Genomic DNA, 71,731 nt, shown 5'->3' with positions numbered 1-71,731 from the left:
GAAACTCGTGGAGTTTTGTTTCCCATTCTTACTCTCAGTTAAGAAATGAATAAAACCGAAACTGCTGAAGTCGCACGCTAAAATGTGTAGATTATTTCCAAATATTTAATAACAATGAAAAGGTTCTTTTTTGTTGTTAACTTGTGTGCTACACTTAAAATTGGTTCGATTTACTCAAGACTCCGCTGATGAACGCGTACCCAAGCGGCGTCCTCATGCACTGCGCCACCCGTCCGCATGTCCGCGAATTTAATTTCCGCGGCGCGACAGTTGCGGTAGTTGCGGGCAGCTGTCAGCGTTCTGTGCAAACCTTAGAGGTTGTGGCACTGAACAGAGCTGAACACAGTCGCCGTGACACCTGCGTGTGTTGTGAGACTTTGAAGTTTGTTGCTGCGGCTGTCGAGGATTTGCCAAGGTCAATTTGATATTCTTTACGGTTGTCGGAAACATCGTCATGTGAGTATCGTTCACAGGACTTGTCGCGGTATTGCTTTTTCTTTTGCGTCTGACCATACCCAAATGGAACGTTTTTTCACTATCACTGCCGTGAACTACGTTACAATGATATATAACAGGCACAAAGAAAATTGTGTTTGCAGTTGCGTGACACCACAGCTATGCCAAGTTATCAATAAACCGCAGTGGTCCCTGAGCTTGTTCGCCTGTCATGTTAAAGGGACACTGAGAAGAAATTGAAGTTGGCTTGTATCAATAGAATAGCAGCTCATGATCACAAAAATGCCACTCTTACTGAAAACAAAGCTCTTGTAATGTAGAAAATAGCAAGAACCAAAATACAGGTGTCGCCGCCACAGGCCAATCTCGCAAGTACAAGCGTGATGACTTCCTAGGACAAGAGGCGCCACCTTGGAGGAATTTTCCTTACTTCATGGAAGCCACGAATCTCTGTGGCTGGCAAAGGAAGGTTGCGCACCGCACCGCTAGCCGTCAGAAATCACGGAGTCTGCGGTTACGTCACGTAACACGTCACTCCGTTCTGTGACGTCATAAGAGTTCTCCGTGTCGTCATAAGAGTTCTCGAGTTTGAATCAGAGCGGCGGGAAAAACTTTCTCAACTTCGAATCCAAATTTATTTGAAATAAATGCACCTTTCGCGCCCGGACAAGCGGCAACAAAGCCATGAAATGCCGAAGTATCAGATTTTGCTAACAAAAAAAATGATAGAGTTCTCCCCAGTGTCCGTTTAATATTTAGGCCTTCTCTGTCACATTTTGCGTGCGCAGTGTTTCTGCGCCAGATTGTGCGTGCACCAGCGTTCAGTGCAGTGGCAGAGTGTTAAGGAAGGTGGCTGTGCAGGCTCTGGCTACTTGGACATGCTTGTCATCACTGAAATAGTAGTGCAAATGATGAAAAACAAACAAAACTGCAAGGCAGCGCTTTTCTCTGAATGGGGGGGGGGGGTTTATGGTCTCTTGGAGTGACCCATCAATCACTCTTGACTTTCTTCGTCAAAACAGTGAGGTCCAGCATAATTTTCGTCTGTAAAATTTCTGTATTTGTGGGAAGGGCCATCCGTTCCCATTGCCCCCACCTCTTTATAAATCCGAACATGGCTTGTCTTGCGGTCTTTTTCCTTCTGTTTGTCTCATCATTCACGCTGTCAATTCAGAATGTGTCACCAACTTGTCAGGAAGTCATTCCTGCTGATGCTTGACCAAACTACATATATTATAACGTGCAAGCAATGCGCTATTTCTTCGTGGAGCAAAAATGTATAACTATCCAATAAGCACAAGTGTAAACAGAAGTAAACGGATACAGTAGTCTTGTACCCCTGTTTGCGCATGCCCTAATAGAAATTCGGAGGCTTGGCATGTGCATGCTAATAGCGGTCGAACCTGTAGTTTCTCGTGAAGACAGTATAGTTCTTGATTTCTGCTAGGACAGGCATCATTCACAAACAAAATAGTGTGCTTTGTTTGCTTGTGTTTGCATCTGTACATATGATGGTTGATCTTTAATCGGAGCAGTGCAGTGTAGTGCTGTCATTGAAATTGCAGGGTAGTGGCATGGGTTTCTTGATTGGTGTAATGCTCAGAATGCGGCATTGCTGGAGTAGCACTTTCAGCCCTGTGTGTTCTTTTTCTTTACTTGCAGGTCTGTCAAGGAGTGGTGCCTCAAGGACTTTGAGATTGGCCGGCCACTGGGGAAGGGCAAGTTTGGCAACGTGTACCTCGCCCGAGAAAAGAAAACAAAGTTCATTGTGGCTCTTAAGGTGGGTTGCAGGGTTCATAGTAAGTTTTTGCACCACTTCACGACATATGACGAATATGGACACAAGAACACAATAAGAAAAGAGAACTGAAGCGCAAATAGAAGCTGTCAGTTTGGTACAGCAATGGTGGCACAAGAACAAATGAAAACTTGCACGTTTCTGGCGCAGTCAACCCTCCAGTGCAATGATGGCTTTTTCCAGTTACCTTGCTGTGTCTTCTTCCATTGCTCTCATTTATCATTTATTGGTATCATTTAAATGGGCCCTGCAATGATTGCTATAGGCATATTCTAAAGGAACAAACCTTTATAGGTGGTTTTTGTGAATATTCCTGTCAAGTTTAAAAGCTCTCGGTGGACCCTATAATTTACAAATAATTCTTAAAAATTACTGCTTGGAATTGATTAGGGCAACACTTTGGCACCCATTCTTAGCTGCCCCTACCCACGTGAAATGGTGGGGAATCTGGGCGAGCCTTCCTGTTGGGTTTGTCGATGTGCTGTAGGTGGGATGGGGTGCAGTGCAGACCTGTTTTCTTTTTTTGTTTTGGCAGGCCATCATGTATGGGTTGAAAGGCGAGCATCATTTTTAATCTATCTTTAGTATTAATAAAGCCAGCTAGCTTAAATATTTTTGTAGTGTGGTGATGAGTGATGGAATACCGATCGCTTGTGCACTTTTCGTAACCTCAGTAAATATCATTTCATGGTTCCTTTAAGGCATATGGCACTGTTTTCAAGAAGTAAGGACTCCTTGTGTCTGACTGCAGTGGATGGCACACCCATGACTGCAGGATGCTTGCTGATTTTTATGTACCATGTTACAGGTATTTCCCATCATGTATGTTGTCTACGAGGTGTTGTATACAAGCCTAGGTGTCTGGTACCGCAATGACCAGTTCCACATATATGAACATTAACTCCGTCCAACTGCTATCCATGCACACTCGATCTAAACACTGAAACCAAAGTGAAAACAACTACTGGCACACCTCGATTGCATCTGGCCTAACTACGCAAATCAACTATCTTTTTTTTTCATTTTGATGTTGTGCAAGGGCATTGGGCATAAAATATTGTACCCTCTGGCCTGCATGCAACAGCTGCTAAGTGCCACCTGTCTTCAGACTTTCAATAAAAATTTTATGTTCAATGTTGTGGAGATGACAAGCTGCGAGGTTTGATAATGACCCATGGAAGAGCGTTGCAAAAGGCATACGGGCCGTAATGGAAAAGAAGTGGGACAGGTACTCGCTTTGGTGAATTTCTTCTTCATTCACAATGTTGAGTCTGCGCCTGCCTGTCCTCACATGCACGCATGGTCTCATGCTTGGTAAAAAAGATGAACCAAGAAGACATCAAGAACCTATTTAACAAACAGATAAGCCACTTCATCGTGAGTGATGAAATTGATGCCTATCTTGCATGCTGGACACGACCTCCTCCTCACCTTGAAGGTACACAGCATGGCAAATGAGACAACAGTGCCTGGCATCAAAATAAAAACAAACACCCCCGGTCCTGCACATAAATATTTTGCTCTTGAACACATTTATCGATGCTACAGTGTGTACTGTCTGATGTGACTGATGGCTCTGTCTCATCCGTCTCATCAGTGATTGGCGGCTGGGTTCCGTCGACGCGCACCACAATTTCGGCGTTACTCAGTCACGCACCCCGACTACTACTACCGAGCTGGCTGCTCTGAGAGTAGCATTTACATACATTCTCCAACAACCGCCAGCAGCGTGGGTTATTTTCAGTGACTCCCGGGCTTGATTACAATCTATATAAGGTCATCAGTAAGCCTTCAAGAGCCAATCAGCGATGACTTAAACAGATTCCACTCGGAGGTCTGTGAGCTTGGCCACCGTGTTGTGTTGCAGTGGTTATCCGCTCACTGTGGCCTTGCAAGCAACGATCACGCTGATGGTGCAGAGAGGTCGGCGCATGGCGACACCACCTTGCTCCTACCTATACCATTTTCTCGCAGTGATGGCGCGAGGCTTCTAACTACAAAATCTTGCAGATGCAACACTCTGTGTGGTGTGATCCGCAGCATCAATATAGACCCCTTCTTCATACCGACCCCACTTGTGACTTCCGCATGCCACGCAGTATTGCTAGACGTGATCAAAATTGCCTCCACCGAATTTGCCTGGACGTTACCTTCACTAAATCCTATTTACACACAACTGGTACATCAAGTAGTTCGAGACCTGAGCTTTTAACCCCCTAGAAGACATGCTTTTTTCCAAAATTATCATTAAGCACCCATACTGCAATCTGTCTGCAAACCAACAAATGGTTTAAGACAAGCAGAGCTTGTCCAAAGGATTTATATGTTTGCAAACAGATTGCTGCATGAGTACTAAATGATCATTTCAGCACCAATTTCGTAAAAAGAAGTCTGATAGGGGGTTATGCATTCCTCAACGTGCAAACTTCAAACATGTATAAGTTGTATTGTACTTACAGCAGCATTACCCGTAGCTCCATAGGTAATTTATCATATCTTCTCCATGGGCAGATGTCTTGAAATGCATTTTGCTCTGCTAACTGGTAGGTGATAGCAGCCTTTCTTATCTCTGCTAAGGAACTATCTTTGGTCACATGGAAGCATTCAGAGTTAAAGGCAGTTCTGATTATATGATCACAACCTCAAAGGTTCTGACATTCAGTACAGAAATGTTCATAGATAGCGAAACTGTGGCTTTTTCTACATAAAGAATGTGCTGCGGCTGCACATATTTTTTTTTGATGCTATGTGCAGGTTTGAAAAAAATAATTGATTTCTCAATCTTGTGTCAGTTTGAGAGATTGTAATGACTGAAAGCAAGCAGCACTTTTTATAACTTCAATTTATGCATGGTCACAGCTGTGCACAAACTAATGTAATGAAACACATATGTGCGCTGTTTGCCAAGTGGCACATTGAACAGTGCTGAGCAATGCGCAATTTTTTATGCAAATTAATCCCTGGTATTTAGAGCTAACAATTTTCTGTGGTGCTTTGTTTTTTATTTTGGTCAAAGTTTCATGGTATGATGGAAGTGTATGCTTGACAGACATCTGAAATTGGTTTGAAAACCAAGCCACATGGAAATTGAAGGTAACGATTAAAAAGTGACTATAACACTTTCGGCAGCTTTGAAGATGAGGTTTCAAAAGTGAAAGAAGTGATATATTCAGTGGTGCCATGGGGACTACAGTAAACAATTTTCAATGGCTAGGATGATGTCTGCTATACCCATGCTGACATTGCATGCAGAGAAAAGTCCTGCAGCATAACACTTCCATTGCCCCTCACTTGATCCTGGATTCAATCCAGACCCAGCAGCCATTCCCGTTTTCATGTAGGTGAAAAGGAAAAGGTGTTCGTTTGCTTTAGAAAGTCTGTGCACATTAGATCGCCATGTGGTCGAAATTTATTTGGACTTCTCCTCTACACCATCTCTTTCTCTTATTTTACTCCATCTTTCATACCTTCCCTCTTGGTATGGTTTTGATGCCCACTGAAAAGTCAGTGCGCCCTTTGCTTCTCTCAAAACCAATTTTAAAAAAATTTTTTTCTCGCTTTATTTTTGGCATACTTCCTGGCTACGTTTAACTGCAAAGCAAATATATCCAAGGTGCTAGGCTGTAGGGCACAGTATAGAGCATGTGCTAACTACAACCTGTAAGGCACAGTACAGAGCATGTGCTAACTACAACGGTGAACACTGTAAGAAAGGAATGAGCATTTTCAGCTGGCTGTGTAAGCCACGAGTGCATTGGTGCACTGTCTTGAAAGGACGATAATGCTGCATGACTAGGACAATCTCCTAGGACAATCTCCTGGTAGAAAAGAAGCCGCATCTGCCCCAGCCTGACACTAACATATGCCATGAGAGTGTAAGCTACTGATCACAAATTTTAAATTCACTAGAGCAAGTTTGGTGGTACTTGGAGCTTCGCCTGCTTGCAGGTCGAAAGTTGGCAGCGTCTGTGGTCCTACCTTACCTGAAGCACCTTGTGATGTTGCGACCACCGGGACGCTTTGTACACAACTGCGTGCTGCTGTGTTGCAGGCATGTACACAAACAGTTTGCTTTTTTTTTTTGGTCCACATAGATAATTTATGGAAGGTTTCATCTGTAGTAGAAGTGCCCAGTGGCACCTAAAGAGTTTGAGCAACAGCTGTCTTTATTAAGTTAAGTTTAAGCTTCACTTTCCTGTTTGCTATCCATTTGCAAGAGCTGTGGCTTGTACTTTTCTGAGGTTACAGTAGTCCCTGTTCTACCATTTACATGACCTCTCCACATTGTTGATTGCTGCTTGTAGGGTCTGTGATGAGGCTGTAGGCCAGCTTTGGCTTGGCAACTGAACGTACCTATTGCGGCATTCCTGTTGGTTTGTTACAACTCATTTAAGTCTCTGAAGTGGCTACTACGGTGCTACTCCTTATCTAGCCAGGACAAACTGCTGGCACATGTGTCTATTTCATTCTTATGTAATTACAAGCTGGTGTAGTAGTTGCCACTTGCACTGCATCATCCAAAATGCCAGACGGCCTCAACGGTTCATGTCACGACAGACCAAATTTACAGCCAGAGGTGAAGTTATCTTACTTGCTACTTAGTTCGTTCAGTTCATTCCATTGTGTGCTCAAAGGCAATGGCCAACTCCCAGACAACAAAGAAGGGGCAGTGATAGCTGTGTGCTCTTGTGCTCCCACTCCACTCGCATAAGCACGCCTTTTCCAGGCTCCACCTACATCGCATGACAAGTAGCAGGTTCTCAAGAGCACCCTCTCTGGCATGCGCGTTTGTTATGACTCTGGTCTACCGGGTAACTCCTTTAGCTAGCAGGAGAATGGGTGTTCTGGTGTCACTACATTAGAGTATTCACCACCAATGCAAAGCAAAGCAAGAGCTGCTGGTAGCTGGCAGAGACCGCAACCTCTTTGTTATGACTTGCTCTGAAAACACACATAGCCCACAAAGAGTCCCCGTGAAAGAACTGCGAAAAATGTCCAAGCAGGTGATGTTTAAGTCACAGCTGCAGAAGAACAACGTGGAGCACCAGCTGCGGAGGGAGATCGAGATTCAGTCTCACCTCAGGTGAGGCTGCTGTTTCATATTGCACTGCATGGCACTTGATGCATGAAGGTTGTTGCACCGCTTGCTGCATTCAGAACAATAACTGAAACTGAACACAAGCAAGACAGCCGACACAGGCATCAACAGCTTGGAAAGGCGGGAGTCAGGACCGATCATATTTCACAGAATGGAGAAGCATGAATAGGTATTGAAGCATTAGATCTTGCTGGTGTTTAGTGGGTTTGTTGCTACAGAGTTTTGTAGCGATAGCTACATTATGGTAGCATTTCGAGCCTTCAGCGTGGCGGCACCGCCACACTGTCACGTGGTTGGTCAGGTGGTGCAGAGCAGGTGTCGGCGGAGTGGCGCCGTGGCTGACCACATGGTTCATCACATGGCTGATCACATGGTTCGTCACAGGGTTGGTCACATGACCAAGTTCCACTCTGCCAGCTGTAGGTATCGCGTCACTCCAGGTTTAACCAGAGTTAAACCACCGCCAATTTTTATTTCCTTTCACTGCTGTTGAGAATAAATCATTTTTTTAGAACGGTAGCTCGGGGCTACAGAACATTGCTGTTCTAGTAGTATGTGTAACGCATTCAAGGTTTGTGAAAGCTGTCAAAGTAAAGCAAGGTGAACAATAGTATGTCACTAGCTTATTCCTAACGGCATTCTTGAGTGAGATTTAGTTCTGATTCTTCCTTCAGTCACACAGCTCGGGCTTTCCTGCCATTTTGTGAGATGCGCCCATGCCTTAACATTTCGCTACAGCAATCCACCTCCATCGCACGTATCATCTACAATACAGTTTAGAGACCACCTCAGGTGACAAAAAGCAAAACATACTATCTGTATCAAGCGGCAGAGATTGTTTTTTTCACTCACCTGTCCAAAAAAAAAGAACGAATCAATCGACGCAGCAAGAAATCCACCGCTCTTCATTCGGGAGCCATCTTGCGAAGTGCCGCTAGTAGTTGTGCGGAAAAGTTAGCGCTGCGCTTTAGTTTATTACATTCCAGGCTTTAAAAAATAAACGACAGTTTTTAAGGTTTTCAGGAGCGTTTTTCGTTGCTTCTTTCTTACTAGAAACGCACGTGAATAGGCCACGGCGGTCAAAAACCATAGAGTTCCTTACTATTAACTGGAGGGAAAGCTGGCGGCACTGCAGCTGAAGTTCTGAACCTCTATGGGCGCGCACAGCATCATGGGACGATGAGCTACTTCGTGCGGGACAGTAGGTTTGTTTTTTCCAGGAACGCAGAGTGGCCTTACAGAGATATTCCATTCCGTATCCACGGCGCAGACGATTTCGGCGTAAAAGTAGTGCGCAAAAGCCACAGTAGCGAAAACGCAAAAGCACATGACGCCAATAAAAGGTTCTTGTTTTCCAAAATGCTGTGGAAAAAAGTTTTAAAATGTTGAAGCGACAACATTTTTTTTCAAAAGCATATCTCTTTCTAAAAGTTCGCCTGTTAAGTACGAAATATTGGCTTTTGTGGTCTGCAACGCTTGGCCAATAGGAGAGCAAGCCATCGCTTATTTTGAGCAAACTTTGCATTTACATGCTTTTCTGCTCGTTTGTTGCAATTTATAAATAGAATAATGAATGATAGGACATTCTTGATTATCGAACAATGTTTGTTTTTTCATTATTTTTTGGCCAAAAGCTGTAGTTCTGCAGTCGGTAGCTCTCCGCCCCATGATGCTTAGAGCGCCAATTGTGGTACAGGTGGTCTCGATGAGGCTCCATGCAAACTCCCATAGGCGGGGCGCCAGCATTCCCTCTAGTTAATAGTAAGAAACTATGTCAAAAACATAAAATGTCTGTTTTTTTTTGCTTGATCACGTTTCTGTTATTTCCAGTAACAGTAAAAAATTTTTTCCGAGGGGAAACAAAAAAATTCCGCAAAAACGCCTGTAATTTCACACACTTTTTTACAGTGTAGAAGAGAGACGGACAACACGAAAGCTGAATCTAAAGTTCACCAACTAGCCTGCAGCTTTCCGCTTTAAAAACTCTTAGGTGAAACATCCTGTATATGGGGGGTATCTAATTTGACCACGTCTGAACGTAATGTTCTCGTTCAAATATATTCACTGCACTGTAAAATAACACGGTCAGTTCCCACCAGATTAAAGAATGAGACGGATCCCAGTGACCACTCCTGGTCGAAGCATCCAACAACGCATGAGTAATGTGTTATCTGCGCATGCGTGTTGACGGCTGGTGGCAGCACTGCACACTGCTAAAACACTGAGTTCACACAATGGTTCTGTTCCCTGTCCCGTTTCCATCAAGGCCCAATTTGGCGTCATTGATGACAGTTTTCCTTTGTATTTTTTCCTCGAATATCAGCTGCCAGGAGGGTAAAAGCAAGCACCAAAACGATCGGAAAGGTGCGCAGGTATTTAGCGAGCCCCTAGTAGCAAAGTTGACAGCCATTCAGAGCGGTATCAATAATAATAAAAATTGGTTTTTTTGGGGAAAGGAAATGGCGCAGTATCTGTCTCATATATCGTTGGACACCTGAACCGCGCCGTAAGGAAAGGGATAAAGGAGGGAGTGAAAGAAGAAAGGAAGTAATGGGCGCCGTAGTGGAGGGCTCCGGAATAATTTCGACCACCTGGGGATCTTTAACGTGCACTGACATCGCACAGCACACGGGCGCCTTAGCGTTTTTCCTCCATAAAAACGCAGCCGCCAAGTTTCACATTTATTTAAAATGCAGCAGCAGCTTTTTTGTAGGCTGCATTGGCTGTTAGGAATCCAAAGGCGCATGATGAGGTTGCCTTTTCAGTGACGGACCAAATCTTATGTTTAGAGCACAAATAATTACTGTGGTGCAGTGTGTATACAGTCCTGCACAGCACCCGTACAGTACTGCACATTATTACAGTATACCTGTGCATTCAACACACACCGGTCACACTGGTCTCAAGGTTTCAGATGTTCTTACTGCTCCTTAAAGAGTCCATCTAATGTTGGAGGTGCATAAAATAAGCTATTGGCCCAAAACTATTGGCGCAGTATGATCGGTCTTGCTCTATATGGTGGTAAGGCGAGCCAAAAATTGGCAAATTGATCAGTAATTGACGATTTAAATTAACAGAGAAAGTGAGGCTAAACTCGATAGGGGCGACGTACGTGCTGTGCTCAGACGTCGTCCCCTTGCTGGCAGGCGGCCTACTGTTGCCTGCAGTGACTACACTACATCTGATGAAGTCTGAGTGCAATTTAAACATTACTATTCGAAGGAACTTCAGGCGCTCCGAACATATTTTTTTTCATGCAGTTAGGGACAATGTACTGTGCTAAGGCAAGGCTGTACTGTGCCAGTACTGTGCGGTTTAACATATTTTTAACGTGCCTTAATTTGCTTAACAATACTTCCCGCCAGAGGAGTATTCAAGGCTAAACTCACTTCATCTTCTAAAGACAAAGACAGAGGGATGAGGCCCAATATAGGTTACAAACAGAGCGCCGAATAACGGACCGCTTGCGCAAAACTAAACCCGTACCTGCGTGTCCTTGATTTTCTTGCCATAGTTTCGGACCTGCGTTGCAGAAACGAATCAGTGGAGTGGGTAAGTCTCTTTAAAAACAGGGATGCATATATTTTCTTCTTGTTGTTCTTGAAGAATGGGGTCTGCGGGAGGAATTTCAGGCGCGTGTTCAAGTTCAAATATTGCGATAATGTTTCAGTAAGTACGCAATAAAGCCATAAAAAGAAAGTGTAACAAGCTCTAAAAAGTATGCGTGTGAAAAACCTAAAACCAACAACAATGCGATCGTCAAACATGCTCGAAGAAAAGTTTGTGAGATTTGATTGCTGTTTAATAATGTTGCTCTCGCCAGACATTTAAGTGAGAAAAGAATGCTGCATTATGAACTTCTCAAAAAGTATGGAGATCCGTAGCACGCCTCTCGTTTAATATTTTACCACAGAGGTGAAGATGAGTTGTAAATTTTTTTCTGTCATATACACGTGACAATTCCAGGACACCCGAGACAATGATGAAGGATGATTGTTTTCTGCAGATCGGTTCAATACCGCCAGCGGATTTGCTTTGAGAATATTGAATCTTACCACGAAACGCTCAATATTTTTTTTCCCTTGAAATACACGATACAACGTAAGCCTTCAAAATATTGAACGTTAGCATCAGTGCTGTGTTTGACATATAAGCTAGAGTGCCACCGCAAGCGAAAAGAAATCCTTTTTACCATCATACGTGTAGGCGTACGGAACATCATGGCCACTCATACAACGCTTGTCGGAGTATTGGACGTAGCCATGCGCCTGCAGGAGTGCCTCGCCCAACATCAGGCACTTTATTCTGCGTAATAAAATGAAGTTAGGTGAAAAAGCAACTGGAGAAATGAGACACTGTAGCTGAAGGTCCTAACAGCTTTCTTCCGCAGGCTACAGTTGCACCGCACCGTCCTATACCGCTTATCTGCATTGTTCATCAGGTAAGATATCAAAATGTTGAAGAAACGGACGTCTTTTGAGGAAACGAGAATGATGCAGCATTTCTAGGTGTTCCTGGGAAAAGGAAGAACTTCGTTTGCAGCGAGAGCTTCAAAACAAAGTTCCTATTTTGGTTACAGAGAGAGAGAGGGAATAAATATTTAATTGTAAAAAAAAGATCGGTGCGGATTGTGGGTGGGGTCCTCAGTTCAAGACTCTAGTGGCTTCCGCCGACGCTTTGGTGATGACGGCTAGCGCCTCCTGGTCTTCCAGGGTGCCTCTGGCCAGCGTCACCTCCCACTGCTCCAGAGCCGCGTTGTGCGGCTTTAAGTGGTTCGGTTCGGCTTCTCTGAGCATTGTTAAGAACGGCGACAGCACTTCTATTAATTAGCAACGGTGACAGCAAGTCTCGCCTGTTGGCATCCGTTTCTACTGGGTGGCTTCGAGCAACTCGGTGGCGATAGCTCCCAGGCCGGCCGTCAAGCACCACACGGGACCCGGGTGTCAGCTGATTCTAATTTCCGAGCTTTGCCCGATCGGAGTGTGAGACCCGAAAGAGCGGACGGCTGAAGTTTTGAGCTGTTACAGACGGAGAACGCCAACATGCCAAGAATGTTCGACTGGGAGTCGTAAATCGACATATCCCCCACCCCCCCCCCCACCTCCCAAACCTGTTGTTTACGGGAATGAAATGGCCATCCGCTGCGTGGGAACATTTCTCGGGACCGTAGATATCATTAGTTCACGGTGCCGGACCCACCCGGGACGCAGCGACATGGTGTCGGTGGAGGCGGCGGCAACGGTTAATCACGGCAGACGCGGCTGTGTAAGTTTAAGGCGAGCAGGGACGCCGGAATGCTCGCGCTTCGGAAGAGACCTCGTCTTCCCCTAAGTGCCTTCCTATAGGTGGAACCATCTGCGCAAGTGCAGCGGCGGCCTTTTGTTCCCACGAGCTGTGCAGTGCAGGTGTCTGACCTTCGACGCCGATTGGGCCTCCATTCTGGCTTTTCATCACTGCTGCAGGGACAGCACGGACCATAACTTGCCATTGTTGCGAGAGTGTGTTGTTGGGGACGTCCTGGAAGGCGGATCCTAAAGACTGGACACGTGATCGACATCACAGTAATTGGACGCATTTTTTAAATGAACTAAATTCCCCAACAAGGGACCCGGGGAAAGGAAACCCTATTTAAGGAGAAGCTGGTATGTGATAAACCAGCTCCCGATTCACTTTTTTGAACTCTGCATAAATGTAAATGAACCCACTCGTAACCTTCCTCCCATCACCCAGCTCCTATAAGTCGTCGGCAGTCCTGTCCTGGTGGTGGCGGCGGTGGAATCGGCGTCGTCCTGAACGCGTGGTTCCATCAGAGTGCGACTCCGAGCCCCACCATCCAACAGCATGTCCATTTAATGTGCGTGAATGTGGGAATTTCGCCACACCAAGGACATGCATCTGTGTATAATGTTGGGTAAATGCGGTGTACGTGGTGGAGATTGGGTAGAGAGAGCGCTTGAATGCGTCTTAAGTGGTAGGAGTTATCCGGGGAAAGTTTCTTATGTGGCGGGAGGTAGAGACGCCTATTACGGCGGAGGGTCTCTAGGTGGGTTGAAAAATGGGATGAGAGGCGGTAGAGAGTAGAGCCAGTGTGCCCTGCTCGTTTGGTATAATCTCGAGCTAGGGCAACTGCCCTAATATTGCCATCGAGACCTGCATGTCCTGGGACCCAGGTGATGACATGGTCATACTGGAGAAAGCCGCCCAGATTGCGGAGAGCTGTGCGTGAGGCACGTCCACTCGTATAGGCACCGCAGGCGGCTTGGGTGTCTGTAAAATGGGGCTGCCGTGGTTTTGAGTGTCGCCCATTTTGATGATAATGGCTATTGCTATGGCTTCTGCACCCGCCGGACATGAGGAAACGGAATACACAGGAAACTCAACATTGGCATAGTCTTTCGTAACCGAACTCCTCCTCCTTATGTGGCCGAATTGGGGCGCTGCTTAGTTAAGAGTCGAAGAGTGGACATCCCCTAAAAAGCGCCCTTCTTGTAAACACAACTCAAATTTCCTTGGGAGACTGGGCATTCATGGAAAAAGGATTTACATGGACAGTTCAGCACTGCCGTAGTTTTTCGTAACCGAAGGGTCCCTTCTCCTTTTGGCTGTATGGCGGCCACGGAGCAAGACTATCCAGGAGGTGAAACTCCCGTCAGCAGGCGACCAGATAAAGTCACAATTGTATGCGCCGACGGGGGCGCATGCAGTGGCGGCGCCTTACGGCGCCTCGTAGAAGCAGCAGAAAAAAAAATGCAGCGCCCGGGCAGGCGGCTCCAGTACAGAGGCTAGAACCTTGTAGCCTCTATAGCTCCAGCGCGCTCTCCGGCGGCGCGCGCTCAAAGCAGATGACAAGCACACAAAACGGGTGCTTGTTTCAGCGGGCACGCCGTGACGTTGTATTTCAGTACTTTCCAGGCCGCCAGGCGCCGCCAGCAGGATAGTGGCGCCCCGGGCTTGTGACCTTTTTTGGTCGCCGCAGACGGCGGAGTTTCCAATCCTTATAGTCTTCCTGCGCGATGGCGGCGCTACCTCGGTTAGGTTCGAAGAGTGGGTGTTGCCTAGAAAGCTCCCTTTGTGTTAATGCGACCAATGTTGCCTTGGGAGACGGGGAATTCATGGGGAAAGGTAGTTCACTGGAAGTTCACTACTGCACCAGTCTTTCGTGACCCAAGTCAACCGCCTTATTCTGGCCGAATGGAGGCTCTGCCTAGGTTTGGGCAGGAGAGTGGGCTTTACCCAAAAAGCACTGTTTTTGTTAATGCGACCCATGTTGGAAAGGGAGAGGGGTCATTCTTGGAGAAATGTTGGGACGAAAAATGCAGTCGAGGTAGCACTCGTAGGGCGAAGGCCTTCTCCATGGAGAGGGCAAGGAGCCTGAGAGGCCTTTTCTTTTCCTTGTGGTTTCCCGAAACGTGCCTTGTATATATGCTACCTGAAGCCGAGGTGTCATCACCATGTCCGTGGACGAGAGCAGCGATGCTCCGGTTACCAGGGAGATGGGAGGCGGCTAGGGATGTCTTCCTGGTGGGAATCCTGTTCCAATGGGAGGTTACGCTCTGAGGACTGGTACCCATCGCCGCCGGGAGGACGCGCGGTGGCCCAGCTGGTCTGGGCGCCTCTTGCGGAATGTGCACGGGTGGAGGCAGAGCCATCTCAGCCACGGTTCCTGGTTGGGACCGCCTTGCGGACGGACCTCAGTCGTGTGCCGAATGCCTTGGGCAACCGGCCCAGTGGTCGTTTGACCCGAAGGAACGTTGGGGGTACCGGCAGTTATCCTCGGTCATCCGACGCCCGGCGGAGGGCTGGCGCTGACTTCCCTATTCCACAGCTGCATCGCACGTGTGGCTGTAAAACGGGAGCTGCGGTCCTTTTGCAGCTTTTACAGCAAGGAAGCCACGGCAAGCGGAAACGAAAGGATTTTAACGTGATAGCGTAAAAGGCCACATTCACCAGAAAATTCGGCGTCGCGTTGTCGGCATCGTGAGTGAAGAATCACGGGCGTGCCAGGCGTGGCTCTGGCAAGCGGTCCACAGAGTGCAACCTAGGAGGCAGTTGGGCCACCCCGGTGACGTGCCCTTGCGGCGTCATCACAATCTACCCATTGGAATGTGAGAAAACTACCCACCGTGGCAGGTGGCCCAGCGTTGCCGATTGGTCACTAGGGAATAGCAACCTGGGTCGCACAAGGAGGACTGGTGGCAGCAGCTGCCATTCTGGGCAGTGACTTATCGCTTAACCGCTACGCCACTGCGCCAGAAGTGGTAGTAGGGCTCCCAGGGAACTATGAATTTGAAGTACAGAATGACCAATTCCGCACATATGGGCATTAACTCATTAACTTTATTACGTCATACCCTTAAGGCGGAGCTGAAGTGGCCCCTCCAATGTCGCGTCGTCGTCGACGAGTCGAGATAAGCAGGTGGCCCAACTGCCACCTACGTCGCGCACGTGACCGTGTGAATTCATCATTGCGAATTCATCAAACTACACCCCGCGGCATGCGGCAGTTAACGATTGGTCGTAAGTGGTTTCTCGGTCGAGAAGAGCAGCCTGGGTCTCCCAAGTCCCACCGGTGGCTGTATTTGAAACAGCCACCTGCCAGCCGGGGCAGCGACACTCCGTTTGACCGCTGCAACATTGATCCAGGAGTTGTATGGGGAGTCCCAGGCATCTATGAATGTGAGGTAGATAATTACCAACTTCGCATATATGGGCTTGTAGACAGAACCGAAAGGACAGGGATTTCTTTTGTTAAAGTTCAGGCCCCAAAGCGACTCATGCGATGAGGGACGCCATAGTGAAAAGCTCCGGAAATTTCGACCACGGATTGCTAACGTGCACTGACATCACACAGTACGCCGACCTCTATAGAATTCCGCCTCCATCCGAATTCGACTAGAGCGGCTGGGATCGAACCCGCGTCTTTCGGGTCAGCACGAGAGGACAGAGTATACTTACGCGAGCGGGATCTCTAATCCTATCGCATTGTACTCTCAAGGGTGGTTTAAGCGTTACGCGATGGTGAAAGAAAGAACAGCGTCATTGTCTGCGAAGTAATACGCAAACAGAACACCAGGCCGCTGAATGGACCCATCAACGCTCTCGCGTCATACCCTTAAGAGCTTAAAGGGGCTCTGAAACACCTCCCGAGCATGCCTTGTAAAGTAGCTAACTTGCTAGATGTTGTTGCGATGAACATTCGAGAAATAACATACATCTACGCGCAGTAGAGAGCCAATAATTACATTCTAAAGTTGGCGGGCTCTTTCCTGCGACTTTTTCAGGCTCGCTCCCTCTTTTGTGCACCATATCTACGTAAATACGGTTTCGAACGGCTATTGAACAGTTGCTTCTAGACGTCACGGAGCCGCTACTGGACACTTATTTCAAATTACATGTAATATTATTAGCTTATAGTGATTACAACTGAAAATTATGGATTTTCAGTGCGTGATAATGTTTTTTACAAGATTTTCGTTTTGCACTCCCGGTATGGTGCGGGCGGTCCTCGCAGCCGTCACAGCCGCGGTTGTCGCAGTCCCAGCGCAAGCTGTGTATCATGTGTTTTTGTTTCTTGCGTTTCCCACACGACATGTGTTTCGAAGTTCGTTTGCTGGTGCACAGGATTAAGACTGGTGCCTCTGTAACCGTATGCCGACGTGTCGTACGTGCAGAAATTTTCGGTTTGCACCGTCGTCACTAACCAAGTCACGCCGACAACTTGCGCTGGTAAGTAATATATCCTCGAGGCTCGACACAGTGCCGGCTAAAATAAGGTTTCAAGTGTGTATTGTGTTTAATTCATATGCGAGCATACACCCCTGTTATGCGTCATGAACGTACACGGTTTTTAAAATCTGCCCACGTCTACCACTGGCTAGTTTGCGGTGAAACTGCGCACGGAGCTAGCATATTGCGGTAACTTTAGGCTGGTAGTAAGCTTGGCAACGGTACATATCTGGTTCGGGCGCGCATCGCAAATGAGCCGGCGGTTGAGGCGGGAAGATTTCTAAAAGTCGCTACAGTAAAGATGCATAGCACATGAAATCTAACGTGCAGCGACAGCGAAACTGAAGATTTAGGGCCTCTCTCTCAACTGCATGCGTCATGGTATTGCACATGCTGTTTTCCCCCTTGCAACGTTTCACATGATATGCAGTGATAACGAAACATCGAAGGAAAGAAAGAAGGAAAAGAACTTTATTTGAGGCCAGTACAAGGGCTTCTCTCTCCTCGGCGGCTGGCCGTGCTTCCAAAGTTCTGGTGGTGGTGGTAGTGGTTTTATTAAAATAATAGTAAAAAGGAAGGAAAAGATTTTTGCTAGCCCCGGCATCTGCCATCGATACTGAAGCACCTGAGCTGGGGCAGCGGAAATAAAGGACAGCAGGCAGAATGGAGAAATGAAATGAAAGAGGTGAGGGGACAGGAATAGAGGACAGGGGGAGAAGTAATATGTACAAACTATTTACACAATAAGTAATATGTCCAGGTTGTGCGCGTGATTAGTTCAGTTTAGAGGAATTAAATCACACACGCGCACAGAACTGTGTAGGTTACAACTGGAGTGGGGCGTCCAGTTATTAATCGTTCAAGGTAGAACTCGCGGAGCGTTCGGTCACTGCGTGTAACTACCTGACGGAGAACAGACGGGACGTCAAGCCCGTGTGTTCGAGGAATGCACAGAGGCTCACCAAAGTTCGCTCACGAGTGCGCGCACTGCCCTGCGGCCACAATAGCGTCTTGATGGAGTCTGGTAGTATGCCCTGCGCCCTATAGGCCGCGAGCATATCGCGACGAGCATCGGCGAACGCGGAGCAGCGAAGGAGCAGATGTTCTAGTGTTTCCACTGCACCGCATCCGTCACACACATCACTCGTCGCGATTCCGTGACGCACCCGTCGTTCCCCGGGCCACACGCAGCCAATACGCGCGCGGAGGATCATTGCACGTTGCGACCGTGTAAGTGCGCGACAGCCGGTGACACTGTCGATGCGCTCACCTCCCGCGATGCGTGGGTCGGGGTGCTGCTTTCGGAGATGGTCGTGAATGGCCGCACGCACGTCCTCCAGCGCAAGGGGCAGATCGCTGGCAGGTAGTTGGTGTGCAGCGGTCGCGAGGTCGTCAGCTTCTTCGTTGCCGGCGATGCCGCAGTGACCGGGCACCCACTGTGCACGCACGGCACAACCTCTCTGCGCGAGGCGCTCGATGCGCGAGCGAATTTCCCGCACTAGTGGGGTACCGCGGCCGTTAGATTGCAGGCGGCTGAGGGCGGCGCGGGAGTCGCACAGCAGAGCACTCCTGGGCGGCGGAGGGCCGAGGGTGAGCAGCAGGTCCAGCCCGAGCCGGATCCCCATCAACTCCGCCGTGGTGGAGGAGCCCAGGAAGGTTGCGTGTTGCTGGCTGTGCAGTCGCAGGGCGGGGATGGTGGACCGCCGCATGAGCTATAGAGTTCTGCATGAGCTATAGAAAATGTGTGTTGGCAAGAATAAAGCAAGGGTTTCCAAGTGCAATAAATACTCCATTAGTTGGTGCATAATCTTGTGGTCTGCTTTATGCTGTTGTCTTGTCAGTGCAGAGTAATTGATGGGTAGCAGCGTTCTTGTGAACAGAAAGACTCATTAGTCATGTGCAGAGTTTGCTCATTTTACTATCATAGTGGTGCTTGTATATGTAGTTTCCAGGAGGCACTGCTTTTTGCCAAAAGATGATTCATCCTATGGAGCAGCAGCATAGGTTTGTGGGAATATCTGCAGCCAATTTTTATCCACGAGCAACGTGTAGTGCAATTCTATCCTTTGGCACTAAGAGCTGCAGGTAATAAAATACCTTACATGGCCGTAAATATTACCTGCAGGCAAGTGGTTACTTGTGTCTGTAGGAAGGCCATACTGACCTTTGAGTTGAGGCCAGCTGCACTTGTCACCAATGAAAACATACCATTCTGAACCATTGTTCACAATCGCACATCGCTCTGCCTTTTGCTATTTGTCCCTAACCTGCTTTAATCTCTCTCCTCGACAATGCTTTTTCTCCAACTTTTTTTCGTGACGTTAAGAAGCGCTGTCTAGAAATTAATCGGTTTTTAAACACAGATTCCAGGAACATTTAGGCCTCACCGACTTGGAATCTAAACATTTGCCACTGCCGTGCTTCCAACGCAGCGATCTCCGAGCCATCTTTTACTGCGTGTAAACCAGATGCGTTCACCTTACCTTCCACCTCAATGGCAGCAGCGACAGTGACGTCAATGGCAGAAAGAGAGAATAAACATTTATTTGTAAAAAGAAGACCGGAGCGGATTGGGGGTGGGCTCCTCAGCTCAAGACTCCAGTGGCTTCCGCCGACGCTTGGGCGATGACGACTAGCGCCTCCTGGTCTCCCAGGGTGCCGCTGGCCAGCTTCACCTCCCACTGCTCCAGAGCCGCGTTGTGCGGCTTCAAGTGGTTCGGTTTAGCTGAGCAGATCCATGTAACGTCCGTGAACGGGGGAATATCGCCACACCAGGGACATGTATCTGCGCATAATGTTCGGTGAATGCGGTATAGGTGGTGGAGATTGGGGAAAGTAAGTGTTTCGATGCGGCTTAGGTGGTAGGAATCCTCAAGGGAGATTCTTATCTGGCGGGGCGTAGAGACGCCTATTTAGGAGGAGGGTCTCTAGGCAGGTTGAAAAATGGGCTGAGAGGGGGTAAAGAGTAGACTCAAGGTGCCCTGCTCGGTCGGTGTAATCTCGAGCTATACACGGTATCTGCACTAATATTGACATCGAGACCTGCATGTCGCCAGGTGATGACGTGATCATACTGAAGAGTGCCGCCCAATATGCGGAGAGCCGTGCCCGGGACTGGTCCTCTCGTTTAGGCTCTGCAGGCTGCTTGGGATAAAAATGTGAGTGCCGTGGTGTTGGGTGTCGCACATTTCGATGCTGATGGCTATTGCAATGGCTTCTGCGGCTGCAGCATCCTGTGCCGTGAAGGACGCTCCAAGAAAAGGGGTGTTGGCGTGATTGACAGCAGCGCAAGCATATCTGTGGGGCTGCGCATAGGAATTAACATCCACATATATAGCAGAGCTGTCTTCGCCGTATGGCCTGCAGAGGCTGCGAAGGCGGGCCTGACAGCGCGGGGCCTGTGACTCGTGCTTCATATGGCGAGGGATAGGGTCTATGTAAAGGCGTGAGCGGACAGCATTTGGAAGAACTCCGGTCAGGGCCATGGGTCGCCTATCCTTGAAAGGATGGCCCTACCCGCCGAGGTGGTGAGGAGGCGAGTCTGTTGGGAGTTCAGAACAGCCTACTGGATTTACGCAAACATGTTGTGAATCCAAAGTGCAACCAGTCTAGTGGTGGATGTACACATGGGAAGGCCCAGAGCTGTTTTAAAGAGGGCATAACGGATAAGGATATCGATCTTACTCTCGGCGGTGCGATCAATATTGTGGTATATGGGAGACCATACTGGATTCGACTCATGGCTAGGGTTGGATAGGGCATGGATAGGGCGGTTGTGAATTTGATTATGATTGGGCCAGGGGAACGATAGCGGGGACCATGAACACGGATGATTTCCGATTTCTCCGGTGCACACTGCATACCGCTGCTCTGAACAAAATGCTCGACCACACTGATGGCTGTTTGTAAGGCTTGCTCTTTGGCGGCGAGGAATCCTCAGGTTGACCAGATGGTGTTTTCATCCGCATAGATGGTATATCCGATGTCTCAGAGAGTGTAGAGAGCTTGTGGGCGAGAGGGGCCATGCGTTTATTGAGTAGCAGTGGTGATAGGACAGCTCCTTGTGGAGTGCCCTTCTCAGGTGCTTGGAAGGAAGACTATCTAGTAGATGCGATACCTATCGTGGCAGTGCGGGCAGTGAGGAAGGTGGCGATATATTGAAAGATGCGAGAGTCACAGTGTATATGATTTAGACCTTCCAGAATTGCAGAATTGGAAATGTCGAAGGCGCCCATAATTTCAAGTGTTAGAAGAAGGTGCTCTCCGCCAGGAGGTATCCCCGTGAGGACTTCGTGTTTGATAAGAAGAAATGCGTCGTGTGCAGAAAGACCTGATCGAAAGCCGAGCCTAAAAGGGGAAAAGAGATTATTATCTTCAATATAGCTGGGAAGACCTCTCCATAAGTGCTTGGCGAACGGCGTAGCAGTTTGAGGCTGCCTTTCTGCAATGCCATTGGCCACAGCCCTGGAAACACACAAACCACACTTGCCATATTCTTTGGAGATGAAGTTTCAGACTCGAAAACTCTCTTCATCAGTTGTGTTTGCATGAATCAAGCAGTCATTGCACTGTGATGAAATAATGAAAAGGAGGCCTGATATGCGGGTGGAGTCAAATAGAAAGGCGCAGTGAACGGTCTCGATCAAGGTGGGAACCGGAACCACGCAGTCAGGAATAGAATGAAAAAGGCGGTGAAAGGAGGCAGAGAGAATTGCCATATTTGAGAACTGCAATAGGACGAAGGCACGCTTTGATGCTACGCACCACTATCTCCGTTCGGCAAGTTCGCTGTCGTATTTTTCACCGGATCACTATGTGCCGGCCGAAACGAGGTAGATGCGAACGCGGTCTGAAGGCAGCTTTTCAAATTCGTCAAGCTCGCGTGCTTGCACTCACCTCTGCGTCCTTGACATGGGTCAGTGGTTCGTGTTTGGGGCAGTCGCCGGGATGGTCGACACCGCAGTCATCGCAAACTGGAAGCAGATTACCCGCACCGTGATTTAGGAAAAAAAAAAAAGGTGCGCGGATGCCGACATCAGAATGGGCACTGAATCTTCCTTGGACGTTCTGCAGACGCCCTGCAGACATCTTGAACTTCTACAGGACATCCAAGGGAGTTTCAATGCCCATTGGGATATTATATATATGCACTGCTCGCCGATTGCAGCGGAAACAATTTGCGAGTGAAATATCCGTGTCTGGGTGTCCTAGGCTCATTCAGGCCATGATAAAAATGAATTCATCAGAACACTCCTTTTGTGCGACATACATTAACCGTATAACAAGCTGCCCAACTGGCCGCTCCAGAAAGTGAAGCATGTAAGTAGCTAAGAAGGTTTGTGCTAAGAGCGCTTGACGCTGTAGACAAGCCGCTCTGCATTTCATGTGTTCACCCCTTACGAGCAACACTAAAAGACTCTTTTACAATAAGGTGTGCATTTCCCATTCTCGTGTTGGAAGCCAGGAACCGGCTTTAGCAGACAACTCACATAGGTATTCTTCGTCCGAGTTTTCGCATTCCATGTAGTTGATGTCTTTTCGCTGGCGTCTCGGGTAGCGGGACCCGCTGGAAGACGTCTCGGGCGAGGCTGCATTTCACCCCACGATATTTGTAAGACTGGCTTGTAGAATCGTGCGCATCAAGCAGTTTTAACGGAATGCTACTATTTTGCGCAGAAAAACAAACATGCTCCAGACCAATCAAGCGTCACTTACTACACTCTATTAGGAGAACAAAAACCAAACAGCAGTCCCCAGCCCAGTAAAACATCAAGCCATATATAATCTCTAGTAATTGAGTCATGTTTCAAAACTGTTTCAAAGGAAAGTTTGTGAGAAAGCTCGGAGGATAGTTTGTGAGTTTCGATCGGAATTCGTGGCGTCTATGATTGACCATGACACATTTCTTGATAGCCTGAAGCGTTTCCTGATCCTGTGAATGGACTTGCAGCTGCCCAATTTTTATTGGAAAATGTGTGTTTACTTGATGTACGAAATCTCTGAATGGCTGTTTGTTACTGTGTACGTTCTGTACGTTTCAGAGCCCCTTTGATTATAAATTCTGCCACTAATTTATGCATCGTGTAGTTAAAACAGCTCTGTGCCGGGCGCATAATCATACCGAGAATCTCCGAATTTGGTTACTAGAGCAGCGACTTCTACTGACGGAAAAGGAACCGTATCGCGTGCATTTCCACGAAACTTTTGCAAAAGAGTGCGCGCATTTTTCTCTGGAACAATTTCCTAGGAAGAGTAGTCCACCCGTACAAAGGAGCTCATTCAGTCAAGAGACCAATGAACGTATGGCATATGGTTTTCCCTTTCCGGTGGCTGTGTATTTGTAATAGTGTATGTGTGGTGGGTGCGCGCGAGGGTAACGGATGTGCGTGCGTGTGTGTGTGTGTGCTCACGGGCGTGTGTGCCATTTATCAATGCCAAATTAAGTCGTCGTCTTGCGAAAACCACCGGGCTTCTCCGTAACGAAATTCAATGATTGGTCAAGAGGGGCGCGTCGCCATCAGCACCATCAAATGTGTAAATCTGAGGAATTTTCTAGTACCTTCCACTGAATTATCATAGCGACACAATCTTCCACCTCAATCCACTCACTAATCCCCACCAATCCACCTATCCGAATTAATAGAGACCCATTAATCCGCACTAATCCACTTTAATACTTTTTATGGGATGGGCTTACTCGCAAAATTTGGGGGTCCTTTGGAATAACTTAGAAGGACTTTGGTGTAGGCCAGTTGGTATGACATCATGAAGAGCAAAACCGCAAAACAGGACGGGACTGAGGCAGGCGACAACACAGGCGACAACAATATTTTGGTGTGGGCGATATTCCAAATGCTATCTCGTTTTATTCTCTGAATGTGGTTAAGAAGGCCCGAGGTTTTTTTAGACTACCATTATTGTAGGTGAGGTGGGACCACCATACGCGGCATGTATATGGGCCGGCCGTGGGTTCGGATCCTATCGCAGCCGCGCGATTGTCTTTTCTACTATATTTTACCCACTGGGGGCCCTCAGTGAATGGTAATTGGTTGTTGAGCCCCAGTAAAGGACGCGAGATTGAATCCCGACCGAAGTAGAAGCACATTTTGATGGAGGCAAAATGCATATACGCACACATGTTCTGTCGATATATCACCCTATATTAAATAACCTATAGCTAGGTAGGTGGTCTATATTATTCCAGAGCCCTCCACTACGGCGTCTCTCATACTTAGGTAGCTGTGTAACATGATGCAGACTGTCGCACAATTAAACGCGTGCCGTAGAATGCTTTTCTCAGCTAAACTGATGAGTTGTTCGAGCTCAAATTTCGGAGAGAAATGGTGGATATTCAACAAAGAATTCCACTAAATTCGGCAAAGAAATTCCGGCAAAGAATATTCGATATTCGAATATTCGGCAATGTAATTCCACTTAATTCCGTCTTTTTTATTTTACAAAAGACTTGAAATTTAGTGGAATTTTGGCCAAATTAAGTTTTTGTCATCATTACCAAAGCAGTTGAAAAAAAAAAAACGTGTTCAAATCTCCCGCAAACCATCCCCACCCGCCTCCTTTGCCGAATCTCCACATCTGCCAAACGAGATGGCGCTACTAGTACATTTCCTGAGATAACGGCTAGTTTCGTTTCCTCGTCGCCACAGACGATGCAAATATCCGACTTCTTTTTTTTTTACCGATTCAGGCAATTACATCACACAAATGTATCATGAAACAATTGTACCGAGCTGCTGCCATTTATGTGCGGAATTTGAGCTCGAACAAGTCACCAGTTTAGCTGAGAAAAGCATTCTACGGCGCGCAATTAACTGCGTCGTACGCTGTATTTATTATCATTTGCCTATCGAAACGAGCAGCTCGCACTAACAACTTGTCACGACCGTCTAATCTGAAAAGGTGTTTTCTCAACTGCAACAAAATATTGGTTGAACATATTATCCAACATCTGTTCTAGGTCGAACAAAACTCATTCTAAGCGTATACAGGGTCACGGACCTCTGCGATATCGCTCCGAGATGCAACTGAGGCAGAGACGTGCATCTTTCCATCAGCATATGAAGCAAGAAACTGGCCGTAAAAATAAAAGAAAGAATTATCTCAGCACCTGACACTGTGACAGCTCTTTGTATACTTACGGGAATTGGACTTTGTTGCAGGTTTAGCAGGTTTAGCTGGGGCCGGTTTTGGTTTCATAAATTCAGGAAGCACTGGCTTCAGTCCTGTAAATATGCAGGTAAGAGTCATCTTTTATGCGCAAGACTTTTTCTGTTTGTATCTCCTTTTATGCTAGCAATAATTGATGTCTGTCGTGGTGTGCGACTCAGCCGTTGATTCTGGCCCCACAAATTTTCTAATATGCACAGTTGCTGCGTTTTTTGAAAATTGCGTCATTCTGGTAGCCTTAAACTATATTAATCGCAGAGAACTTTTAAAGCAATTCGCGCTTTCAAAGACGCAGCTCCGAAGGAAGGCAGTACAAAAGAGTTCACTCACCCAGATTCAGCATCAGCTCGAACTTCTTTTTGAGGTTCGAGTCCGCCGTCTTCATGCATTCCGAAAGGCCCTTCCATTCTTCGTCCGTGAAATAGTGACGAAATTTTGCAAAGTCGTCTTCGCTCGCCATTCCAGTCAACGCACGAAAGTCTCAGCAAAGATCTCTCTCCACTTCTGCGCGTTAACCGCCACTCGGAAAGGCTGTCGTCTGCGTGAGCGCTTAGCGCTTCATGTAACAATTATACAGCTTAGGCACGCATAATCAGTTTAAGTTGACTATCACGGAGTTAGTACATCTTTTCATAACGTTTTGCGATGAATATTAGTTCACATTCGTCCAGTAATTACAAACAAGTGATTACAAATGATCACACAGCCAGTGCAGAGTTTAGCAGGATCCGAACACTCATCTGGCCACATTGTAGTATTCTTTTTTTTTTTTGACGGAAGTTTTGTTGGTGGTCCGTATGGTCGCGTTGTTGTGTGGAAGTATGTTGAGTCTCCCCAAACGCGCGAATATAGTGCTGAGACTTCGCAGGTCTCGATCTAAATTGCAGGCCGTGAAACATAGCGCGAGCGCTATTCATAATTTGCTGCGACGAACCGCCCCGTAGCCGCTTGTTTGAAAAGCGCGCTCAATTTAATGCGCGTACTTTGCTTTCGAGTGGCGAAGCTGGCCTTCAATATCGACGCACATAATTTTGCGCTGATCGTTGCAACGCTGTCAGCCTAATGGATACGGTCCAATGTGGGCGTGAGATTTGTTTTTTTTTTCTCCTCAGGTCTGTGCCTCAGTGCCTGAGGCTTTGCACAGCGGCTACAACGTGTTGATTGAGCTGGTGGGGTTAGCGGTTCTGTACATGTGCATTTTTTTTCTCCACTGTTGATGAACTTTTTGATGACTCCACTGTTGACGAACTTATCAGCTTACGGGCAATAGCGCCTAGGGCAGCTCTGAAAGGTAGAACAGATGTAGTTTCATGTGTGCATGTGTGGTGTATTGCTCTTCAGGAAGGTGTCGCGAATTGCCAGGTCTCAGGAGGAAGCAGTTGTGTGCGGTCAGGTGGTAACAGGCCTGAATTCACTTGTGAATTTTGCAGATACACATTTCCGTGTTTTGACTGGAGCACTACTATGAACTACTATGAAAAAAAAAATCACGTTTGGCCCAAACTACTAGGTGCACTTCTCCAATTAAGCTAATCATTGCGTGTGGCATTTATAGTGAAAGGAGGATGTTTGAAATTTCTCTACTGTTGACATATTCTTTAAATACGGTGTTAAAACTTTCTCAACAGTGTGTACATAAATTCTCTCCCTGAATGCGATCCATAGAGATGTGTTGGCATGTAGTTAGGGATTTAGGCAGCTGCGAATCTTGCTATCAACTAATGCATTATTGTCTGTTCACTGCCTCTCGAGTTGCTTCTCCTGGTCCAGTTTCATGTAAATCTCTTTTCCCGTCTCCTACACTTTCTCTCTCACGGTGGAGAGGATGGGAGAGTAACCCATCAGTTGGCACAATGGTAGCACCAGAGTGCTGGCCCATCTTCTTGGCACAGTACAGAAGTATGTGTTTATGAACCTCATGTTGTTGAAGAAGCATTCACAATTGAGTTCTATATTACTGAAGATTGTAAAAGCTGCTGGATGCATAAAGATAAAGCAGGCCAGAAGACTAGAATGGCAACAGCAATGCAGTGTAGAAACACCAACGCATTGCAAATTAAACAAAATCCAGTTTTTATTCAGCTTACTGATGCCATCATGCTTGCTTGCAAAGAACAGATTTTGTTTGAAGAGGCGCCACATAACGATTAGGACGGCCATAGCAGTCTCATGCTGAAGTCTATCTTGGTGCGACTAGGGGTAGAGCATTCTGGCGGTTGGTCACAGGCATTATTTTGAATTCTCGCTTCCTATGCTACACAGCAAATTGGCAGAAAAAAAAAACTGTCTCATTAATTACTGTGCATTCGTCAATGTGGTTGGTTGCATTGAGGCATAATTCTGGAATAAATTCTTTTCACCTTTTGGAAATGGACCAAAGACAAAAGAAACACACACTATGCAGATGACTGATTTGTCATTGCTGATCCTATCTTCACTCTTATTCTTTGTGCCCATTGTTTACTCCTTATTCTTAATTATTTATGTGTTATTTTTATTGATTGTTATTCTATGCTTAATCTTATTCTTTGCTCCAGGCCTGTGTCCTGAAGGTAGGGTGAATGCAATTCAAATATTAAACAGCCAGCTCACTAACTGCGATGATGGCACTGGTGAACTGTGTGCCTGTCATTTGTAATGTTACTGTAATGTCATAACTGGCCCAGCTATGCCTACTTCAGAACAAGGCCCTCTCCCAGATCCCTCCATTTAACCCTGTTCTGAGCCACCTGCAGCCACCTTAGCCCTGTAGACTGCCCAATATAGTCTGCTGCTTACCTGACTGTTGGTGCCCTTTTGTATGTCTGCATTCGCCTGTGTTACCCAAGGATCTCTCGGGTAATGTCACTGCATGATAGATTGTAATTAGAGCTTGCTCCTCTGTGAATTTTTTGGTGTGAATAACGCGCTACACACTAACAAAATGACAAATGGAAGAACAGGAGACACAGGACAAGCGCGCACTAACAACTGAAGTTTATTCTGGTACGAGGGTACAGAAATACATTCCGTCACATGCTAGCAATCAATTCATTGTCAACAGCTGTGTGTTCTTCCAGTTGTCGTTTTGTTAGTGTGTAGCGCGTTATTCGCACCAAATGTATAACCAACTAGCCCACATTGCTGCCTTGCCTCTGTGAATATTGAACAGATCTGGCCGCTCATGCTTTGCTATGCCGTGCTGCGAGTGAGTTGGTACAGTGCAGTAAGTATGCCTTGCAAACATGGGTGCAAAATTATATTAACAGTGAAATATGCAATGGAACCATCTTTTCTAAGTTTTCGCTTTGGACCAAAGTCATCTTTTGTGTTCCTAAAATGGTTTTGCCTTTCTATCATTGACTCAAGGCTGATCTTACAAATTATATCCTGAATAAGGAATAAGTGGGCATCATTTGTAGTGTACGGTGATTGCACTTTTATTTTTGCCCTGTACACCGTGTGTTTTCAGAATTACAATTCCATTACTCTTTCTGCTAATGTATGGCACCATTCAGTTCGAGCTGAAATTCTTTTTCCTATATCACCGTGTATGCATTGTTCTTTTGTTTTCTGATTCCAACTTGAATTTAGTCTTAGCAAGATGAAAAATGGACGCATTTTTAAGCCGGCTCTCTCTATCATCCATGGCTTTTTTCCTTCCTCCCTGTCTTTGCACTGCTTTTCCGTTTTTCAGTCATGCTGAACCAACTAGCCCAATGCTCAATGTTTGTGAGCAAGCCAAGGGATTTGCCACTGCTCCTGTAGTGTGCAGGTAGGTTGAGAGACCATGGTCCTGAGCATAAATGGGTTGCATCCACCCACCCATGCTCTAACCTGTGTATGGTGTGCATTATGTACCCTTCTTTGTCTTTCTCTTTCCGCTCTTCACCTCCGTCGTCCCTTCCTCCTCCTGGTGTAGTTCAGGCTTGTACACAGTGTGAAGCAATCTACATTGCCTTCACTCTCTCCATAGCTTTCTTCTCACTACAAAGAGGACTGTGTTTCATTAAAAATGTCTGCACTGAGCTGAGGGGTCTCCATCACTCTCATATTCCTAATTCCTGTTTATCTCCACATTCCTGACGTGATACCTGCGATCTTGTGATCAAGCACAAAGCACTACAGCATTCTGGCAGATGGAACTGGCTAAGTTGTGAGCTTTGCAGGTTGTGTTAGTGCCTGAAAGAAGATGACTTCTTTGGCTTTCAGCTATGGGTTCTCCCTGTTGATTCAAATTCCTTGTCCTCTGTTTCTCTTGAATAGCTTCTTCACCTTCTGTTGTTCTGTGTGTGACATGCATGCTGCCTTCGAGACCATCAAATGGTGCCTGAAGTGGTTTCTGAAATATTTCCACAGTCATGGTGAGTTGAATAATAACAATAATAATTGGTTTTTTGGGGAAAGGAAATGGCGCAGTATCTGTCTCGTATATCGTTGGACACCTGAACCTGTAAGGGAAGGGATAATGGAAGGAGTGAAAGAAGAAAGGAAGAAGAGGTGCCGTAGTGGAGGGCTCCGGAATAATTTGGACCACCTGGGGATCTTTAACGTGCACTGACATCGCACAGCACACGGGCGCCTTAGCGTTTTTCCTCCATAAAAATGCAGCCGCCGCGGTCGGGTATGCAGTCAGCTTACTTTGCTGCTCCAGGACACGACGCTATTATGGATCCATTCATCAGATTAAGTTTGGAGATGGCGTCCAGCACTAGTGGTGAGTGCTTCTCTCACCACAGTGTTTTGTTATGACTCTCTGCATCAAAGCATACTCTGAGCTGATAAGGCTTCTCTCTTATATCTTGTTTTGGTCATGTTCCTTCACCCGGCTCTCCGTGCACTTTCTAGAGCTTTTCCTTTATATCTTTCAGGTGCAGCTTGCTAATTTCGTTTCAGAATGATAATGTTTATTTATTTTAATAAGCTTTCAAGACAGTCGCAGATCTAGAGCAAGTAACATTTTTCTTCTTTGTGAAAAATCTTGAAACAGTCAAGCGTGTGAAGTTCACAGTGGCACCGGCTGCACTCCTGACAGCTTACGCTGTTTTAATGCTGTAGCATTGAAAGTCCCGTGTCGCAGAAAAGCTGGCATCAGTGTCATTGGCCACGGGCGATGGGCCACAGGAAAAATGCCTACCGTGGCAGCTGGCAGATCAATTAATAATTGTTTGCAAGAGGCTGCTTGGGAAGAGCAACGTTGGCTCACCGCCTTGGGGTCGGTGAGCTGGGGTACCTTGTCAACTTGGCTGGTGCCGGAGATGATTCCTTCTGGTCTTCCCGAGTGGCTACCGCGAGCTGGGTGTTACCCGGTGCCTGGACATTGCCGGGCCTGTGGGTGGTGTCAGCTCGGGGCTGACGGTCGCCGAATTCTGTCGTGCTGCGCGAGTAATTTTTTTTGATGGTCCATTGGGTTCTTCGGAAGGGCGCAGACCCTTCCAAACGTTGTTGTTCGGCGGTGATGAAGAAAGATGTGCAGCTGAAGGTCAAAGAGGGAATATATTTACAGGATGTACAAGGGCAAACTGCGTTACAAGTTGAGTCACACAGACAGTGAATCTTCAACTTAGAAAGACAATTCTCACACAGAGAGACACTCGCTACAAGCCCTTACTCATCGACCCGAGGTTAGAGTCTAGGGTTGTCGAATTACGTGCCACTGCACGGAGCCTCTAGCTCAACTAGACAGGAGTGCTCTCCAATGATTTTACATGCAATTTTAAAGCTTTTGCAAACAAAGAAGTTAGGGCGATCATATTTCGAGGCCCGCCCTAAGCTTCGATAACCAATGCAGGTAGCCACGGCCCCTGAAGGTTGGACCCAACTTCGAGCCCGGGGCGTGGCTAAAAAGGAAAAGGAACACATACCAAAAACATTCTGAAAACCCTCTCACCTGCGCGTCGCCTCTTGAAGGATGAAAAGTTTTTTTTTTCAGCTAATTAGCGGGACCACTAATCTACTAGCTCGCCGCAGGAATGTCAGATGGGGGATACCCGCGACGCTTCGGTGCCATCGAGAATGCCAAAAAAATGGGGGCCCATCACGGAATGCGACGCGGTTCGCATATTTCCGTAGACGCGCAGTATGGCGATCTGCCGCCGTGGGAGTGCTGCCTAAGACCAAGCGGCACCACGTGCTCGTTGTGTGCGCCTTGCGTGCTTTCTTGGGGCGCTTAACAAAGCTAGGAGTCTTCGACCCTCACAGCGGTGCTGTCAAGCGGCAAATGATTCCTGTGTCTTTGCTGCTGTTTGCGGGAGAGGGGCACGCAGGTAGGGGGGAGCTCGGAGCTTCACTGAGAGCCCTCCACGCGGACCGGAGGCTCACAGTGACCGCAAGCTAAGGGGGAAAAAAAATGTATGCGGTGATGAAGCGCGGCGTTACAATAGCCTTAAGGTTTTGTAATATGCACGTGTTGGGTGACAAGGTTTTTTCGTGTTTGCTTTCTAGCTCTTTTTGTTTTTACACTTGAAGGCACGGTTCTAGGGCTACTGTACATCTTGTTGCACATGGTTGACATTATGGTCTATTTTTATGCTCATGTCTCTTCCGAAAAATAAACAGTTGCTGGTAGCACTTCGTCGTGTGTGTGTGTGTTTCGTGCCAGTTAGCGCGTTCCAACACCTTACGATGAAATATCAACCAGCCTCCCTAGTAGGTCTTCAAGTTGGGAGACAGCCACTTTCCCCTCTCTAGGCCTGTGTACTGTGCACAATTTTTATTCTATTTATTTCATTACCCTTAGGGCTCAAGGGCATTACAGAAAGGAGTGGGTTACATATGAAAGTGAAACAAAAATACAGCAGTATATAAACATATAAATCAAAATAAATGAGTGTCACAAGAAATGAAGAAAGGTTACATCAGAACAGTAAATAAGAGAGACTAGAAAAATAAGATAAGCATAGAAGGCATAACAACAACTTTTGTAAACATTAAAAAAAAATGGTACCACTCTAAAAAAGCATCAACATGCACATATACAGAAAAAGAACAGGAACTGTTTTTTAAAAAAATTGGCTGGATCAGGAAATTAACTATAAAGATTTTTCCCTGGCCGTTGCATATGTACAAACATGTAAAGGTTCCTCAACGACAAACATTCATTAAAATATTTGTCCTCTACTTGCTAATTTCATGCCTTTACGTTTTTCATATCAGCGGCATGCACTGCTTTGCTGGTTTCAGACTGATATAGTTTTATACTTCGTGGGATATTTTCTTCACTTATTAAATACGCAAAAACATGGAAGCATTGGTATCAGTTATGTCTGCCACGAGTGAACAATAAGGGGATACATAGTTGGTATGACTTGATTACAAGAAATAAAACTGACCAGGGGACAAGGCACAGAAGAGAAGCAAACAGGACGAGCTCGTCCTGTTTCCTTCCCTGCTGTCTTGTCCCATGCTCAGTCTTATGTTTTGTAATCATGTCTGCCATGATTTTAAGACATACGAATACATTCTTTTATTTTAAAAAATACATATTTCACTTGTCTAGACAGTATGTAGCGTTATCTAATACACAATGGCATTGCAATGGAAATGCAGTTATTATTGTTGCGTTTGAGCCTTCCACAAATTCTATGAGAAGGCCGTGCTGCAACATGAGCACCCCCCCCCCCCTCCCCTTAACAAAATTTCTGGCTGCGCCACTGTCCTGCGGGTCCCAGCTGTGAGGGATCACATCAGTACTGTGTCTTGTCCCCTCTTCTCCTTTTTGGCTTCGTGCCATTGCGCTGGTTTACAAAGAATAATAACACTTATTGCCTTTGCACGGTGCATAAAAATAGTGCACTACAATTTGTGCCGTGCTAAAATAGTCACTGTAGTGTAGTAACTTGTAGGATACAGTAACTCGTCAGAAGTGGATTTAGAATGCATCATTTTCAGGTACTGCACATTTGCAAGCGTGGTGTAAAACTGCAGTACAGGAAGAAAGAAGCTAATGAAACAATTCATTCATCCCAAGTGCGTCTGTCTGTCTGTTGTTGCCAGGAAGGAAGAAAAGGAAAGTGCACAGGCCTGCTCACTGGCTCTAGCCGAGCCACAATCGCTACCACGTGCAGATAGTAGGAGAGTTGAAAGATGGGATAGAAAGACAGGATAGTAAAGAGGCGCTAAAGACGAGGCCGATCCCTGAGGTAGTGCAATACCAGGCCAACCGATGGCGGGAGTGAAGCATCCTTCAAACTCTCCGCCACATTTCCAAAAATAAGTCCAACTGAACCCGTAACAGATACTCTACGGGGTCCGGACATTATTTGGAATTGCCCCCGGATCTAACGAGAAGGGTTCAGCTTAAGTTAAGGACAACACGGCAAGCCAGGTAAAGAAAAATTATAGGTGTAACGTTAAGAGACTGGAAGCGGGCAGAGTGGGTAAGGGAACAAGCGCGTGTTAATGACATCCTAGTTGAAATCAAGAGGAAGAAATGGGCTTGGGCAGGGCATATAATGCAAAGGCAAGATAACCGCTGGTCGTTAAGGGTGACAGAGTGGATTCCAAGAGAAGGCAAGCGTAGCGGGGGCGGAGAAGGCTAGGTGGGCGGATGAGATTAAGAAGTCTGCAGGAATAGGGTGGGCGCAGCTCGCAAAGGACAGGGTTAATAGGAGACACATACGAGAGACCTTTGCCCTGCAGTGGGTGTAGTCAGGCTGATGATGATGCCCCCGGATCTATCGTCGAAATTTCTGATATTTCTGCATCCAAGTCTGCATTCACTCTAACCTGCTGCTGTCATAAACCCAAGAAACGCTAGACTTCATTTTACCTCCATCAACAGCTACAACTCCACTTACTCTAGTCGGTTCTGGGGTACCACAGGGGAGCGTTCTTGGTCCACTCCTCTTTTTAATATATGTTAATGATTTACCTAACTCTGTGTCTTCTCAAGTTCAGCTCTTTGCTGATGACTATGTGATATACCATAATATTGTTTCTATCACTGATCAACAATGTTTGCAAACTGACCTTGATGCAGTAACCTCATGGTGCACATCTTGGCTTATGCCGCTCAATACTTCTAAAACTAATCTTATGTCTATCACTTGCAGTTCTTGCATTCCCACAACTTATTTCTTAAATAACGATTCTTTCGAACTTGGAACTATTTACAAGTACCTCGGAAGTCACATGCATTCAGACTTAACATGGCTTAACCACATTAATCTGAATTTAGCGTCCGCCAACCTCTGACTCGGCCCGCTAAAGCATAACCTCAGACTGGCTCCCTCGCACCTGAAGAAAGTTAAGTTCATAACAGTCATTTGTCCGAAGATGAATCTGCATCAGCCATCTGGGATCCTGACCAAGCCTACCTCATAGCTAACATTGAGTCCTTGCAGAACCATGCTGCGCGTTTTGTTTTTTCACACTACTCACATGCTACCAGCGTCACTGCTTTAAAAAATCGCGGTGAATTAGAAGGCTTGTCTCACTGCCATAAACTATCACGACTACCACTTTTCTATTAACTGCATCACCATCCATCTCCTCACCACGATTCTTTCCAATCGCCATCAGCCTTCTTTCCGCGGCTCAACCATCCCCACAAAGTTAAACGCATCAAGTGTCGTTCATTTGCATTTGCCAAGTCAATCATGCCACGCACTATCATGGAGCGGAACAATTTACCAGCACATAGAGCCATTGAATCTAACGCCTCCGCATTTTTTGATCTCATCTGCAGAGACGTTGGCATTTGAAATGTTTCCAGTTTCCATGTTTTCTATTTGCTGTACTTTTGCGATTACTTCTGTTCTTTTCGTGCCTTATACGTACACTGTATTATTCTTAATTTCTGTTATGCCTTATCATTTTCTTTAAACCTATAATTTGTATTGTATTGTTTCCTATTGCCTGTTTCTTTATTTACTCTCTGGTGCTTAATTATATTCTCATGTTATACCTTACCTGTTTTTTGCTCCTTTGCTTGTTAATTATGCTCTTTATACAAGTTTTTTACAGTGACCCTTCCCCCCCTATGTTACATCCTCAAAGGAACACCTTTAGCTTTACCCCTCATGTAAAGCCCTCACCCAAGGGCCCTTGAGGTATTTGTGTATTTGTAATAAATATAAACTGCAGCACTGCCATTTTTGCTTTTTTATAGTTAATTTCCTGATCCAGCCAATTTTTTTAAAAAACAGTTCCTGTTCTTTTTCTGTATATGTGCATGTTGATGCTTTTTTAGAGTGGTACCATTTTTTTTTAATGTTTACAAAAGTTGTTGTTATGCCTTCTATGCTTATCTTATTTTTCTAGTCTCTCTTATTTACTGTTCTGATGTAACCTTTCTTCATTTCTTGTGACACTCATTTATTTTGATTTATATGTTTATATACTGCTGTATTTTTGTTTCACTTTCATATGTAACCCACTCCTTTCTGTAATGCCCTTGAGCCCTAATGGTAATGAAATAAATAGAATAAAAATTGTGCACAGTACACAGGCCTAGAGAGGGGAAAGTGGCTGTCTCCCAACTTGAAGACCTACTAGGGAGGCTGGTTGATATTTCATCGTAAGGTTTTGGAACGCGCTAACTGGCACGAAACACACACACACACGACGAAGTGCTACCAGCAACTGTTTATTTTTCGGAAGAGACATGAGCATAAAAATAGACCATAATGTCAACCATGTGCAACAAGATGTACAGTAGCCCTAGATCCGTGCCTTCAAGTGTAAAAACAAAAAGAGCTAGAAAGCAAACACGAAAAAACCTTGTCACCCAACACGTGCATATTACAAAACCTTAAGGCTATTGTAACGCCGCGCTTCATCAACGCATACATTTTTTTTCCCCCTTAGCTTGCGGTCACTGTGAGCCTCCGGTCTGCGTGGAGAGCTCTCAGTGAAGCTCCGAGCTCCCCCCTACCTGCGTGCCCCTCTCCCGCAAACAGCAGCAAAGGCACAGGAATCATTTGCCGCTTGACAGCACCGCTGTGAGGGTCGAAGACTCCTAGCTTTGTTAAGCGCCCCAAGAAAGCATGCAAGGCGCACACAACGAGCACGTGGTGCCGCTTGGTCTTAGGCAGCACTCCCACGGCGGCAGATCGCCATACTGCGCGTCTACGGAAATATGCAAACCGCGTCGCATTCCGTGATGGGCCCCCATTTTTTTGGCATTCTCGATGGCACCGAAGCCTCGCGGGTCTCCGCCATCTGACATTCCTGCGGCGAGCTAGTAGATTAGTGGTCCCGCCAATTAGCTGAAAAAAAAATCTTTTCATCCTTCAAGAGGCGACGCACAGGTGAGAGGGTTTTCAGAATGTTTTCGGTATGTGTTCCTTTTCCTTTTTAGCCACGCCCCGGGCTCGAAGTTGGGTCCAACCTTCAGGGGCCGTGGCTACCTGCATTGGTTATCGAAGCTTAGGGCGGGCCTCGAAATATGACCGCCCTAACTTCTTTGTTTGCAAAAGCTTTAAATTTGCATGTAAAATCATTGGAGAGCACTCCTGTCTAGTTGAGCTAGAGGCTCCGTGCAGTGGCACGTAATTCGACAACCCTAGACTCTAACCTCGGGTCGATGAGTAAGGGCTTGTAGCGAGTGTCTCTCTGTGTGAGAATTGTCTTTCTAAGTTGAAGCTTCACTGTCTGTGTGACTCAACTTGTAACGCAGTTTTCCCTTGTACATCCTGTAAATATATTCCCTCTTTGACCTTCAGCTGCACATCTCCCTTCATCACCGCCGAACAACAACGTTTGGAAGGGTCTGCGCCCTTCCGAAGAACCCAATGGACCATCAAAAAAAAATAACTCCCGCAGCACGACAGAATTCGGCGACCGTCAGCCCCGAGCTGACACCACCCACAGGCCCGGCAATGTCCAGGCACCGGGTAACACCCAGCTCGTGGTAGCCACTCGGGAAGACCAGAAGGAATCGATCTCCGGCACCAGCCAAGTTGACAAGGTACCCCAGCTCACCGACCCCAAGGCGGTGAGCCCACGTTGCTCTTCCCAAGCAGCCTCTTGCAAACAATTATTAATTGATCTGCCAGCTGCCACGGTAGGCATTTTTCCCGTGGCCCATCGCCCATGGCCAATGACACTGATGCCAGCTTTTCTGCGACACGGGACTTTCAATGCTACAGCATTAAAACAGCGTAAGCTGTCAGGAGTGCCGCCGGTGCCACTGTGAACTTCACACGCTTGACTGTTTCAAGATTATTCACAAAGAAGAAAAATGTTACTTGCTCTAGATCTGCGACTGTCTTGAAAGCTTATTAAAATAAATAAACATTATCATTCTGAAACGAAATTAGCAAGCTGCACCTGAAAGATATAAAGGAAAAGCTCTAGAAAGTGCACGGAGAGCCGGGTGAAGGAACATGACCAAAACAAGATATAAGAGAGAAGCCTTATCAGCTCAGAGTATGCTTTGATGCAGAGAGTCATAACAAAACACTGTGGTGAGAGAAGCACTCACCACTAGTGCTGGACGCCATCTCCAAACTTAATCTGATGAATGGATCCATAATAGCGTCGTGTCCTGGAGCAGCAAAGTAAGCTGACTGCGTACCCAACCGCGGCGGCTGCATTTTTATGGAGGAAAAACGCTAAGGCGCCCGTGTGCTGTGCGATGTCAGTGCACGTTAAAGATCCCCAGGTGGTCCAAATTATTCCGGAGCCCTCCACTACGGCACCTCTTCTTCCTTTCTTCTTTCACTCCTTCCATTATCCCTTCCCTTACAGGTTCAGGTGTCCAACGATATACGAGACAGATACTGCGCCATTTCCTTTCCCCAAAAAACCAATTATTATTGTTATTATTCAACTCACCATGACTGTGGAAATATTTCAGAAACCACTTCAGGCACCATTTGATGGTCTCGAAGGCAGCATGCATGTCACACACAGAACAACAGAAGGTGAAGAAGCTATTCAAGCGAAACGGAGGACAAGGAATTTGAATCAACAGGGAGAACCCATAGCTGAAAGCCAAAGAAGTCATCTTCTTTCAGGCACTAACACAACCTGCAAAGCTCACAACTTAGCCTGTTCCATCTGCCAGAATGCTGTAGTGCTTTGGGCTTGATCACAAGATCGCAGGTATCACGTCAGGAATGTGGAGATAAACAGGAATTAGGAATATGAGAGTGATGGAGACCCCTCAGCTCAGTGCAGACATTTTTAATGAAACACAGTCCTCTTTGTAGTGAGAAGAAAGCTATGGAGAGAGTGAAGGCAATGTAGATTGCTTCACACTGTGTACAAGCCTGAACTACACCAGGAGGAGGAAGGGACGACGGAGGTGAAGAGCGGAAAGAGAAAGACAAAGAAGGGTACATAATGCACACCATACACAGGTTAGAGCATGGGTGGGTGGATGCAACCCATTTATGCTCAGGACCATGGTCTCTCAACCTACCTGCACACTACAGGAGCAGTGGCAAATCCCTTGGCTTGCTCACAAACATTGAGCATTGGGCTAGTTGGTTCAGCATGACTGAAAAACGGAAAAGCAGTGCAAAGACAGGGAGGAAGGAAAAAAGCCATGGATGATAGAGAGAGCCGGCTTAAAAATGCGTCCATTTTTCATCTTGCTAAGACTAAATTCAAGTTGGAATCAGAAAACAAAAGAACAATGCATACACGGTGATATAGGAAAAAGAATTTCAGCTCGAACTGAATGGTGCCATACATTAGCAGAAAGAGTAATGGAATTGTAATTCTGAAAACACACGGTGTACAGGGCAAAAATAAAAGTGCAATCACCGTACACTACAAATGATGCCCACTTATTCCTTATTCAGGATATAATTTGTAAGATCAGCCTTGAGTCAATGATAGAAAGGCAAAACCATTTTAGGAACACAAAAGATGACTTTGGCCCAAAGCGAAAACTTAGAAAAGATGGTTCCATTGCATATTTCACTGTTAATATAATTTTGCACCCATGTTTGCAAGGCATACTTACTGCACTGTACCAACTCACTCGCAGCACGGCATAGCAAAGCATGAGCGGCCAGATCTGTTCAATATTCACAGAGGCAAGGCAGCAATGTGGGCTAGTTGGTTATACATTTGGTGCGAATAACGCGCTACACACTAACAAAACGACAACTGGAAGAACACACAGCTGTTGACAATGAATTGATTGCTAGCATGTGACGGAATGTATTTCTGTACCCTCGTACCAGAATAAACTTCAGTTGTTAGTGCGCGCTTGTCCTGTGTCTCCTGTTCTTCCATTTGTCATTTTGTTAGTGTGTAGCGCGTTATTCACACCAAAAAATTCACAGAGGAGCAAGCTCTAATTACAATCTATCATGCAGTGACATTACCCGAGAGATCCTTGGGTAACACAGGCGAATGCAGACATACAAAAGGGCACCAACAGTCAGGTAAGCAGCAGACTATATTGGGGAGTCTACAGGGCTAAGGTGGCTGCAGGTGGCTCAGAACAGGGTTAAATGGAGGGATCTGGGAGAGGGCCTTGTTCTGAAGTAGGCATAGCTGGGCCAGTTATGACATTACAGTAACATTACAAATGACAGGCACACAGTTCACCAGTGCCATCATCGCAGTTAGTGAGCTAGCTGTTTAATATTTGAATTGCATTCACCCTACCTTCAGGACACAGGCCTGGAGCAAAGAATAAGATTAAGCATAGAATAACAATCAATAAAAATAACACATAAATAATTAAGAATAAGGAGTAAACAATGGGCACAAAGAATAAGAGTGAAGATAGGATCAGCAATGACAAATCAGTCATCTGCATAGTGTGTGTTTCTTTTGTCTTTGGTCCATTTCCAAAAGGTGAAAAGAATTTATTCCAGAATTATGCCTCAATGCAACCAACCACATTGACGAATGCACAGTAATTAATGAGACAGTTTTTTTTTTCTGCCAATTTGCTGTGTAGCATAGGAAGCGAGAATTCAAAATAATGCCTGTGACCAACCGCCAGAATGCTCTACCCCTAGTCGCACCAAGATAGATTTCAGCATGAGACTGCTATGGCCGTCCTAATCGTTATGTGGCGCCTCTTCAAACAAAATCTGTTCTTTGCAAGCAAGCATGATGGCATCAGTAAGCTGAATAAAAACTGGATTTTGTTTAATTTGCAATGCGTTGGTGTTTCTACACTGCATTGCTGTTGCCATTCTAGTCTTCTGGCCTGCTTTATCTTTATGCATCCAGCAGCTTTTACAATCTTCAGTAATATAGAACTCAATTGTGAATGCTTCTTCAACAACATGAGGTTCATAAACACATACTTCTGTACTGTGCCAAGAAGATGGGCCAGCACTCTGGTGCTACCATTGTGCCAACTGATGGGTTACTCTCCCATCCTCTCCACCGTGAGAGAGAAAGTGTAGGAGACGGGAAAAGAGATTTACATGAAACTGGACCAGGAGAAGCAACTCGAGAGGCAGTGAACAGACAATAATGCATTAGTTGATAGCAAGATTCGCAGCTGCCTAAATCCCTAACTACATGCCAACACATCTCTATGGATCGCATTCAGGGAGAGAATTTATGTACACACTGTTGAGAAAGTTTTAACACCGTATTTAAAGAATATGTCAACAGTAGAGAAATTTCAAACATCCTCCTTTCACTATAAATGCCACACGCAATGATTAGCTTAATTGGAGAAGTGCACCTAGTAGTTTGGGCCAAACGTGATTTTTTTTTTCATAGTAGTTCATAGTAGTGCTCCAGTCAAAACACGGAAATGTGTATCTGCAAAATTCACAAGTGAATTCAGGCCTGTTACCACCTGACCGCACACAACTGCTTCCTCCTGAGACCTGGCAATTCGCGACACCTTCCTGAAGAGCAATACACCACACATGCACACATGAAACTACATCTGTTCTACCTTTCAGAGCTGCCCTAGGCGCTATTGCCCGTAAGCTGATAAGTTCGTCAACAGTGGAGTCATCAAAAAGTTCATCAACAGTGGAGAAAAAAAATGCACATGTACAGAACCGCTAACCCCACCAGCTCAATCAACACGTTGTAGCCGCTGTGCAAAGCCTCAGGCACTGAGGCACAGACCTGAGGAGAAAAAAAAAACAAATCTCACGCCCACATTGGACCGTATCCATTAGGCTGACAGCGTTGCAACGATCAGCGCAAAATTATGTGCGTCGATATTGAAGGCCAGCTTCGCCACTCGAAAGCAAAGTACGCGCATTAAATTGAGCGCGCTTTTCAAACAAGCGGCTACGGGGCGGTTCGTCGCAGCAAATTATGAATAGCGCTCGCGCTATGTTTCACGGCCTGCAATTTAGATCGAGACCTGCGAAGTCTCAGCACTATATTCGCGCGTTTGGGGAGACTCAACATACTTCCACACAACAACGCGACCATACGGACCACCAACAAAACTTCCGTCAAAAAAAAAAAAGAATACTACAATGTGGCCAGAGGAGTGTTCGGATCCTGCTAAACTCTGCACTGGCTGTGTGATCATTTGTAATCACTTGTTTGTAATTACTGGACGAATGTGAACTAATATTCATCGCAAAACGTTATGAAAAGATGTACTAACTCCGTGATAGTCAACTTAAACTGATTATGCGTGCCTAAGCTGTATAATTGTTACATGAAGCGCTAAGCGCTCACGCAGACGACAGCCTTTCCGAGTGGCGGTTAACGCGCAGAAGTGGAGAGAGATCTTTGCTGAGACTTTCGTGCGTTGACTGGAATGGCGAGCGAAGACGACTTTGCAAAATTTCGTCACTATTTCACGGACGAAGAATGGAAGGGCCTTTCGGAATGCATGAAGACGGCGGACTCGAACCTCAAAAAGAAGTTCGAGCTGATGCTGAATCTGGGTGAGTGAACTCTTTTGTACTGCCTTCCTTCGGAGCTGCGTCTTTGAAAGCGCGAATTGCTTTGAAAGTTCTCTGCGATTAATATAGTTTAAGGCTACCAGAATGACGCAATTTTCAAAAAACGCAGCAACTGTGCATATTAGAAAATTTGTGGGGCCAGAATCAACGGCTGAGTCGCACACCACGACAGACATCAATTATTGCTAGCATAAAAGGAGATACAAACAGAAAAAGTCTTGCGCATAAAAGATGACTCTTACCTGCATATTTACAGGACTGAAGCCAGTGCTTCCTGAATTTATGAAACCAAAACCGGCCCCAGCTAAACCTGCTAAACCTGCAACAAAGTCCAATTCCCGTAAGTATACAAAGAGCTGTCACAGTGTCAGGTGCTGAGATAATTCTTTCTTTTATTTTTACGGCCAGTTTCTTGCTTCATATGCTGATGGAAAGATGCACGTCTCTGCCTCAGTTGCATCTCGGAGCGATATCGCAGAGGTCCGTGACCCTGTATACGCTTAGAATGAGTTTTGTTCGACCTAGAACAGATGTTGGATAATATGTTCAACCAATATTTTGTTGCAGTTGAGAAAACACCTTTTCAGATTAGACGGTCGTGACAAGTTGTTAGTGCGAGCTGCTCGTTTCGATAGGCAAATGATAATAAATACAGCGTACGACGCAGTTAATTGCGCGCCGTAGAATGCTTTTCTCAGCTAAACTGGTGACTTGTTCGAGCTCAAATTCCGCACATAAATGGCAGCAGCTCGGTACAATTGTTTCATGATACATTTGTGTGATGTAATTGCCTGAATCGGTAAAAAAAAAAGAAGTCGGATATTTGCATCGTCTGTGGCGACGAGGAAACGAAACTAGCCGTTATCTCAGGAAATGTACTAGTAGCGCCATCTCGTTTGGCAGATGTGGAGATTCGGCAAAGGAGGCGGGTGGGGATGGTTTGCGGGAGATTTGAACACGTTTTTTTTTTTCAACTGCTTTGGTAATGATGACAAAAACTTAATTTGGCCAAAATTCCACTAAATTTCAAGTCTTTTGTAAAATAAAAAAGACGGAATTAAGTGGAATTACATTGCCGAATATTCGAATATCGAATATTCTTTGCCGGAATTTCTTTGCCGAATTTAGTGGAATTCTTTGTTGAATATCCACCATTTCTCTCCGAAATTTGAGCTCGAACAACTCATCAGTTTAGCTGAGAAAAGCATTCTACGGCACGCGTTTAATTGTGCGACAGTCTGCATCATGTTACACAGCTACCTAAGTATGAGAGACGCCGTAGTGGAGGGCTCTGGAATAATATAGACCACCTACCTAGCTATAGGTTATTTAATATCGGGTGATATATCGACAGAACATGTGTGCGTATATGCATTTTGCCTCCATCAAAATGTGCTTCTACTTCGGTCAGGATTCAATCTCGCGTCCTTTACTGGGGCTCAACAACCAATTACCATTCACTGAGGGCCCCCAGTGGGTAAAATATAGTAGAAAAGACAATCGCGCGGCTGCGATAGGATCCGAACCCACGGCCGGCCCATATACATGCCGCGTATGGTGGTCCCACCTCACCTACAATAATGGTAGTCTAAAAAAACCTCGGGCCTTCTTAACCACATTCAGAGAATAAAACGAGATAGCATTTGGAATATCGCCCACACCAAAATATTGTTGTCGCCTGTGTTGTCGCCTGCCTCAGTCCCGTCCTGTTTTGCGGTTTTGCTCTTCATGATGTCATACCAACTGGCCTACACCAAAGTCCTTCTAAGTTATTCCAAAGGACCCCCAAATTTTGCGAGTAAGCCCATCCCATAAAAAGTAATAAAGTGGATTAGTGCGGAATAATGGGTCTCTATTAATTCGGATAGGTGGATTGGTGGGGATTAGTGAGTGGATTGAGGTGGAAGATTGTGTCGCTATGATAATTCAGTGGAAGGTACTAGAAAATTCCTCAGATTTACACATTTGATGGTGCTGATGGCGACGCGCCCCTCTTGACCAATCATTGAATTTCGTTACGGAGAAGCCCGGTGGTTTTCGCAAGACGACGACTTAATTTGGCATTGATAAATGGCACACACGCCCGTGAGCACACACACACACACGCACGCACATCCGTTACCCTCGCGCGCACCCACCACACATACACAATTACAAATACACAGCCACCGGAAAGGGAAAACCATATGCCATACGTTCATTGGTCTCTTGACTGAATGAGCTCCTTTGTACGGGTGGACTACTCTTCCTAGGAAATTGTTCCAGAGAAAAATGCGCGCACTCTTTTGCAAAAGTTTCGTGGAAATGCACGCGATACGGTTCCTTTTCCGTCAGTAGAAGTCGCTGCTCTAGTAACCAAATTCGGAGATTCTCGGTATGATTATGCGCCCGGCACAGAGCTGTTTTAACTACACGATGCATAAATTAGTGGCAGAATTTATAATCAAAGGGGCTCTGAAACGTACAGAACGTACACAGTAACAAACAGCCATTCAGAGATTTCGTACATCAAGTAAACACACCTTTTCCAATAAAAATTGGGCAGCTGCAAGTCCATTCACAGGATCAGGAAACGCTTCAGGCTATCAAGAAATGTGTCATGGTCAATCATAGACGCCACGAATTCCGATCGAAACTCACAAACTATCCTCCGAGCTTTCTCACAAACTTTCCTTTGAAACAGTTTTGAAACATGACTCAATTACTAGAGATTATATATGGCTTGATGTTTTACTGGGCTGGGGACTGCTGTTTGGTTTTTGTTCTCCTAATAGAGTGTAGTAAGTGACGCTTGATTGGTCTGGAGCATGTTTGTTTTTCTGCGCAAAATAGTAGCATTCCGTTAAAACTGCTTGATGCGCACGATTCTACAAGCCAGTCTTACAAATATCGTGGGGTGAAATGCAGCCTCGCCCGAGACGTCTTCCAGCGGGTCCCGCTACCCGAGACGCCAGCGAAAAGACATCAACTACATGGAATGCGAGAACTCGGACGAAGAATACCTATGTGAGTTGTCTGCTAAAGCCGGTTCCTGGCTTCCAACACGAGAATGGGAAATGCACACCTTATTGTAAAAGAGTCTTTTAGTGTTGCTCGTAAGGGGTGAACACATGAAATGCAGAGCGGCTTGTCTACAGCGTCAAGCGCTCTTAGCACAAACCTTCTTAGCTACTTACATGCTTCACTTTCTGGAGCGGCCAGTTGGGCAGCTTGTTATACGGTTAATGTATGTCGCACAAAAGGAGTGTTCTGATGAATTCATTTTTATCATGGCCTGAATGAGCCTAGGACACCCAGACACGGATATTTCACTCGCAAATTGTTTCCGCTGCAATCGGCGAGCAGTGCATATATATAATATCCCAATGGGCATTGAAACTCCCTTGGATGTCCTGTAGAAGTTCAAGATGTCTGCAGGGCGTCTGCAGAACGTCCAAGGAAGATTCAGTGCCCATTCTGATGTCGGCATCCGCGCACCTTTTTTTTTTCCTAAATCACGGTGCGGGTAATCTGCTTCCAGTTTGCGATGACTGCGGTGTCGACCATCCCGGCGACTGCCCCAAACACGGACCACTGACCCATGTCAAGGACGCAGAGGTGAGTGCAAGCACGCGAGCTTGACGAATTTGAAAAGCTGCCTTCAGACCGCGTTCGCATCTACCTCGTTTCGGCCGGCACATAGTGATCCGGTGAAAAATACGACAGCGAACTTGCCGAACGGAGATAGTGGTGCGTAGCATCAAAGCGTGCCTTCGTCCTATTGCAGTTCTCAAATATGGCAATTCTCTCTGCCTCCTTTCACCGCCTTTTTCATTCTATTCCTGACTGCGTGGTTCCGGTTCCCACCTTGATCGAGACCGTTCACTGCGCCTTTCTATTTGACTCCACCCGCATATCAGGCCTCCTTTTCATTATTTCATCACAGTGCAATGACTGCTTGATTCATGCAAACACAACTGATGAAGAGAGTTTTCGAGTCTGAAACTTCATCTCCAAAGAATATGGCAAGTGTGGTTTGTGTGTTTCCAGGGCTGTGGCCAATGGCATTGCAGAAAGGCAGCCTCAAACTGCTACGCCGTTCGCCAAGCACTTATGGAGAGGTCTTCCCAGCTATATTGAAGATAATAATCTCTTTTCCCCTTTTAGGCTCGGCTTTCGATCAGGTCTTTCTGCACACGACGCATTTCTTCTTATCAAACACGAAGTCCTCACGGGGATACCTCCTGGCGGAGAGCACCTTCTTCTAACACTTGAAATTATGGGCGCCTTCGACATTTCCAATTCTGCAATTCTGGAAGGTCTAAATCATATACACTGTGACTCTCGCATCTTTCAATATATCGCCACCTTCCTCACTGCCCGCACTGCCACGATAGGTATCGCATCTACTAGATAGTCTTCCTTCCAAGCACCTGAGAAGGGCACTCCACAAGGAGCTGTCCTATCACCACTGCTACTCAATAAACGCATGGCCCCTCTCGCCCACAAGCTCTCTACACTCTCTGAGACATCGGATATACCATCTATGCGGATGAAAACACCATCTGGTCAACCTGAGGATTCCTCGCCGCCAAAGAGCAAGCCTTACAAACAGCCATCAGTGTGGTCGAGCATTTTGTTCAGAGCAGCGGTATGCAGTGTGCACCGGAGAAATCGGAAATCATCCGTGTTCATGGTCCCCGCTATCGTTCCCCTGGCCCAATCATAATCAAATTCACAACCGCCCTATCCATGCCCTATCCAACCCTAGCCATGAGTCGAATCCAGTATGGTCTCCCATATACCACAATATTGATCGCACCGCCGAGAGTAAGATCGATATCCTTATCCGTTATGCCCTCTTTAAAACAGCTCTGGGCCTTCCCATGTGTACATCCACCACTAGACTGGTTGCACTTTGGATTCACAACATGTTTGCGTAAATCCAGTAGGCTGTTCTGAACTCCCAACAGACTCGCCTCCTCACCACCTCGGCGGGTAGGGCCATCCTTTCAAGGATAGGCGACCCATGGCCCTGACCGGAGTTCTTCCAAATGCTGTCCGCTCACGCCTTTACATAGACCCTATCCCTCGCCATATGAAGCACGAGTCACAGGCCCCGCGCTGTCAGGCCCGCCTTCGCAGCCTCTGCAGGCCATACGGCGAAGACAGCTCTGCTATATATGTGGATGTTAATTCCTATGCGCAGCCCCACAGATATGCTTGCGCTGCTGTCAATCACGCCAACACCCCTTTTCTTGGAGCGTCCTTCACGGCACAGGATGCTGCAGCCGCAGAAGCCATTGCAATAGCCATCAGCATCGAAATGTGCGACACCCAACACCACGGCACTCACATTTTTATCCCAAGCAGCCTGCAGAGCCTAAACGAGAGGACCAGTCCCGGGCACGGCTCTCCGCATATTGGGCGGCACTCTTCAGTATGATCACGTCATCACCTGGCGACATGCAGGTCTCGATGTCAATATTAGTGCAGATACCGTGTATAGCTCGAGATTACACCGACCGAGCAGGGCACCTTGAGTCTACTCTTTACCCCCTCTCAGCCCATTTTTCAACCTGCCTAGAGACCCTCCTCCTAAATAGGCGTCTCTACGCCCCGCCAGATAAGAATCTCCCTTGAGGATTCCTACCACCTAAGCCGCATCGAAACACTTACTTTCCCCAATCTCCACCACCTATACCGCATTCACCGAACATTATGCGCAGATACATGTCCCTGGTGTGGCGATATTCCCCCGTTCACGGACGTTACATGGATCTGCTCAGCTAAACCGAACCACTTGAAGCCGCACAACGCGGCTCTGGAGCAGTGGGAGGTGAAGCTGGCCAGCGGCACCCTGGGAGACCAGGAGGCGCTAGTCGTCATCGCCCAAGCGTCGGCGGAAGCCACTGGAGTCTTGAGCTGAGGAGCCCACCCCCAATCCGCTCCGGTCTTCTTTTTTACAAATAAATGTTTATTCTCTCTTTCTGCCATTGACGTCACTGTCGCTGCTGCCATTGAGGTGGAAGGTAAGGTGAACGCATCTGGTTTACACGCAGTAAAAGATGGCTCGGAGATCGCTGCGTTGGAAGCACGGCAGTGGCAAATGTTTAGATTCCAAGTCGGTGAGGCCTAAATGTTCCTGGAATCTGTGTTTAAAAACCGATTAATTTCTAGACAGCGCTTCTTAACGTCACGAAAAAAAGTTGGAGAAAAAGCATTGTCGAGGAGAGAGATTAAAGCAGGTTAGGGACAAATAGCAAAAGGCAGAGCGATGTGCGATTGTGAACAATGGTTCAGAATGGTATGTTTTCATTGGTGACAAGTGCAGCTGGCCTCAACTCAAAGGTCAGTATGGCCTTCCTACAGACACAAGTAACCACTTGCCTGCAGGTAATATTTACGGCCATGTAAGGTATTTTATTACCTGCAGCTCTTAGTGCCAAAGGATAGAATTGCACTACACGTTGCTCGTGGATAAAAATTGGCTGCAGATATTCCCACAAACCTATGCTGCTGCTCCATAGGATGAATCATCTTTTGGCAAAAAGCAGTGCCTCCTGGAAACTACATATACAAGCACCACTATGATAGTAAAATGAGCAAACTCTGCACATGACTAATGAGTCTTTCTGTTCACAAGAACGCTGCTACCCATCAATTACTCTGCACTGACAAGACAACAGCATAAAGCAGACCACAAGATTATGCACCAACTAATGGAGTATTTATTGCACTTGGAAACCCTTGCTTTATTCTTGCCAACACACATTTTCTATAGCTCATGCAGAACTTTGGAAGCACGGCCAGCCGCCGAGGAGAGAGAAGCCCTTGTACTGGCCTCAAATAAAGTTCTTTTCCTTCTTTCTTTCCTTCGATGTTTCGTTATCACTGCATATCATGTGAAACGTTGCAAGGGGGAAAACAGCATGTGCAATACCATGACGCATGCAGTTGAGAGAGAGGCCCTAAATCTTCAGTTTCGCTGTCGCTGCACGTTAGATTTCATGTGCTATGCATCTTTACTGTAGCGACTTTTAGAAATCTTCCCGCCTCAACCGCCGGCTCATTTGCGATGCGCGCCCGAACCAGATATGTACCGTTGCCAAGCTTACTACCAGCCTAAAGTTACCGCAATATGCTAGCTCCGTGCGCAGTTTCACCGCAAACTAGCCAGTGGTAGACGTGGGCAGATTTTAAAAACCGTGTACGTTCATGATGCATAACAGGGGTGTATGCTCGCATATGAATTAAACACAATACACACTTGAAACCTTATTTTAGCCGGCACTGTGTCGAGCCTCGAGGATATATTACTTACCAGCGCAAGTTGTCGGCGTGACTTGATTAGTGACGACGGTGCAAACCGAAAATTTCTGCACGTACGACACGTCGGCATACGGTTACAGAGGCACCAGTCTTAATCCTGTGCACCAGCAAGCGAACTTCGAAACACATGTCGTGTGGGAAACGCAAGAAACAAAAACACATGATACACAGCTTGCGCTGGGACTGCGACAACCGCGGCTGTGACGGCTGCGAGGACCGCCCGCACCATACCGGGAGTGCAAAACGAAAATCTTGTAAAAAACATTATCACGCACTGAAAATCCATAATTTTCAGTTGTAATCACTATAAGCTAATAATATTACATGTAATTTGAAATAAGTGTCCAGTAGCGGCTCCGTGACGTCTAGAAGCAACTGTTCAATAGCCGTTCGAAACCGTATTTACGTAGATATGGTGCACAAAAGAGGGAGCGAGCCTGAAAAAGTCGCAGGAAAGAGCCCGCCAACTTTAGAATGTAATTATTGGCTCTCTACTGCGCGTAGATGTATGTTATTTCTCGAATGTTCATCGCAACAACATCTAGCAAGTTAGCTACTTTACAAGGCATGCTCGGGAGGTGTTTCAGAGCCCCTTTAAGCTCTTAAGGGTATGACGCGAGAGCGTTGATGGGTCCATTCAGCGGCCTGGTGTTCTCTTTGCGTATTACTTCGCAGACAATGACGCTGTTCTTTCTTTCACCATCGCGTAACGCTTAAACCACCCTTGAGAGTACAATGCGATAGGATTAGAGATCCCGCTCGCGTAAGTATACTCTGTCCTCTCGTGCTGACCCGAAAGAGGCGGGTTCGATCCCAGCCGCTCTAGTCGAATTCGGATGGAGGCGGAATTCTATAGAGGTCGGCGTACTGTGTGATGTCAGTGCACGTTAGCAATCCGTGGTCGAAATTTCCGGAGCTTTTCACTATGGCGTCCCTCATCGCATGAGTCGCTTTGGGGCCTGAACTTTAACAAAAGAAATCCCTGTCCTTTCGGTTCTGTCTACAAGCCCATATATGCGAAGTTGGTAATTATCTACCTCACATTCATAGATGCCTGGGACTCCCCATACAACTCCTGGATCAATGTTGCAGCGGTCAAACGGAGTGTCGCTGCCCCGGCTGGCAGGTGGCTGTTTCAAATACAGCCACCGGTGGGACTTGGGAGACCCAGGCTGCTCTTCTCGACCGAGAAACCACTTACGACCAATCGTTAACTGCCGCATGCCGCGGGGTGTAGTTTGATGAATTCGCAATGATGAATTCACACGGTCACGTGCGCGACGTAGGTGGCAGTTGGGCCACCTGCTTATCTCGACTCGTCGACGACGACGCGACATTGGAGGGGCCACTTCAGCTCCGCCTTAAGGGTATGACGTAATAAAGTTAATGAGTTAATGCCCATATGTGCGGAATTGGTCATTCTCTACTTCAAATTCATAGTTCCCTGGGAGCCCTACTACCACTTCTGGCGCAGTGGCGTAGCGGTTAAGCGATAAGTCACTGCCCAGAATGGCAGCTGCTGCCACCAGTCCTCCTTGTGCGACCCAGGTTGCTATTCCCTAGTGACCAATCGGCAACGCTGGGCCACCTGCCACGGTGGGTAGTTTTCTCACATTCCAATGGGTAGATTGTGATGACGCCGCAAGGGCACGTCACCGGGGTGGCCCAACTGCCTCCTAGGTTGCACTCTGTGGACCGCTTGCCAGAGCCACGCCTGGCACGCCCGTGATTCTTCACTCACGATGCCGACAACGCGACGCCGAATTTTCTGGTGAATGTGGCCTTTTACGCTATCACGTTAAAATCCTTTCGTTTCCGCTTGCCGTGGCTTCCTTGCTGTAAAAGCTGCAAAAGGACCGCAGCTCCCGTTTTACAGCCACACGTGCGATGCAGCTGTGGAATAGGGAAGTCAGCGCCAGCCCTCCGCCGGGCGTCGGATGACCGAGGATAACTGCCGGTACCCCCAACGTTCCTTCGGGTCAAACGACCACTGGGCCGGTTGCCCAAGGCATTCGGCACACGACTGAGGTCCGTCCGCAAGGCGGTCCCAACCAGGAACCGTGGCTGAGATGGCTCTGCCTCCACCCGTGCACATTCCGCAAGAGGCGCCCAGACCAGCTGGGCCACCGCGCGTCCTCCCGGCGGCGATGGGTACCAGTCCTCAGAGCGTAACCTCCCATTGGAACAGGATTCCCACCAGGAAGACATCCCTAGCCGCCTCCCATCTCCCTGGTAACCGGAGCATCGCTGCTCTCGTCCACGGACATGGTGATGACACCTCGGCTTCAGGTAGCATATATACAAGGCACGTTTCGGGAAACCACAAGGAAAAGAAAAGGCCTCTCAGGCTCCTTGCCCTCTCCATGGAGAAGGCCTTCGCCCTACGAGTGCTACCTCGACTGCATTTTTCGTCCCAACATTTCTCCAAGAATGACCCCTCTCCCTTTCCAACATGGGTCGCATTAACAAAAACAGTGCTTTTTGGGTAAAGCCCACTCTCCTGCCCAAACCTAGGCAGAGCCTCCATTCGGCCAGAATAAGGCGGTTGACTTGGGTCACGAAAGACTGGTGCAGTAGTGAACTTCCAGTGAACTACCTTTCCCCATGAATTCCCCGTCTCCCAAGGCAACATTGGTCGCATTAACACAAAGGGAGCTTTCTAGGCAACACCCACTCTTCGAACCTAACCGAGGTAGCGCCGCCATCGCGCAGGAAGACTATAAGGATTGGAAACTCCGCCGTCTGCGGCGACCAAAAAAGGTCACAAGCCCGGGGCGCCACTATCCTGCTGGCGGCGCCTGGCGGCCTGGAAAGTACTGAAATACAACGTCACGGCGTGCCCGCTGAAACAAGCACCCGTTTTGTGTGCTTGTCATCTGCTTTGAGCGCGCGCCGCCGGAGAGCGCGCTGGAGCTATAGAGGCTACAAGGTTCTAGCCTCTGTACTGGAGCCGCCTGCCCGGGCGCTGCATTTTTTTTTCTGCTGCTTCTACGAGGCGCCGTAAGGCGCCGCCACTGCATGCGCCCCCGTCGGCGCATACAATTGTGACTTTATCTGGTCGCCTGCTGACGGGAGTTTCACCTCCTGGATAGTCTTGCTCCGTGGCCGCCATACAGCCAAAAGGAGAAGGGACCCTTCGGTTACGAAAAACTACGGCAGTGCTGAACTGTCCATGTAAATCCTTTTTCCATGAATGCCCCGTCTCCCAAGGAAATTTGAGTTGTGTTTACAAGAAGGGCGCTTTTTAGGGGATGTCCACTCTTCGACTCTTAACTAAGCAGCGCCCCAATTCGGCCACATAAGGAGGAGGAGTTCGGTTACGAAAGACTATGCCAATGTTGAGTTTCCTGTGTATTCCGTTTCCTCATGTCCGGCGGGTGCAGAAGCCATAGCAATAGCCATTATCATCAAAATGGGCGACACTCAAAACCACGGCAGCCCCATTTTACAGACACCCAAGCCGCCTGCGGTGCCTATACGAGTGGACGTGTCTCACGCACAGCTCTCCGCAATCTGGGCGGCCTTCTCCAGTATGACCATGTCATCACCTGGGTCCCAGGACATGCAGGTCTCGATGGCAATATTAGGGCAGTTGCCCTAGCTCGAGATTATACCAAACGAGCAGGGCACACTGGCTCTACTCTCTACCGCCTCTCATCCCATTTTTCAACCCACCTAGAGACCCTCCGCCGTAATAGGCGTCTCTACCTCCCGCCACATAAGAAACTTTCCCCGGATAACTCCTACCACTTAAGACGCATTCAAGCCCTCTCTCTACCCAATCTCCACCACGTACACCGCATTTACCCAACATTATACACAGATGCATGTCCTTGGTGTGGCGAAATTCCCACATTCACGCACATTAAATGGACATGCTGTTGGATGGTGGGGCTCGGAGTCGCACTCTGATGGAACCACGCGTTCAGGACGACGCCGATTCCACCGCCGCCACCACCAGGACAGGACTGCCGACGACTTATAGGAGCTGGGTGATGGGAGGAAGGTTACGAGTGGGTTCATTTACATTTATGCAGAGTTCAAAAAAGTGAATCGGGAGCTGGTTTATCACATACCAGCTTCTCCTTAAATAGGGTTTCCTTTCCCCGGGTCCCTTGTTGGGGAATTTAGTTCATTTAAAAAATGCGTCCAATTACTGTGATGTCGATCACGTGTCCAGTCTTTAGGATCCGCCTTCCAGGACGTCCCCAACAACACACTCTCGCAACAATGGCAAGTTATGGTCCGTGCTGTCCCTGCAGCAGTGATGAAAAGCCAGAATGGAGGCCCAATCGGCGTCGAAGGTCAGACACCTGCACTGCACAGCTCGTGGGAACAAAAGGCCGCCGCTGCACTTGCGCAGATGGTTCCACCTATAGGAAGGCACTTAGGGGAAGACGAGGTCTCTTCCGAAGCGCGAGCATTCCGGCGTCCTTGCTCGCCTTAAACTTACACAGCCGCGTCTGCCGTGATTAACCGTTGCCGCCGCCTCCACCGACACCATGTCGCTGCGTCCCGGGTGGGTCCGGCACCGTGAACTAATGATAACTACGGTCCCGAGAAATGTTCCCACGCAGCGGATGGCCATTTCATTCCCGTAAACAACAGGTTTGGGAGGTGGGGGGGGGGGATATGTCGATTTACGACTCCCAGTCGAACATTCTTGGCATGTTGGCGTTCTCCGTCTGTAACAGCTCAAAACTTCAGCCATCCGCTCTTTCGGGTCTCACACTCCGATCGGGCAAAGCTCGGAAATTAGAATCAGCTGACACCCGGGTCCCGTGTGGTGCTTGACGGCCGGCCTGGGAGCTATCGCCACCGAGTTGCTCGAAGCCACCCAGTAGAAACGGATGCCAACAGGCGAGACTTGCTGTCACCGTTGCTAATTAATAGAAGTGCTGTCGCCGTTCTTAACAATGCTCAGAGAAGCCGAACCGAACCACTTAAAGCCGCACAACGCGGCTCTGGAGCAGTGGGAGGTGACGCTGGCCAGAGGCACCCTGGAAGACCAGGAGGCGCTAGCCGTCATCACCAAAGCGTCGGCGGAAGCCACTGGAGTCTTGAACTGAGGACCCCACCCACAATCCGCACCGATCTTTTTTTTACAATTAAATATTTATTCCCTCTCTCTCTCTGTAACCAAAATAGGAACTTTGTTTTGAAGCTCTCGCTGCAAACGAAGTTCTTCCTTTTCCCAGGAACACCTAGAAATGCTGCATCATTCTCGTTTCCTCAAAAGACGTCAGTTTCTTCAAAATTTTGATATCTTACCTGATGAACAATGCAGATAAGCGGTATAGGACGGTGCGGTGCAACTGTAGCCTGCGGAAGAAAGCTGTTAGGACCTTTAGCTACAGTGTCTCATTTCTCCAGTTGCTTTTTCACCTAACTTCATTTTATTACGCAGAATAAGGTGCCTGATGTTGGGCGAGGCACTCCTGCAGGCGCATGGCTACATCCAATACTCCGACAAGCGTTGTATGAGTGGCCATGATGTTCCGTACGCCTACACGTATGATGGTAATAAGGATTTCTTTTCGCTTGCGGTGGCACTCGAGCTTATATGTCAAACACAGCACTGATGCTAACGTTCAACATTTTGAAGGCTTACGTTGTATCGTGTATTTCAAGGGAAAAAAAAATATTGAGCGTTTCGTGGTAAGATTCAATATTCTCAAAGCAAATCCGCTGGCGGTATTGAACCGATCTGCAGAAAACAATCATCCTTCATCATTGTCTCGGGTGTCCTGGAATTGTCACGTGTATATGACAGAAAAAAATTTACAACTCATCTTCACCTCTGTGGTAAAATATTAAACGAGAGGCGTGCTACGGATCTCCATACTTTTTGAGAAGTTCATAATGCAGCATTCTTTTCTCACTTAAATGTCTGGCGAGAGCAACATTATTAAACAGCAATCAAATCTCACAAACTTTTCTTCGAGCATGTTTGACGATCGCGTTGTTGTTGGTTTTAGGTTTTTCACACGCATACTTTTTAGAGCTTGTTACACTTTCTTTTTATGGCTTTATTGCGTACTTACTGAAACATTATCGCAATATTTGAACTTGAACACGCGCCTGAAATTCCTCCCGCAGTCCCCATTCTTCAAGAACAACAAGAAGAAAATATATGCATCCCTGTTTTTAAAGAGACTTACCCACTCCACTGATTCGTTTCTGCAACGCAGGTCCGAAACTATGGCAAGAAAATCAAGGACACGCAGGTACGGGTTTAGTTTTGCGCAAGCGGTCCGTTATTCGGCGCTCTGTTTGTAACCTATATTGGGCCTCATCCCTCTGTCTTTGTCTTTAGAAGATGAAGTGAGTTTAGCCTTGAATACTCCTCTGGCGGGAAGTATCGTTAAGCAAATTAAGGCACGTTAAAAATATGTTAAACCGCACAGTACTGGCACAGTACAGCCTTGCCTTAGCACAGTACATTGTCCCTTACTGCATGAAAAAAATCTGTTCGGAGCGCCTGAAGTTCCTTCGAATAGTAATGTTTAAATTGCACTCAGACTTCATCAGATGTAGTGTAGTCACTGCAGGCAACAGTAGGCCGCCTGCCAGCAAGGGGACGACGTCTGAGCACAGCACGTACGTCGCCCCTATCGAGTTTAGCCTCACTTTCTCTGTTAATTTAAATCGTCAATTACTGATCAATTTGCCAATTTTTGGCTCGCCTTACCACCATATAGAGCAAGACCGATCATACTGCGCCAATAGTTTTGGGCCAATAGTTTATTTTATGCACCTCCAACATTAGATGGACTCTTTAAGGAGCAGTAAGAACATCTGAAACCTTGAGACCAGTGTGACCGGTGTGTGTTGAATGCACAGGTATACTGTAATAATGTGCAGTACTGTACGGGTGCTGTTCAGGACTGTATACACACTGCACCACAGTAATTATTTGTGCTCTAAACATAAGATTTGGTCCGTCACTGAAAAGGCAACCTCATCATGCGCCTTTGGATTCCTAACAGCCAATGCAGCCTACAAAAAAGCTGCTGCTGCATTTTAAATAAATGTGAAACTTGGCGGCTGCGTTTTTATGGAGGAAAAACGCTAAGGCGCCCGTGTGCTGTGCGATGTCAGTGCACGTTAAAGATCCCCAGGTGGTCGAAATTATTCCGGAGCCCTCCACTACGGCGCCTATTACTTCCTTTCTTCTTTCACTCCCTCCTTTATCCCTTTCCTTACGGCGCGGTTCAGGTGTCCAACGATATATGAGACAGATACTGCGCCATTTCCTTTCCCCAAAAAAACCAATTTTTATTATTATTGATACCGCTCTGAATGGCTGTCAACTTTGCTACTAGGGGCTCGCTAAATACCTGCGCACCTTTCCGATCGTTTTGGTGCTTGCTTTTACCCTCCTGGCAGCTGATATTCGAGGAAAAAATACAAAGGAAAACTGTCATCAATGACGCCAAATTGGGCCTTGATGGAAACGGGACAGGGAACAGAACCATTGTGTGAACTCAGTGTTTTAGCAGTGTGCAGTGCTGCCACCAGCCGTCAACACGCATGCGCAGATAACACATTACTCATGCGTTGTTGGATGCTTCGACCAGGAGTGGTCACTGGGATCCGTCTCATTCTTTAATATGGTGGGAACTGACCGTGTTATTTTACAGTGCAGTGAATATATTTGAACGAGAACATTACGTTCAGACGTGGTCAAATTAGATACCCCCCATATACAGGATGTTTCACCTAAGAGTTTTTAAAACGGAAAGCTGCAGGCTAGTTGGTGAACTTTAGATTCAGCTTTCGTGTTGTCCGTCTCTCTTCTACACTGTAAAAAAGTGTGTGAAATTACAGGCGTTTTTGCGGAATTTTTTTGTTTCCCCTCGGAAAACATTTTTTACTGTTACTGGAAATAACAGAAACGTGATCAAGCAAAAAAAACAGACATTTTATGTTTTTGACATAGTTTCTTACTATTAACTAGAGGGAATGCTGGCGCCCCGCCTATGGGAGTTTGCATGGAGCCTCATCGAGACCACCTGTACCACAATTGGCGCTCTAAGCATCATGGGGCGGAGAGCTACCGACTGCAGAACTACAGCTTTTGGCCAAAAAATAATGAAAAAACAAACATTGTTCGATAATCAAGAATGTCCTATCATTCATTATTCTATTTATAAATTGCAACAAACGAGCAGAAAAGCATGTAAATGCAAAGTTTGCTCAAAATAAGCGATGGCTTGCTCTCCTATTGGCCAAGCGTTGCATACCACAAAAGCCAATATTTCGTACTTAACAGGCGCACTTTTAGAAAGAGATATGCTTTTGAAAAAAAATGTTGTCGCTTCAACGTTTTAAAACTTTTTTCCACAGCATTTTGGAAAACAAGAACCTTTTATTGGCGTCATGTGCTTTTGCGTTTTCGCTACTGTGGCTTTTGCGCACTACTTTTACGCCGAAATCGTCTGCGCCGTGGATACGGAATGGAATATCTCTGTAAGGCCACTCTGCGTTCCTGGAAAAAACAAACCTACTGTCCCGCACGAAGTAGCTCATCGTCCCATGATGCTGTGCGCGCCCATAGAGGTTCAGAACTTCAGCTGCAGTGCCGCCAGCTTTCCCTCCAGTTAATAGTAAGGAACTCTATGGTTTTTGACCGCCGTGGCCTATTCACGTGCGTTTCTAGTAAGAAAGAAGCAACGAAAAACGCTCCTGAAAACCTTAAAAACTGTCGTTTATTTTTTAAAGCCTGGAATGTAATAAACTAAAGCGCAGCGCTAACTTTTCCGCACAACTACTAGCGGCACTTCGCAAGATGGCTCCCGAATGAAGAGCGGTGGATTTCTTGCTGCGTCGATTGATTCGTTTTTTTTTTGGACAGGTGAGTGAAAAAAACAATCTCTGCCGCTTGATACAGATAGTATGTTTTGCTTTTTGTCACCTGAGGTGGTCTCTAAACTGTATTGTAGATGATACGTGCGATGGAGGTGGATTGCTGTAGCGAAATGTTAAGGCATGGGCGCATCTCACAAAATGGCAGGAAAGCCCGAGCTGTGTGACTGAAGGAAGACTCAGAACTAAATCTCACTCAAGAATGCCGTTAGGAATAAGCTAGTGACATACTATTGTTCACCTTGCTTTACTTTGACAGCTTTCACAAACCTTGAATGCGTTACACATACTACTAGAACAGCAATGTTCTGTAGCCCCGAGCTACCGTTCTAAAAAAATGATTTATTCTCAACAGCAGTGAAAGGAAATAAAAATTGGCGGTGGTTTAACTCTGGTTAAACCTGGAGTGACGCGATACCTACAGCTGGCAGAGTGGAACTTGGTCATGTGACCAACCCTGTGACGAACCATGTGATCAGCCATGTGATGAACCATGTGGTCAGCCACGGCGCCACTCCGCCGACACCTGCTCTGCACCACCTGACCAACCACGTGACAGTGTGGCGGTGCCGCCACGCTGAAGGCTCGAAATGCTACCATAATGTAGCTATCGCTACAAAACTCTGTAGCAACAAACCCACTTAACACCAGCAAGATATAATGCTTCAATACCTATTCATGCTTCTCCATTCTGTGAAATATGATCGGTCCTGACTCCCGCCATTCCAAGCTGTTGATGCCTGTGTCGGCTGTCTTGCTTGTGTTCAGTTTCAGTTATTGTTCTGAATGCAGCAAGCGGTGCAACAACCTTCATGCATCAAGTGCCATGCAGTGCAATATGAAACAGCAGCCTCACCTGAGGTGAGACTGAATCTCGATCTCCCTCCGCAGCTGGTGCTCCACGTTGTTCTTCTGCAGCTGTGACTTAAACATCACCTGCGTGGACATTTTTCGCAGTTCTTTCACGGGGACTCTTTGTGGGCTATGTGTGTTTTCAGAGCAAGTCATAACAAAGAGGTTGCGGTCTCTGCCAGCTACCAGCAGCTCTTGCTTTGCATTGCATTGGTGGTGAATACTCTAATGTAGTGACACCAGAACACCCATTCTCCTGCTAGCTAAAGGAGTTACCCGGTAGACCAGAGTCATAACAAACGCGCATGCCAGAGAGGGTGCTCTTGAGAACCTGCTACTTGTCATGCGATGTAGGTGGAGCCTGGAAAAGGCGTGCTTATGCGAGTGGAGTGGGAGCACAAGAGCACACAGCTATCACTGCCCCTTCTTTGTTGTCTGGGAGTTGGCCATTGCCTTTGAGCACACAATGGAATGAACTGAACGAACTAAGTAGCAAGTAAGATAACTTCACCTCTGGTTGTAAATTTGGTCCGTCGTGACACGAACCGTTGAGGCCGTCTGGCATTTTGGATGGTGCAGGGCAAGTGGCAACTACTACATCAGCTTGTAATTACATAAGAATGAAATAGACAGCTATGGATAAGGAGTAGCAACGTAGTAGCCAGTTCAGAGACTTAAATGAATTGTAACAAACCAACAACAGGAATGCCGCAATAGTTACGTTCAGTTGCCAAGCCAAAGCTGGCCTACAGCTACATCACAGACCCTACAAGCAGCAATCAACAATGTGGAGAGGTCATGTAAATGGTAGAACAGGGACTACTGTAACCTCAGAAAAGTACAAGCCACAGCTCTTGCAAATGGATAGCAAACAGGAAAGTGAAGCTTAAACTTAACTTAATAAAGACAGCTGTTGCTCAAACTCTTTAGGTGCCACTGGGCACTTCTACTACAGATGAAACCTTCCATAAATTATCTATGTGGACCAAAAAAAAAAGCAAACTGTTTGTGTACATGCCTGCAACACAGCAGCACACAGTTGTGTACAAAGCGTCCCGGTGGTCGCAACATCACAAGGTGCTTCAGGTAAGGTAGGACCACAGACGCTGCCAACTTTCGACCTGCAAGCAGGCGAAGCTCCAAGAACTACCAAACTTGCTCTAGTGAATTTAAAATTTGTGATCAGTAGCTTACACTCTCATGGCATATGTTAGCGTCAGGCTGGGGCAGATGCGGCTTCTTTTCTACCAGGAGATTGTCCTAGGAGATTGTCCTAGTCATGCAGCATTATCGTCCTTTCAAGACAGTGCACCAATGCACTCATGGCTTACACAGCCAGCTGAAAATGCTCATTCCTTTCTTACAGTGTTCACCGTTGTAGTTAGCACATGCTCTGAACTGTGCCCTACAGCCTAGCACCTTGGATATATTTGCTTTGCAGTTAAACGTAGCCAGGAAGTATGCCAAAAATAAAGCGAGAAAATTTTTTTTTTAAAATTGGTTTTGAGAGAAGCAAAGGGCGCACTGACTTTTCAGTGGGCATCAAAACCATACCAAGAGGGAAGGTATGAAAGATGGAGTAAAATAAGAGAAAGAGATGGTGTAGAGGAGAAGTCCAAATAAATTTCGACCACATGGCGATCTAATGTGCACAGACTTTCTAAAGCAAACGAACACCTTTTCCTTTTCACCTACATGAAAACGGGAATGGCTGCTGGGTCTGGATTGAATCCAGGATCAAGTGAGGGGCAATGGAAGTGTTATGCTGCAGGACCTTTCTCTGCATGCAATGTCAGCATGGGAATAGCAGACATCATCCTAGCCATTGAAAATTGTTTACTGTAGTCCCCATGGCACCACTGAATATATCACTTCTTTCACTTTTGAAACCTCATCTTCAAAGCTGCCGAAAGTGTTATAGTCACTTTTTAATCGTTACCTTCAATTTCCATGTGGCTTGGTTTTCAAACCAATTTCAGATGTCTGTCAAGCATACACTTCCATCATACCATGAAACTTTGACCAAAATAAAAAACAAAGCACCACAGAAAATTGTTAGCTCTAAATACCAGGGATTAATTTGCATAAAAAATTGCGCATTGCTCAGCACTGTTCAATGTGCCACTTGGCAAACAGCGCACATATGTGTTTCATTACATTAGTTTGTGCACAGCTGTGACCATGCATAAATTGAAGTTATAAAAAGTGCTGCTTGCTTTCAGTCATTACAATCTCTCAAACTGACACAAGATTGAGAAATCAATTATTTTTTTCAAACCTGCACATAGCATCAAAAAAAAAATATGTGCAGCCGCAGCACATTTTTTATGTAGAAAAAGCCGCAGTTTCGCTATCTATGAACATTTCTGTACTGAATGTCAGAACCTTTGAGGCTGTGATCATATAATCAGAACTGCCTTTAACTCTGAATGCTTCCATGTGACCAAAGATAGTTCCTTAGCAGAGATAAGAAAGGCTGCTATCACCTACCAGTTAGCAGAGCAAAATGCATTTCAAGACATCTGCCCATGGAGAAGATATGATAAATTACCTATGGAGCTACGGGTAATGCTGCTGTAAGTACAATACAACTTATACATGTTTGAAGTTTGCACGTTGAGGAATGCATAACCCCCTATCAGACTTCTTTTTACGAAATTGGTGCTGAAATGATCATTTAGTACTCATGCAGCAATCTGTTTGCAAACATATAAATCCTTTGGACAAGCTCTGCTTGTCTTAAACCATTTGTTGGTTTGCAGACAGATTGCAGTATGGGTGCTTAATGATAATTTTGGAAAAAAGCATGTCTTCTAGGGGGTTAAAAGCTCAGGTCTCGAACTACTTGATGTACCAGTTGTGTGTAAATAGGATTTAGTGAAGGTAACGTCCAGGCAAATTCGGTGGAGGCAATTTTGATCACGTCTAGCAATACTGCGTGGCATGCGGAAGTCACAAGTGGGGTCGGTATGAAGAAGGGGTCTATATTGATGCTGCGGATCACACCACACAGAGTGTTGCATCTGCAAGATTTTGTAGTTAGAAGCCTCGCGCCATCACTGCGAGAAAATGGTATAGGTAGGAGCAAGGTGGTGTCGCCATGCGCCGACCTCTCTGCACCATCAGCGTGATCGTTGCTTGCAAGGCCACAGTGAGCGGATAACCACTGCAACACAACACGGTGGCCAAGCTCACAGACCTCCGAGTGGAATCTGTTTAAGTCATCGCTGATTGGCTCTTGAAGGCTTACTGATGACCTTATATAGATTGTAATCAAGCCCGGGAGTCACTGAAAATAACCCACGCTGCTGGCGGTTGTTGGAGAATGTATGTAAATGCTACTCTCAGAGCAGCCAGCTCGGTAGTAGTAGTCGGGGTGCGTGACTGAGTAACGCCGAAATTGTGGTGCGCGTCGACGGAACCCAGCCGCCAATCACTGATGAGACGGATGAGACAGAGCCATCAGTCACATCAGACAGTACACACTGTAGCATCGATAAATGTGTTCAAGAGCAAAATATTTATGTGCAGGACCGGGGGTGTTTGTTTTTATTTTGATGCCAGGCACTGTTGTCTCATTTGCCATGCTGTGTACCTTCAAGGTGAGGAGGAGGTCGTGTCCAGCATGCAAGATAGGCATCAATTTCATCACTCACGATGAAGTGGCTTATCTGTTTGTTAAATAGGTTCTTGATGTCTTCTTGGTTCATCTTTTTTACCAAGCATGAGACCATGCGTGCATGTGAGGACAGGCAGGCGCAGACTCAACATTGTGAATGAAGAAGAAATTCACCAAAGCGAGTACCTGTCCCACTTCTTTTCCATTACTGCCCGTATGCCTTTTGCAACGCTCTTCCATGGGTCATTATCAAACCTCGCAGCTTGTCATCTCCACAACATTGAACATAAAATTTTTATTGAAAGTCTGAAGACAGGTGGCACTTAGCAGCTGTTGCATGCAGGCCAGAGGGTACAATATTTTATGCCCAATGCCCTTGCACAACATCAAAATGAAAAAAAAAAAGATAGTTGATTTGCGTAGTTAGGCCAGATGCAATCGAGGTGTGCCAGTAGTTGTTTTCAGTTTGGTTTCAGTGTTTAGATCGAGTGTGCATGGATAGCAGTTGGACGGAGTTAATGTTCATATATGTGGAACTGGTCATTGCGGTACCAGACACCTAGGCTTGTATACAACACCTCGTAGACAACATACATGATGGGAAATACCTGTAACATGGTACATAAAAATCAGCAAGCATCCTGCAGTCATGGGTGTGCCATCCACTGCAGTCAGACACAAGGAGTCCTTACTTCTTGAAAACAGTGCCATATGCCTTAAAGGAACCATGAAATGATATTTACTGAGGTTACGAAAAGTGCACAAGCGATCGGTATTTCATCACTCATCACCACACTACAAAAATATTTAAGCTAGCTGGCTTTGCTAATACTAAAGATAGATTAAAAATGATGCTCGCCTTTCAACCCATACATGATGGCCTGCCAAAACAAAAAAAGAAAACAGGTCTGCACTGCACCTTGCTACACCCCATCCCACCTACAGCACATCGACACACCCAACAGGAAGGCTCGCCCAGATTCCCCACCATTTCACGTGGGTAGGGGCAGCTAAGAATGGGTGCCAAAGTGTTGCCCTAATCAATTCCAAGCAGTAATTTTTAAGAATTATTTGTAAATTATAGGGTCCACCGAGAGCTTTTAAACTTGACAGGAATATTCACAAAAACCACCTATATAGGTTTGTTGCTTTAGAATATGCCTATGGCAATCATTGCAGGGCCCGTTTAAATGATACCAATAAATGATAAATGAGAGCAATGGAAGAAGACACAGCAAGGTAACTGGAAAAAGCCATCATTGCACTGGAGGGTTGACTGCGCCAGAAACGTGCAAGTTTTCATTTGTTCTTGTGCCACCATTGCTGTACCAAACTGACAGCTTCTATTTGCGCTTCAGTTCTCTTTTCTTATTGTGTTCTTGTGTCCATATTCGTCATATGTCCTGAAATGGTGCAAAAACTTACTATGAACCCTGCAACCCACCTTAAGAGCCACAATGAATTTTGTTTTCTTTTCTCGGGCGAGGTACACGTTGCCAAACTTGCCCTTCCCCAGTGGCCGGCCAATCTCAAAGTCCTTGAGGCACCACTCCTTGACAGACCTGCAAGTAAAGAAAAAGTACACACAGGGCTGAAAGTGCTACTCCAGCAATGCCGCATTCTGAGCATTACACCAATCAAGAAACCCATGCCACTACCCTGCAATTTCAATGACAGCATTACACTGCACTGCTCCGATTAAAGATCAACCATCATATGTACAGATGCAAACACAAGCAAACAAAGCACACTATTTTGTTTGTGAATGATGCCTGTCCTAGCAGAAATCAAGGACTATACTGTCTTCACGAGAAACTACAGGTTCGACCACTATTAGCATGCACATGCCAAGCCTCCGAATTTCTATTAGGGCATGCGCAAACAGGGGTACAAGACTACTGTATCCGTTTACTTCTGTTTACACTTGTGCTTATTGGATAGTTATACATTTTTGCTCCACGAAGAAATAGCGCATTGCTTGCACGTTATAATATATGTAGTTTGGTCAAGCATCAGCAGGAATGACTTCCTGACAAGTTGGTGACACATTCTGAATTGACAGCGTGAATGATGAGACAAACAGAAGGAAAAAGACCGCAAGACAAGCCATGCTCGGATTTATAAAGAGGTGGGGGCAATGGGAACGGATGGCCCTTCCCACAAATACAGAAATTTTACAGACGAAAATTATGCTGGACCTCACTGTTTTGACGAAGAAAGTCAAGAGTGATTGATGGGTCACTCCAAGAGACCATAAATACCCCCCCCCCCCCATTCAGAGAAAAGCGCTGCCTTGCAGTTTTGTTTGTTTTTCATCATTTGCACTACTATTTCAGTGATGACAAGCATGTCCAAGTAGCCAGAGCCTGCACAGCCACCTTCCTTAACACTCTGCCACTGCACTGAACGCTGGTGCACGCACAATCTGGCGCAGAAACACTGCGCACGCAAAATGTGACAGAGAAGGCCTAAATATTAAACGGACACTGGGGAGAACTCTATCATTTTTTTTTGTTAGCAAATTCTGATACTTCGGCATTTCATGGCTTTGTTGCCGCTTGTCCGGGCGCGAAAGGTGCATTTATTTCAAATAAATTTGGATTCGAAGTTGAGAAAGTTTTTCCCGCCGCTCTGATTCAAACTCGAGAACTCTTATGACGACACGGAGAACTCTTATGACGTCACAGAACGGAGTGACGTGTTACGTGACGTAACCGCAGACTCCGTGATTTCTGACGGCTAGCGGTGCGGTGCGCAACCTTCCTTTGCCAGCCACAGAGATTCGTGGCTTCCATGAAGTAAGGAAAATTCCTCCAAGGTGGCGCCTCTTGTCCTAGGAAGTCATCACGCTTGTACTTGCGAGATTGGCCTGTGGCGGCGACACCTGTATTTTGGTTCTTGCTATTTTCTACATTACAAGAGCTTTGTTTTCAGTAAGAGTGGCATTTTTGTGATCATGAGCTGCTATTCTATTGATACAAGCCAACTTCAATTTCTCCTCAGTGTCCCTTTAACATGACAGGCGAACAAGCTCAGGGACCACTGCGGTTTATTGATAACTTGGCATAGCTGTGGTGTCATGCAACTGCAAACACAATTTTCTTTGTGCCTGTTATATATCATTGTAACGTAGTTCACGGCAGTGATAGTGAAAAAACGTTCTATTTGGGTATGGTCAGACGCAAAAGAAAAAGCAATACCGCGACAAGTCCTGTGAACGATACTCACATGACGATGTTTCCGACAACCGTAAAGAATATCAAATTGACCTTGGCAAATCCTCGACAGCCGCAGCAACAAACTTCAAAGTCTCACAACACACGCAGGTGTCACGGCGACTGTGTTCAGCTCTTTTCAGTGCCACAACCTCTAAGGTTTGCACAGAACGCTGACAGCTGCCCGCAACTACCGCAACTGTCGCGCCGCGGAAATTAAATTCGCGGACATGCGGACGGGTGGCGCAGTGCATGAGGGCGCCGCTTGGGTACGCGTTCATCAGCGGAGTCTTGAGTAAATCGAACCAATTTTAAGTGTAGCACACAAGTTAACAACAAAAAAGAACCTTTTCATTGTTATTAAATATTTGGAAATAATCTACACATTTTAGCGTGCGACTTCAGCAGTTTCGGTTTTATTCATTTCTTAACTGAGAGTAAGAATGGGAAACAAAACTCCACGAGTTTCGTCCTCCCATCCTTGCGCTGTTTCAAGTATGATCGGTGACCTGCATGGTGACCTAAACTTCTTCACTTTTTTTTGCGCTCGTAGTGCAAACTGCTAATAACTTAATGCTGCTAAGTGCTACTGGTGTTATTCACTAATGATTTCAAATTTGTAGTCGAGTTTTTTCGATGTGCATGTGAAGAGAGAGAATTAGGTTTTCGCGAAGGGAAATGGCTCAGTACCTGTCTCGCATCTCGGCTGACACCTGAGCCGCACCGTAAGGGAAGGGTAAACGGAGGGAGTGAAAGAAGAAAGGAAGAAAGGGGCCGTAGTGGAGGTTTCCGGAATAATTTCGACCACCCGGAGATCGTTAACGTGCACTGACATTGCACACCACATAGGTTGTTGTTATTGTTAGTGGCTATTTATTAATAAAATAACGATGGAAGGAAAAGATGTTGTTAGCCGCGGCATCTGCGATCGAAACCTGAATCCCCTATATTGCGGCTAGCGGGAATAAAACGACAGAGAGAGGACAGGAAGAAGAAAGGGTGGAGTGATAGTGAGAAAGGAGAGCTGTAGGGGGTAATATACGCTATGCATGTACAAATACTGAATAAGAAATAAATGTGGGGGGCAGCACCGCGCATTATAGGAGCACTCAGCACATGGGAGCCTTTTTTTTTTCGCGTTTCGCCTCCATCGAAACGCAGCCGTCGTGGCCGGATTCGAACCCGGGTACTCCGGCTCAGTAGACAAGCGCCTTTACAATTGAGCAACCGAGGCGTTTTTTTTTATAGTCACTGGAAAAAAGCTTCCAGTGACTCTAGAATATTAGCAGGGCCTCGAGGAGGAAAAGCGAGGTGGGACGGGAAGGGATTAGAAGGACCGTAGTAGTACTAAACAGTTATTGACGCGAAAACATTATATGGCTCAGTTGTGCCCACAAAATGTGTCTACACGATGACGTCACTCCAGGTGTATTAATGTGTAAAAGTAATTAGTGGGTCACTTGACAAGATCACTTAAGAAATGAATCACGTGTCAAGGTAATGACGTCACTCCAAAGTGGGTTACGGGATGACGGCAAACTTAGAGGGATGACGTCGCACCAAAGTGATGACGTCGCATCCGAGCTGAGTAACAACTGCTACCACGTGTAGACAGGAGAAATTATGTGAAAAAGACATGCGACGCAAAACCGCGTAGGCCGAAGTGACGACGCTGGTTTGAGCAATAAGTATCGCAGGTGCAGACGAAATCCCAGCGACATCACTGGTTGACCTCACTGTGGTGGCAGTATTCCCGAACAAATTACCCAAAATTCTAAGCAACCGTTCGTCTTACAACATCTGGGTGGTGTCATAGCATTTCTCCTTGCATGCAGCTTTCATGTTTTAGTCAATTTGGAGGCAAGCTCTCGACAGGGGTTCGGACCAATGACATATGCACCTTCAATTGCATGCTTTCTGAGACTTGCGACAGAGGTTCGGACCGTACGCTATCCCCACTAGACGAGACGCTTTCTCATGTGTGCTCTGCCAGATACTTCATGGCGTTGGATCTGGCGGCGGGATTTTGGCAAATAGCAATGAACCCGACAGATGCCGATCAAACGCATTCAATACACCGTGGAGGCACTATGAATGGAGAAGGATACCGATGAGCCTGGTCAATAGCCTTGTCTGAAAGAGGACCACTGATGTTTTCCTGGCGGGCTTTCTGGGAAAGTTGTTCTTCGTGTATATAGATGACAAAATCATATACAGCGACGAAATTGAGAGGCATTTGCGTATTTTTGAAAAGGTTTTGGGGCGACTGCGAGGAGCGGGCCTCAAGTTTAAGCCTTCAAATTGCCAATTCCTAAAGAAGGTAAAATACCTCGGACACATTGTTTCAGCTGACGGCGTCCGACCTCACTAGGAGAAACTAAAATATATATATATCTCGGATTTTCTATCCCCGTCTATTAATTGTCCACCAGGTCTGGCAGTTACTCAGCCTGAGTGGTTACTACCGAAGGCACACAAGTCTAGGAATTTGCCAAGCTAGCTAAGCCGCTGACCGCCTTATCCTCCGAGAATGTCGCTTTTCGCTGGTCGAAGGATGCGGAGGATGCTTTTGGAGCTCAAAAGAGAAAGTTTATCAGTGCACCACTGTTGCGCCAGCCAGATTTCAATTTGCCTTTCGTTATGGCCACAGATGTTAAATTTCGTGGTTGGTGCCGTGCTTTTCGCAGGTTGTCGAGGGTAGGGAACATCCTGTAACTTTTGCTAGCCGACAGACGAGCCCCACAGAGCAGAAGTATAGAGCCACGGACAGCGAGTGCCTCTCGGTTGTATGGGCATGTAGTAAAGCAATTCAGCTGTCACATTTGCGGCCGCCAGTTCAAGCTAGTCACGTACCATGCTCTGAAATGAGTGATCAGTGTCAGAGACCCGAGCCCGCGGCTGGCTAGATGGAATTTACAGTTGCAAGAACATTAAGGCGAAAGCCTTTAATGGCTCATACTGGCGGTGTCCTTCCGTCCGTCCGTGACACTCTTCAACTCGGTAAAAAAAATTCTTTGGGCACGATGGGAATCGAACCATCATACTTCCGTTCTGCAGCTCAGCGTGCTAACGGCTATGCTACTTCCTGCCACCGCGCACGTAGTTCTCTTTGTCTATAAGACGTTGGAGAGTATTTGCAGAAAGGCATAGAATCAGATGGATGCCTCCCAAATGCCCTCCAATGTCTCCAGCATTTAAGATTCACAAGCAATTGTGTACTTAACATCTTAACCACACATCGGTGACCCCAGCAGCAACACCGCGCTAAAGGCTTTCGCCTCACCGCACTTTAGGTCAACAAAGTGCCCCTTGAATTTTTTCTTTGAGATTCGAGCATAAGTCAGGCAGAGCACACATGAACTCTGACGCGTTAAGCCGCCAAGCCAACGTCTCAAGTTTGTCCCTGTAGTTGACCCAGCCGAGTTGTGCGAAGAGCAGCGCAAAGACCCCGACCTCGAGTGAATCATCGAAAGCCTAGAGGGAAAACCATCTGACCCAGAACAATTAGGCCACTTCGGAAAGGACGGCACCCTGTGCCGGCGGACAAGGCAACGAGGAAAGGGAGACCAAAACCAACCACTTGGGGGGAAGGTCGTCGTGCCTATAGGTCGTGGACAGAAAGGGTTCTTCGTGCGTTTCACGGCGCGCCCTGCGAAAGCCATTTTGGCGTAGAGAAGACGCGCAAGCGTGAGGAACGGTTCTTCTTCAGGAGTGGCTTGTCATAGAACGTTTGGGAATACAGAGCAAAGCGCCATTCCTGTCTAGAGAGAAAAACACCCAAGGGTTGCAGGTCAGAATCAATTCGGACGTTCCGTGAGGTTTCGGCTCCCTTCGAGTGTACAGGTATAAACGTAGTTGGGACATTGCCCACAACCACTTCTGTAAACAGGTACATACTAATATCTGTAGATCACCTTTGGAAATTAGTGGAAGCGGTGGCACTCCGAGATCAAAAGGTAGATACGGTTGCGCGAGCCTTTGACGAACAGTTCGTGCTCTGACGACCTCCAGGGAAACATTTAACGGACCGAGGAACAAACTTCGTGTCGCAACTACTGAGGAGAGTATGCGAGCTGCTTAAGATAAATAAGAAGCAGGCAACACGATACCATCCTGCTTGCAACGGCGCGGTGGAGCGGCTAAACCGAACCGTGACCGGGTTCCTGTCGCATCTTGTCTCGCGCGACCAGCGTGACTGGGACTTGTGGCTCCCCTATGCAATGTTTACATATAATTACGCAGCGCACGAAAGTACGGGCGACACGCCATTCTTCCTCCTGTGTGGCAGAGACCCAGACCAGCCCAGTAAGGTGCAGAGGGTCCCCGTCGTATCCCATAAGCCTCACTGGACGGCCGTAAGGTGGAGCTGGATACGCGATTGCAGGCTGCAAGGGACATATAAAGGGAGGACTTATTGAATGCGATGAAGAGAAGAGGCTCACGATCGCGCGGTGCCAAAGAGGCACCGTTCCACGTTCCATGTGGGGGACAGCGTGAACATCGAGAGCGGCCAAGGACAGACAGGGTTGGCTAGAAAGCTCCAGAAAAGGTGCAGAGGACCATGTCAGATTGTCGAGAAGCTTTATCCAGGAACCTCCAAACTCCGAGACCTGAACCGACGCACGATCACGATGCATGCAAATTGCCTCAAATTTGCACCAGCTCAGTATTCGCCAAATGAGCGAGATGAAAGCCTACACTGAGATGAAGACGGTACTCAGACGGAGCTCGCAGATCGTTCGCAGGAAACGCCCTCCACTGCATTTTTCCGGCAGGCGTCAGGGGTAAGGCAGAAACACCACCTGGCCTATTTCATGCGCTGCAGGAAGACGAAGCGCTCAACGCTGCCGCGCAGGTAACACATGGGGATGCCCCTGTCATGAGCAGCGCCAAGTCCCAACTTTAAAGTACACAAAGGGGTACACACCTACCCGGTACGACTTCCGGATGCCGATACCAGCGAAGAAGGTACAGAGCTTGTAGCGGCGCCGCTGATGAAGAAGATCTCGCTCGCGCAAGACAGAACGTTGTCGACAACCAGACTCTCGCGCAGCTCAGCGCCACGCCGGCTCGGGTCGAACAGCTGTCTTCGTCACCACCTACCTGCTTCGTTTCATGGTCCTTTCTTTTGGTGACGCCATTCCACGTTCGTGGGACATTTGCCAGGGTTCAGGGTAGCTCTGCTGACTTGGGTGATGTAAGGTTGTTGTTGCCTTCGTGACATGGCACATACCCACGACGAGGGATTGGCCAGGGTTCAGTGGGGAACTCCATATATATAGAATAAGGTAAACTGGTGTCAAGCTAACTATTGTGCCTTGGGTGAAATTTCTGAGTAATTAAAAAGAAAAGGAAACAACAAAATATCGGGAGAGAACATCTGAGAATTTAATATCAGAAAATAACCAAACGCTCTTTTAAATGTGGAAATTTTGGAAACAATTAGCGAGGGAATCTGCCGGTAGCTGTTATATAATTGCGGAGGTATTCGCAAACTTGATGCGATGCAAAACCCCTGGCGCTCGCGCCGAAAGAGAGGGTGAGGGAAACCGACAAAGTGAGACCCAACTTTGTAATGGGAATTTCTATAGGTGTGCTCTCCTCTGATGTGCAAACCTCCGGCAAGAGAGTAGGAATTGCTCCAATGTCTCGACTTCATACCACAAGCCGCACAAAGGTTTGTGAGAGTGAACCCGCATCTACATAAGTAAAGGTTTAAACGGGGAATCTTGCACCGCATGAGTGTCATCGCTACCTCACACTGCCGGGTTTTACACGCACGAGCCTTCCATGGGTACATGAGATGTTGGTAGT

The 71,731-nt window shown here is 46.7% G+C and overlaps 2 protein-coding genes and 1 pseudogene across 4 annotated transcripts; 1 reads left to right on the top strand and 2 right to left on the bottom strand.

The window, feature by feature from the left end:
• Window positions 1–22,499: 22,499 nt before the first annotated feature.
• LOC144095455 (uncharacterized) lies at window positions 22,500–25,777 on the bottom strand. Its single transcript, XM_077629189.1, has 3 exons — window positions 25,593–25,777; window positions 25,235–25,318; window positions 22,500–22,666 (listed from the first exon to the last, which is right to left on the bottom strand). The coding sequence occupies exons 1-3, from the start codon at window positions 25,720–25,722 to the stop codon at window positions 22,500–22,502; spliced, it is 381 nt and encodes a 126-aa protein (XP_077485315.1). The 5' UTR covers window positions 25,723–25,777.
• A 16,072-nt stretch (window positions 25,778–41,849) lies between these two features.
• Window positions 41,850–47,972, top strand: LOC144094918 (uncharacterized). 2 transcript variants are annotated; one of them, XM_077628783.1, is made up of 5 exons: window positions 41,850–42,034; window positions 42,309–42,392; window positions 44,960–45,058; window positions 45,573–45,649; window positions 47,821–47,972. In XM_077628783.1, exons 1-5 carry the CDS (start codon window positions 41,905–41,907, stop codon window positions 47,836–47,838), a joined length of 408 nt encoding a protein of 135 aa, XP_077484909.1. In that variant the 5' UTR covers window positions 41,850–41,904; the 3' UTR covers window positions 47,839–47,972. The 2 variants fall into 2 exon arrangements, with proteins under 2 accessions (XP_077484909.1, XP_077484907.1); XM_077628781.1 differs by having other exon boundaries at window positions 47,761–47,972.
• An 11,111-nt stretch (window positions 47,973–59,083) lies between these two features.
• LOC144095453 (aurora kinase A-A pseudogene) lies at window positions 59,084–66,051 on the bottom strand (annotated as a pseudogene). The gene is made up of 3 exons (XR_013306731.1): window positions 65,931–66,051; window positions 64,147–64,264; window positions 59,084–59,167 (listed from the first exon to the last, which is right to left on the bottom strand). The product of XR_013306731.1 is annotated as an aurora kinase A-A pseudogene (transcript).
• Window positions 66,052–71,731: the final 5,680 nt, after the last annotated feature.

This window comes from Amblyomma americanum, chromosome 6 (assembly GCF_052857255.1).
Source record: "Amblyomma americanum isolate KBUSLIRL-KWMA chromosome 6, ASM5285725v1, whole genome shotgun sequence".
Taxonomy (NCBI): Eukaryota; Metazoa; Arthropoda; class Arachnida; order Ixodida; family Ixodidae; genus Amblyomma; species Amblyomma americanum.
This window is presented reverse-complemented; position numbering and strand designations above follow the sequence as displayed.

Bases quoted from the DNA above. Each gene is read 5' to 3' on its own strand.
- LOC144095455 (XM_077629189.1), bottom strand. From the start codon at position 25,722: ATGGCGAGCGAAGACGACTTTGCAAAATTTCGTCACTATTTCACGGAC. The intron at 25,319-25,592 runs GTGAGTGAACTC...GCATATTTACAG, and splicing joins CGAGCTGATGCTGAATCTGG to GACTGAAGCCAGTGCTTCCT. The intron at 22,667-25,234 runs GTAAGTATACAA...GGTGAAATGCAG, and splicing joins TGCAACAAAGTCCAATTCCC to CCTCGCCCGAGACGTCTTCC.
- LOC144094918 (XM_077628781.1), top strand. From the start codon at position 41,905: ATGGCGAGCGAAGACGACTTTGCAAAATTTCGTCACTATTTCACGGAC. The intron at 42,035-42,308 runs GTGAGTGAACTC...GCATATTTACAG, and splicing joins CGAGCTGATGCTGAATCTGG to GACTGAAGCCAGTGCTTCCT. The intron at 45,059-45,572 runs GTGAGTTGTCTG...ATCTGCTTCCAG, and splicing joins CTCGGACGAAGAATACCTAT to TTTGCGATGACTGCGGTGTC.